General features: G+C 35.9%; 4 protein-coding genes and 1 long non-coding RNA gene across 6 annotated transcripts in view; all 5 read right to left on the reverse strand.

Annotated features, from left to right (window-relative positions):
• LOC149835780 (putative serine/threonine-protein kinase PIX13) overlaps positions 1-885 on the reverse strand; it is a 5457-nt gene extending 4572 nt beyond the window's left edge. The window contains exons 1-2 of one of the 2 annotated variants that reach the window (XM_090008744.1): positions 742-884; positions 332-654 (exon numbers count right to left, since the gene is read on the reverse strand). In XM_090008744.1, the coding sequence (XP_089864870.1) occupies positions 332-654; positions 742-814 (396 nt within the window). In that variant the 5' untranslated portion in view covers positions 815-884. Of the gene's footprint in view, positions 1-331 lie in introns of both variants that reach the window. The other variant, XM_090008743.1, reaches the window with a different exon arrangement.
• Positions 886-27806: 26921 nt separating this feature from the next.
• On the reverse strand, positions 27807-29015 carry LOC149835781 (uncharacterized). The gene is made up of 2 exons (XM_090010665.1): positions 28777-29015; positions 27807-28007 (listed from the first exon to the last, which is right to left on the reverse strand). Exons 1-2 carry the CDS (start codon positions 28996-28998, stop codon positions 27921-27923), a joined length of 309 nt encoding a protein of 102 aa, XP_089866791.1. The 5' UTR covers positions 28999-29015; the 3' UTR covers positions 27807-27920.
• Positions 29016-41394: 12379 nt separating this feature from the next.
• On the reverse strand, positions 41395-43064 carry LOC149835782 (uncharacterized). Its single transcript, XM_090010666.1, has 2 exons — positions 42826-43064; positions 41395-41969 (listed from the first exon to the last, which is right to left on the reverse strand). Exons 1-2 carry the CDS (start codon positions 43045-43047, stop codon positions 41883-41885), a joined length of 309 nt encoding a protein of 102 aa, XP_089866792.1. The 5' UTR covers positions 43048-43064; the 3' UTR covers positions 41395-41882.
• A 19676-nt stretch (positions 43065-62740) lies between these two features.
• Positions 62741-67258, reverse strand: LOC149835783 (putative serine/threonine-protein kinase PBL7). Its single transcript, XM_090009651.1, has 4 exons — positions 67063-67258; positions 64619-64669; positions 63938-64326; positions 62741-63526 (listed from the first exon to the last, which is right to left on the reverse strand). Exons 1-4 carry the CDS (start codon positions 67256-67258, stop codon positions 63197-63199), a joined length of 966 nt encoding a protein of 321 aa, XP_089865777.1. The 3' UTR covers positions 62741-63196.
• A 146-nt stretch (positions 67259-67404) lies between these two features.
• LOC149835784 (uncharacterized) lies at positions 67405-68491 on the reverse strand. The gene is made up of 3 exons (XR_016432367.1): positions 68355-68491; positions 67752-68039; positions 67405-67628 (listed from the first exon to the last, which is right to left on the reverse strand). It is a non-coding gene; the product is annotated as an uncharacterized LOC149835784 (long non-coding RNA).
• Between the last annotated feature and the right edge of the window lie 3598 nt (positions 68492-72089).

The raw sequence follows: 72089 nt of genomic DNA on the forward strand, positions 1-72089 counted from the left end.
ATATGGTATGAGCGTTTCACCGTCCGAATCCAAATCTGTTTATCCAACATCCGATTAGTGGAATATGGTGTTGCCCCACATCCAATCCGAATTGGAACCTTTTATTTACATCCCTAGCTAGTTAGGCGCCCATACGTGTTACACACTTGAAAATTTCAAGAAAGAGGCAGACACGGCCTTCATCTTCAAACTTTTACCAGCGAAAGTTTTGGAGAATGGAAAACCCAAAGGACGGGAATTCTCGAGTCTTGACGTTGAGCAGAAGGGAAGATTAAAAATCAGGAACGCAGATGTCATATTTGGAAAAGAATGAGGAAACAAGAGAACAAACCTGCCACTCGTTCCATCCTTGCATGCTCTCCGGGTTGAGCTTCTTGACGGCGACGACCATCCGGCCGGTGGCGCCCTTGGAGGGCGCCATCGTTTTCTCGTCGAGCCAGCCTCTGAAGACCCGACCGAACCCCCCCTCGCCCAGGAGGGTGTCCGGCCGGAAGCTCCGAGTCGCCGTCTTCAGCTCCGCGAAGGTGAACACCTTCAGGTTGGGAGCCGGCAGGATCTGTCCCTCCGGCGGACACACGTCTCCGGAAAATACGGATTCGCCCGTGGACAACGAGAACCGCGTGCCGCTGCTGCTCCACTTCGACCCCGATGTTCCTGCAGCCAAACGAAGGAATTGGACACAGTGAGGAAAGGAGTGGAAAGGTGAAGGGTTTTTTTTCTTGAGGGAGGAATTGGGCTTGCCTGTGCTCGTGGGTCTCGTCGTGCTGGGGCTCGTCGGCGTCGGCTTCTCCTGCTTCCCCAAGCAGCTTCCCATGGATCCGTTTTTTTTCCTATGAATCCGTGGAATTTCTCACCTTTTTTTTGGAATTCTTTACCTCCTCAGCTCCTCGTCCTCCTCTCTGTTTCTTTCCTCATGCCTTTTTTTTTTTTGGGAAACCCAGAAATGAAGGCAAGATTTGGATGGTTAGTATACTTTATACTCTCTCTCTCTCTGAAAAGGTCAAATCGTGAAAGTGCTAATTGGTCAAAGAGGAATGGTTATCTCTTAAGATGACCGTATCTTGTTTTTTTAAGGCAAGCTGGGTTTGGCAGACCGCAGACCCCACCAGTAATTATTCAAGGTACCAATGGGGGTTTCGAATGCACTGACAGCTCACTGAAATTCCAGTGAACCAGTGTTTGTTAAAATCGGTTCTTTAAGACAAACGATTTATAAAAAAAAAAACCATTAGAATCGTTCAAACCGAATCATTTTTTTAATTAAACCAATTTAAAGATTTATTTTTTTCTTTACTTTTAGTTTTTGTAAATTAAAAGAAAATTTGTACTCATTCGACCGACCCATTTTTTTTAAATGGGCCAAATCACCATTTATATTGTTTTCACAAAGGGTTGATTTTTTTTTTTATTGGCAATCTAGGTTCAAATCTCATGGGCGTCTTCGGAGAGGCGCGTAAAGCTGTAGCTTCGCGACTCCCTGAAGTCAAGGATTAAGCTCTCAGAGCTTTTATCCAGCATGGCTAGGTCTGAGTCTAGGACGGTTTCTTCGAGTATCACAACTTAATTGTCTAGCCAGGCTCAAGGCCTCAGGTCATGTTGTATATAATTGATTCATTGGTTACAATTCAATCTCCACCAAAGCGTCTCACTTGAATGGGCGAGCCCCCTATTCTGAGAGTCGCACGATCTCCAAGTGAGATGTGCGGTGAAAATTGAATGTATGATCGGTTATAAATACATCTCCTCAAGTCTCGGTCAGGTCGGTTGGCCCATGACACGATCAATAATTCAACGAAAGGGTCAAGTCTTGCTCGTAAACCCACTAACTGTCCCTGGATTTGATTCAGCTTTATTTCGTTGCCCCCGTTGAAATACGCTGACCGAGCTTGGTCATAACTAATTTCGTCATTCAATCAATGTAATTGGAAGGGGACCTGAGACCAATGGCATTTTGGTAATTTCACAAAAAAAACCCCACCAAAGACTATTAACGAATAAAGCATCTCGAGTTCGATACACGATAGTGCAAGCGAGGCTGTCTCTTTTGACGAAAATACCCTTAGTTAGGAGAGACGCCTGGGGAGATTATTACCCTTTTTCGTCTCTTTAAGATTTTGAAGCTCAAAATCGTCCTTGACTTTACAGACGGGCTTTCCGGGTCCGAGTTTGCTTAGCTGGCGCGTGTCTCTCTCACGTTAACCGAGGGAGGAGTAGGTGACGGGGTCAATGCACACGTAGCAAAACGTGTGGGGTTTCACATGCTTTGTCCATTTTCCCATGCATAGTCACAAAATCTCGCGAGGGAAAATCTAATCTCGCACTATCTTAAAAAATTTCGCGTGTTTTATATGCACCGTGCTGCATGGTGCGCACCAATGTCACAAAGAAACGAGTACGAGTATTAGGTAGGAGTGTCAAGAGTTCGGGTTTGGTTCGGATCCATGTGGAACCAGACCTTCATCTGCTTTGAGATGATGGTACCATGTCCGGACCAGGCTCCAATCCAACCCATCATAATAGAAATCATACCCGGATCTTATAAGAATACATGAACCAAACCCGGACTATACCTGGTAAAAATAATATTTTTTAAATCTGTTTACACTAAAAAATTGCGAAGCTAAGTCGAAACTCGGGTCGGGCCTAGGTATGGTATGAAATTTCATAAACCGGGTACCATATATTAATCAGACCCTTCACGTCGGACCCGGATTCTAATCAGATCCTCTTATTTATCACAAGACCCTAACCCTATAGGGTTTGGTACGAGAAAGGATGGAGACAAACCCGACCCATTGACACCCCCAGTATTAGGGATGTAAAAGTAGGGTTAATTAGACTCAGGTTGGATCTAGGCAATATCAAATCAAACCTAATCGGATTTGGATTTTAAGTCACTTAAATATGAGCTAAAACTAATTCTAGGTCCAAGTAATTTAAGATCCTATTGGCCTAAGTTTGAAAGAGCCTTTTCTATTGGTCAAGGTTCCCTTTTGGCCTAAATCTAGGGATTAGGTAATGTAGGGATCCTATGATTAGGGTAGGTCTTATCTCACGATTTTTAGTGAGATATGGATAAGATTTGGGTGGTTTCTCTAGGGATGCACAATGAGCCAAGCTAGCTCAATTTTGGCTCGGACTCGAATTGTTTCAGCCTGGCTTGGATTTGTTCGAGTAAATAAACAAGTCGAGCTTGAAAACAAGCTTAAGCTCGTTAAATATAAACGATCCAAGCTTGATCAAGCATTAGAGATCAGTTAAGCTCGATTGATAATCATACATTGGCTAGTTTTAGGATATGTATAATGTTTTCTCGACAAAAGGCAAAGAAAAGGTTTCATCCAAGTGGTCAGCATATTAAGCGTTTGTGTGAGAGGTGGGTGTTTTAAATCCTGCCTATATCACTATCATTAAAAACATTTTTTTCAAAAAATCAACTCAGCTCAAGTCGAGTCAAGCCGGACTCGAGTTTAACTGGAGCTGAGTTTGTACTCATGCTGTTCAATCTCGGCTCAACTCGAGCCCAGCTTGAACATGCCTTTTTCTGAATGAGCTGAGCTTCTTGAGCCTAAGCTTGGCCCGAACCCGACTCATGAGCACCCCTAGGTTTCTCTTCGAATGACACATTTTTGAATTCAAAAGGCCATTGATGACACATGATGATAACCGTAAATACTGCTAATGACACATGTTAATAATACTTGACATCTTCTAACGATAATTCATGTATCGTTAAGAAAGTGCTGATGATACATATTGTTAATGATACTTGGCATCTCCTAACAATAATCCATGTGTCATTAAGAAAGTGCTCATAATACATCAAAAGTGCTAACAACATATCAAAATGCTAACGGCAATTCAATATTTTAGGACTCTCTATAGGACATAAAAAAAATTGCTAACAGCACTACAAAAACTGCTAATGACAATACATGCATCATTAGCAGTTTCCTAACAACACATGGATTATCGTTAACAAAATTGGCTAAAACAGGCTCAACATGTTAACTTGTTTTGGCTATAACTTCCTATTCATATGTTTTTTTAAGATGATTTTTGATGTGTTTGAAAGCTCACATTCTCTAATTTAATTAATATTTTAAGTAAAAATAATAATTTTAATAGTAAAAAATTCACTCGAAGTGGACCCTTCCTGAAAACAAGATTTTTACTGAATAAGTCATTTTGTTTTTGTCATAACTTTTTTCTTCGATATCATATTGACCTGGTTTTTGACTTGTTTGAAAGATAAAATCCTCTAGTTTAATTGGACAAACATCACGTACAGTTTTGAAGTTCAAAAATAAATTTAAAGTTAACATAACTTTGAAATGGGCCAAAAACATTGTATTTTGGTATGATTCTTGACGTGAAATGACAGTCAAAATTGGGGTGTCTATAGATGCCCTTATTTGTTGTAGAGTGTGCGAATATCAGTCGATAACAAAAAGTAGACACGTATTTTTAAAAGATAGAGTATTGGCTTTGACTGTAGGCTTTTCAAAAAAGTCACATGAAGGATAATGACATTGACAGTAAGTTGTGCGCTCTATTACTAAAGGCATGAACTTAGCTCAACATGAGGGTCTATTTGTGATGTCTATCTATATAGGCAAAGAGGTCTTTTAGAGCTAGGTCAAACCAAAGACTAAGCCACCTTATTTCACACGAGGTCTTCCCTTGAACTCAATATGATGAGAGGAAAGTCTTTGTTGAGTGAGATCAAACGATAGACAAAACATGTGTCTTGTCACATAAGGTTGCATAGAAGACTACTGACAAGGTTTTATTTTCAAAAGATCTTCAAAAGACATAGACAGAGACAAACTTCTAGGCAAAAGTATCGAGATAAGATAGAGGCATTTTTTAATGTGACAAGAGACATATTTAACCCATACATGCTTGGAGATAAAGATGGTGAAATGGTTTATGCATGCGTCAAATGGGTATCAGATTGCTCCATCAATCCTTAGGATAACCTATGAACCTAATGCTCATCTATCTACAGGATGATTTTAAGATAGGACTGAGTAGATTTTTTTTAATGGGGCAATTGTGTTACTAAGAATTACGTGAGTTGCAAGAAAACTAGTTAGTAACATGTAGAAAAATGCATATGATATGACATATGAATGCATGATGAAATGCTTTGATTTGACCTATTTTGATTAAGGTGATGACAATGCAAGTTTTTAAGACAATTTTTTTTTACTCATGAAAGATCAATTTTTTTGATAAAACAATGTGAAAGATACTTGACCTTAGCTTGCTTGAAGTCAATATTATCATCTTTGATGAAAAATTATTGTAACACTTCAAATTTTTTGACTCGAAATAATGTAAAATTTCAACCAATTTTTTTTTCTTTTTTTTTGAAATGTAACACAGTGAAATTTGTTGGGGTTTAAAGTTGGACAACTCTGGTGGTTTACAGAAATATAAAGTCTAAGCTAAACTGGATCCAATTTCTACTTGGACTTGGATCCAAGTTTGCATCCAAAGTAATCTCAACCGAAAAACTGCTTTCAAGAATTATAATCATACATAACTTAATGATAAATCTGACATTTTCAAAATGATGATAACATGTTCACAGTGTAAAAGAAATAAAAAACATCTCAATCTAATTGAGATGAGCAAAATTTCCTAGGATCGACAAGGAGTGATAGAAGTATGATTATCGACATCTTCACCTCATCGTACCATCACACCTATTCACTCGTCACCTCTATCCATGAAACAGGGTCAAACACTTTCAAGCATGTAAGATAAACTACAAATATAATGTTTGAACAATGCCAGAACATTCATCATATTATCATATCATACCTCAACAGTTTAACATAATCATGATCTCACAAGCATAATAGTTGACATAATCATGATCTAACTTGAACAAAACTACTGGAACTATATGACTCAACATTGTAAATAGTTATACATTGACATGCCAACATAAGATTTGTTCTTCTTGATTACACCTCTGATTATACGGTGGGTGAGTCATATAATTTGTTGAGGTCGCTATGGGTGTTGGTTATGCTATATGATTAATTTTTTAGTAGTGCCTAACAGATCGGATCCCATCCCCAAGCGAGCGGTTAGCGACTAGGAGAAAACCCGCAAAGTTCTAACATTTAATACAGATTACAATCCAAACTATCTGCAGTAGTTAAGGTATATCCCAGGGATAACCCCAACCTTCTTAACTTCAAGTGACTGGAGACCCAAGGGATGTCATCGCTCTTAAACAAGGGATACAACATGTAGATGAATCTACATGCAACCGGGTCACTCAAAGTTATACCGATCTATCTTCTCCAATAGACTATTAGTGTGAATGTGTTACAAGTATTTCTTAATTAATATGATTGCCGATCTAAGTACCTTATTTCATCAGGCAAACAAGGCTCAATAGTTTGAATACCCTCTTAGGGTAATAGCCATGTGATGACACAGTTATGTACTCAACCCGTTCACTCTGCTCTAGTGCTTTTAGCCCATATGAGCATCTAGGCGATGAGCATGAGAGATCAACCAAGTGTGGATGTATGTATTTGTAATGGTACAACCTTGTGTACCCTTTGGGTTCTTGAACCACCCAAGCTCATTTTCGAGCTATCAAGCATAAATATGGCATGTCTCATATGCATAATCATAACAATTGCATAAATAAGTAAATCCATACAAGTATTTATAAATACCGAAAGGTTCCTTGAGCCATGCACTTTTCACAAGAAATAATCGTGTGAGCATGAATCATAAACATTGTGCATTCATAACATAGTAACCTCATGTTTCACATTCACACCATGCACTACTCATAGAATAATCAAAATATGCAGTTGTAAAACACATCATTCATTGCATACATGCAGGCTAAATGAACATATGTATATATACATATGTGAATGCCAAAACTCAATTTACTCTTTTGAAACTACAAATATAACTTCCAAAGTGCATTTTCGTACAAGTGTTGTTCACATAAGTGAATGCGTATTATTGCACCATATATATATATATATATATATATATATATATATATATATATATATATATATATATATATATATATATATATATATATATATATATCTGTGTGTGTAAACATATATAAACATGTATATATTTCTTTCCTTTCAAATCAACATCTTGAATATGTATATACTTTTTCATTATAGACATGAGTCAAAGCAATGTAGAATCATTACTAAAACTCAAACACAAGATTTTAATCATAGGCATGGGTTTAAAAGAATGTTGAAACACCATTCAAATACTAAGAACCACATTTTTAACTATGGCGAGAGCTAAAAATATAGAATCTCTTATAAAAAATCCAAACATAATATTTTAATCATAAGCATGGGTTTAAAAGAATGTTGAAACACCACTAAAAAATTAAGAACCACATTTTTAACTATGACGAGAGTTAAAAATAGAGAATCTCTTATCGAAAATCCAAACACCACGTTTTTAACCTTAGGCATGGTTTAGAAAATGTTGAATCACCCTTAACATTTGAAGAACAATATTTTTAAAAATGCAAGTTCATCATTAGAAATCTAACAATATTATTTTTGAACCATAAGCATAAATTAAAAATGCAATGTCACCATTAAAACTCTAAGAACAACATTTTTAACCATGAGTATTGGTCAAAAATGCAAATTCTTGATTAAAAATCTAAGAATATCATTTTTCAACCATAAGCATAAATTAAAAATGCAATGTCACCATTAAAACTCTAAGAACAATATTTTTAATCATGAGTATGGGTTAAAAATGCAAATTCTTCATTAGAATCTAAGAATATCATTTTTGAACCATAAGAATAAATTAAAAATGCAATGCCACCATTAAAACTCAAAACAACATTTTTAACAATGAGTATGAGTTAAAAACGTAAAGCTATCCTTAGAAATCTAAGAATATCATTTTTTAACCATAAGCATAAATTAAAAAGGCAATGTCACCATTAAACTCTAAGAACAACATTTTTAACCATGAGTATGGGTTAAAATTGTAAAGCTATCATTAGAAATCTAAGAATATCATTTTTGAACCATAAGTATAAATTAAAAATGCAATATCACCATTAAAACTCTAAGAACATTTTTAACCATGAGTATGAGTTGAAAATATAAATTCTTCATTAAAAATCCAAGAATATCATTTTTGAACCATAAGCATAAATTTAAAATGCAATGTCATCATTAAAACTCTAAGAACAACATTTTTAACCATGAGGATGGGTTAAAAATGCAAAGCTATCATTAGAAATCTAAGAATAACATTTTTAAACTATAAGCATAAATTAAAAATGCAATGACACCGTTCAAACTCTAAGAACAACAATATTAACCATAATCATAAATTTAAAAGTGAAATTACGGCTAAGAGATTAGGAAGAGTATCAACAAGATTGAATGTCCATACTTATACCCACATGCATTACATGAATACATGTGTGTAATGATGGAAGGACAAATGGAACAAACATTGAACAACTCTAACATGGGATTAAACATATTTTTGATAGAAAAATTAACAAGAAAAATAACTAAACACCAAGAACCATAAAAACGTGTAGGATGAAGTCCACAATGGTACCTCACCCTACACTTATATGGAAAGTGGTGGAGACCAAACCCAAATCCTCGAAAAAATTCAGTGGAGAGAGAGAGAGAGAGAGAGAGAGAGAGAGAGGTGCAGATCGATGGTGGGTCGATCCACAACAGAAACCCAAAAAACCTATTCAAATGTGGAAGCTTCTTCGAAACTAGAATGTTAAAACAGATAGATTTTGTTATCACTAGAATTCAAACTATAAAAACTTAGGATAAAAGAAAACACACAACAGAAGAAATATGCACGCTAGAACGATCTTTCCAACACACCAAGAAACAAAATTTTTTGACATTGGAGTACCGAGATATGATTTTTTGATCGGAATTGGCTGATAAAGCAAGAACACATTCATAGGGTAGAAATTTGACTGACTATTATGACCCTTTTTTAATATAGTATGTACCAAATATACAACTAGTCTAAACACAAAAGTCATCAGAAATTTTGACAGCTTTCTAGATAACCAAACCACATAATTTTTTGATTAGGAACGAAAGAGTTATGCCTAAAATACTACAGCTGGGTCAGATTAAGCCTAAACTCAGAAAAACAAATATGCATCAAACATGAGCACAAGTTCAAGTTTTTTTTAGTGATAGAGATGACCAAATCATATGATGGTCAAAACACAAAAGTTATCGGTTGCTCGACAACTTTCCAACAAGTCCAAGAACTCTGTAAACTAACCAATATCCAGGGAGATATGATCCATTTACTAAGAATAGGTCAAACCAACGATAATACCAAATGTAAGCAACAATCACACAACACAATCCAATTTTAATCTTCTTTTTTTGTTTAAAGTTTAACCTACAATCACAAATACTTCTAAAGGTTGATTCACCGATTTCAAAATCCCTTCCTCCAATACCTAACTCTGATTAGAAAATATTCAGAGAGACAAAAATAATACCAATCACAATCAAAATATCATGCATGTAATTTCACCCAAACCAAGATCTTTAAAAAAATAGGAATCAAGTCTAATAGTTCAAACACAAATCAACAAACCATAGTTCAAAATGTTTCTAACACAAGATCAACAGACATATGGGGGTCTAGTCAAACCGACAAAGGTGGGGGTTGGCCAAATAGCAACACAAACACATGACCAATAAGTTGATGAGAAAGAAGATGTCTGACTCAAACTAGCAACTAAGTCACACGTCCAACACAAACAATAGCACACAAACTCAAGGACAAGGGGACATGAATAAGATTAACATGAACTCTCAAACAATGGTAGCAATCTTCATGTGATCAAATGAAATCACGAACAAGGGTGACTCGAACAAGATCAACACAAACAATGGCAACACACGAACAATGGTCTTCACACGACCAACACAAACATGAACACAAACTCAGCAGGAAACAACAAGGTTCATGAACATCAAGGGCTCCAGACAGCAACTACTAGAGTCGACCTTCAATGGTGCACACGGCTAGGGCTCAACCTAAGAGAAACTTGGTTTTCCTTCTTCCTCCATTTTCATTTTTTTTCCAGAGATGATCAAAAGACTCCCTCAACATTTTTCTAATGAGACTTTATAGACTTTCAGCAAATTCTCAAGCTCTAAAAGTAGAGCCAAGGCATAAAGTCATCTCTTTTTTTGGTGGGAGCTTTTAAAGATAATACCAATTTTTAAAATGAATTCAAATTAATCAAGGGAAAAGTCAAGAGTGCTCCAACAGATTTCGAGAGCCTCGTAAACCTTCTCACATGGTTTTGAGTGGCCTCTTAAATGTGGATCTAGATCCACATTGGCCCAAAGTGCCAAAGATGATCCAACAATGAATTTGGACCCTAATCATGATCCTCAGAAATTTTTTAAAAGATTGGACCTGAGGTCCAGATCCATAGCTGGATCAAAACAAAAAAACTATACTGGATCCCCATACACCCTCTGGTACTACAAAATACATCTTAACGGATACCAGAACTATCTAAATCCATAAATTCCAGCAGCTATAAAAAAATATAAAAATTACAAAATGTCATAAAGTTGATTCCAAAAATTACAAAAATGTAATCACATAACAAAGTTAATTTTCTGAGATGGATGAACAAAAATCTTAGAAAATAAAATTATGCAAAATGACCAAACTACCCATAAGATCAATTTGGACCCAAACGGGTCAAAATTGACTTGGATCTTCCAAGGTATGTCTTCTCATATCAGGTCTTCAAAAATGGATCACCGTCCTACTCTTTGCTAATGTTTGAATGTTCTGAAGGCTTTGTATCATCCACCCCAGGTTCAGAAGGCTTCATCCTCAAAGTTGGGTCATTCTCAAGCGATTCGCCATAGTACCGCTCTAAATGCTTAACATTGAATATGTTTGAGGTATTAAAATGAGTTGGCAGCTTCACCCTGTAAGCATTATCATTAATGACATGAGTAACTTCAAGAAGACCAATGCGTTTATGAGTTAGCTTACCATGCATGTTATTAGGCAATCTTTCTTCAGTTAAAATAACCCAAACAAAATCACTGGGTTTGAAAGTTACCTTTCTTTGCCATTTGTCATAATGAGTCTTATACTTACCAACAATGCCCTGAAGCTTTTGATGTACTTGCTCATGGATATCAGATAGAAAAAATACATGATCTTGCATAAAAATTAAAATAGGACCAACAACAGGAATATGAACTAAATTTGTAGGAGAATAAGGATTTGATCAATACAAAATAAAAAATAGACTAAAACTAGTGGATCTATTAACATATTTGTTATATGCAAATTCAACTTGTACAAGGATATATGGCCATGATTTCTATTTATCACCTATTAATGTTTGCAATAGGTTGTTTAGTGATCTATTGACTACCTTAATTTGGTAATCAGTTTGAGGATGATGCACTATGCTAAATTGTAGTGATGTGCCTAGCTTTTTTCAAAGTTGGTGCCAAAAGTGGCCCACTAACTTGGCGTCTCTATTTGAAGTGATGGTTTTGGGAATGACATGGAGCTTATACACCTCTTTGAAGAATGAGTTAGCTATATGAGAGGGATCCATTGTTTTTTTTACATGGGATGAATCTAGCCATCTTGGTATATCTATCAACAGCCACAAAGATGGAATCTAGACAATGAAATGTTTTAGGCAAGCCTAAGACAAAATCCATAGTTATGTCTTACCATGATTTTTCAAGTATGGGTAAGGGAAAATATAATCTTGCATTTGTAATACTACCCTTAGCTATATGACATGTGCGATATTTTTCAACAAACCTAGTGACATCTCTACGTAAATGTGACAAAAAATGTGGATGACACTAATTTCATAGTTTTGTCTCTATCAAAATGACCCTCATTATGCAAGTCAACTATAAGTCTAATTCTAAGGGAATAATCAAGAATACAAAGCAAATTTCCTTTGAATAAAAATTCATCAAGCAATGAAAAGTCATCATGATTTTCACTATTCACTTCATTCACAATTCTAGAAAAATATTCACCATTGGCATACAAAGAAGCAAATTCTTCAAAATCCTAGACATTCATTTTATTTGGAGAAAGTAAATAACTTTTTCTACTTAATGTATCAACCACTATATTGTCTTTACTTGGTTTATGCTTTAAAACAAAATTAAATTTTTGCGAGTACTCAACCCATTTAGCTCTACATGCATTTAATTTATGCTAACCATTAATATATTTCAATGTCTCATGGTCAGTACGCAAAATAAATTCCTTATGCACAAGATAATGATGCCAATGTCTGAGAGTTGTAACTGTTTCATAGAACTCTTCATAATAAGTACTATATTTTAATTTTTCCTCATTTAGCTTTTCACTAAAGTAGGCAATGGGTTTGCCTTCTTGACTTAAAATAACACCTATACCAACACTAGAAACATCACATGACAATTCAAATGCAAGGTCAAGACAGAGGTAAAATACAAATGAGTTTTTAATAATTCAAAAGATTTTTGGGCCTCAGGGTTCTACTGAAAAGTTTAACCCTTTATACAATCAGTCAATAAGGCTGCAATACTACTAAAATATGGAATGAATCTCCTATAAAATGATATTGTAAGACCCACAAATTTTATGAAATTTTAATACAATAAAGGGGAATTTTAATATGGAAAATCAAAGTTGTGAAATATTGATTTTTATATTTAACTTAGCTAATTAATGTTGTTTATATTTTTAGAATATAATTTTTTTATATTAATTAACCAAAAAGATTAAACCAGTAATTGGTTGATAAAAAAACCTTAATTGATTAAAAACAAGGTCTAATTAATCTTAGAGTAGCTAATTATTTTTGAATTATTCCTTAAGCTATGATTTTTAATTAAGAAAAAATATATTAAAGTATTTATATAGAGTTTTGACCTAATTGGATTGATCCAACTAGATGATCTAAAGTAGAAAAAAAAGTAGTAAAATAAAATTTTAGGAAAATAAGGACTAAATATAGAATTTCAAGAGGAATAAAAACTAATATGAAATTATCATAAATTGAGGTTCCAAAAAAGAATGTCAATAAATAATAAAATAAGGCAAAAAGGTAACTAGGTAGTTAAGATAGATGAATTGGAACTAAACAAAAAAGGACAAACAAGGAGGGGGGAGGATTTTTGCTAATTATTACATTGGGATTTGCAATCTAAGTGAGATCCACTAAATCCCAAGAAGAATCTCAAAAAAAATCCTAAGTAGAACAAAAGAATGAGAAAAGCTAGAATTCTTAGCTTGGTGTAGGTTTTCATATTAGGAAAAGTCTTCATGTGATATGGAAGTCAAGGGTTATACATGGGAGAAAGTTTTTGAGAATTTAGTTGGATAGATCTCAACCTTCCATTCACTCTAAATGATCTAAGCCACACATCTTTGATGTAATCATTACCTTATGCCTATAAATACCATACCAAATTGAGAAAGAGAAGCATCCAAGAGTTCTGAAACTCCTCTTTCTTTCTTTCTTTCTCTCTTCCTCTCCCACGATTTTAACATTTTGCTCATCTTCTCAAGGGCTTGTTTCTTATGTTAATTTGGCGATTTGATGGATGGGCATGACATTGGAGATTGCGTTTCACATAGTCGAGAGCAATTAAGCAAAAAAAAAAAGAGAGAAAGGAAGAACAAATCAACCAATTAGGAAAAGGAATAAGACAGAAGAAGAAACCTTAATATCTTTATTTGAAATGTCATAATCCAAGTTCGATATGTAAAGCTTTGTCCCAATCTCGATCGATCATGACATCGTCTAGTTGGGATACGCCGCCACCACCTGATCCACAAACATATTGTGTTGCCATGCCATATCCAACGTTGCCTGCATCGCTTGATCCACAAAAACTCAAAGAGAATGACTCAGAATGACCTAGCATCCATCCAAAGGCCTAGAAATAAAAGGGGAAAGCACAAATCTGTTGTAATAAAGATCAAATAATTCAAGCCCAAACAAAAACTCATCCAAATCAAACCCTAACCAGAAAACAATAACAAGAACCTCGAAAAGGGCTCACATTTCCAAAAGCATAAGGGTTCTACCAATTCACGGAGTGATTTGGGAATCGGAGGGTAGGGCCAAAGCTAGAGAGAGAGACAGAGAGGGAACACAGGGAGAGAGATGTTTTTATGTCCAAAAACTATGATTCAAGAGTTGATTTCTACTATTTTGATCATTTGAACGCATCCATACATCTTCTCATGAGTTCTAACTAAGGGGTTTCTTACCCAGCTTGCCCTTTACTTGCTTCTTTTGTGTTTTTGGCTATTTACTGACTTTGATCTCTGATTTGAGTTTCAAGAAATTTTGGAGAAGAGGGTGTGATCGCACCTTGAGCTACTACGCACCTAAAGGTTGTAAGATGATGCCGAGTTGATGGCTTCCATGGACAAGATTAGTTTTGGATTCATGGCTCGACGTGGGTTAAAAAATCAACGGCTTATAATGTACCAATTTTTTAAACCTCAAAAGGACATGTTTTTATGTCCAAAAACTATGATTCAAGAATTGATTTCTACTATTTTGACCATCTGAACACATCCATGAGGTCAGATTTGGTGAAAACATCTCCTCATGAGCTCTAACCAAGGGGTTCCTTACTCAGCTTGCCCTTTACTTGCTTCTTGAGTGTTTTTGGCTCTTTTCTGACTTTGACCTCTTATTTGAGTTTGATAAAATTTTGAAGAAGAAGGTGTGATCACACCTTGAGCTACTGCAGACTTGAAGGTTATATGATGATGCCGAGTTGATGACTTCCATAGACAAGATCAACTTTGTCTTTCTGGCTCAATATGGAATGACTTTGACCAACGACAAGCTAATCGTAACTTTAGTTGAGAGGTGGAGGCGAGAGACCAACTCCTTTCATTTTTCTTCGGGTGAGATCACCATTAGCCCCAATGAGATCCATTATTTGCTGGGCTTTCCGATAAGTCTCGATTTGACGATGACTTCGGGTGGAGATCCATTATGGCTTTACCATGTCAAAAGGAGAAAGTCATTAGTGTGCAAGTTTCATTAATTAATTCAGTCTGCCTAATTCTCAGGTTGAGAGAGAGAGAGAGAGAAAGAGAGAGAGAGAGAGAGAGAGAGAGAGAGAGAGAGAGAGAGAGAGAGAGAGAGAGAGTTTCCTTTGGAACAAGACAATTTTAGTTTTTGAAAGGTGGGGCACTTGCTGATTGGATATAATAATCGGGTGACGCCTACCAAACCAATGTAAGATAAAACATGTAGTCATTAGGTAGGCCCAATAAGATTTTGCTTTTGTCTGGTAGGAGCAGCTAGTGCACGTCACCTTGTGTTGGGACGTTGCAAGTTTGAATCCCAATGTTATCTTTGTATAACTAGTAGGGATCTGCCCTACCCAAGCTTGCCTTTAAAAAAAAATCCAAAGTCAAATGTTGTCGTCCACATAATAGAAAAAGATAAAAATTCTATATAAGAATGACCAATCATCTGAATCCATCTAGAGTCCCACTTATCCCCAACTCTATTAGATATGAAAGAAAATAAGTTGGTTTTAAATCCCTCTAGAAGCCATCACTTTTGGTTTGGACGTCTCATCCTCTAAAGGTGATATTATTGATCATTGTAGCATTTTTATCCATGAATCGCTTAAAATCAGTTGTTAAAAATTGAATTAACCTTGAATCACCCCCTTTTTACCGAAGCAGGTTATATGTTCTCCTCCGAAACACGCATGTGCATGTTCTTGGGTCTGAATGAGCGCCATGTATGTAAGCAAGTGGGGCTCGTTTCCCCGTGTGTGTCAGCATCACTTAGCATTGGAGTCTCGTGTGTTTGCAAAGACTTAAGTACCCTTTTTCGCCATTAGTGCCATAAAACAATATTTTAAGTAAAGGACAAAAATGTCCTCCCACCAGAAAGGGTTAAAATCATCATCATTTTTGCCCTAAGGAGTAAACTCCTCTGCTTTAACAAGAGCTCCTCGCAATATGTCACCCTAAATGTTCTGGATCACCCTTTGACGATGCACCATCTGTTGTAACAGAAGCTCCCTTTGATGATACACCATTTGCCATCGTCTGTTGTCGCTGGAGCACCCTTTGTCATCGTTTGTTGTTGCTGGAGCACCCTTTACCGTCGTCCGCTGCCGCCAGAGCACCCTTTGTCGTCGCCATCATCTATTATCATCGGAGCACCCTTTGTCATCGTCTGTTCATGAGAAATAGTTGAACTATCAGAGGAATCAACATTTTGTCTATTGTTTATCATGATACCAGGGTGCAAGCGTCGAATTGAGTAGACAGAGAAGAGCGATTTACAACAGAGATAATGGTGGCAACGTCGAACTAAGTAGAGTAGTGATTTATAGTAGAAATCAGATAAGAGTTTAGCGATTTACAGTAGAAATCAGATCAGAGAGTAGCGATCTACAATAAAAATCAAATAAGAGAGTAGCGATTTACAGTAGAAATCAGATCAGAGAGTAGCGATTTACAGTAAAAATCAGATAAGAGAGTAGTGATTTACAGTAAAAAACAGATCAGAGAGCAGCTATTTACAGTAGAAATCAGATAAGAGAGTAGCAATTTATAGTAGAAATCAAATCAGAGAGTAGCGATTTACAGTGGAAATCAGATCAAATAGTAGCGATTTATAGTAGAAATCAGATAAGAGAGTAGCGATTTACAATAGAAATCAAATTAGAGAGTAGCGATTTACAGTAGAAATCAGACGAGAGAGTAGCGATTTACAGTATAAATCAGATAAGAAAGTAACGATTTACAATAAAAATCAGATAAGCGAGTAACGATTTACAATAGAAATCAAATAAGAGAGTAGCGATTTATAGTAGAAATCAGATCAAAAAGTAGCGATTTATAGTAAAAATCATATTAGAGAGTAGCGATTTATAGTAGAAATCAGATAAGAGAGTAGTAATTTACAATATAAATCAAATCAGAGAGTAGCAATTTACAGTAGAAATCAGATCAGAGAGTAGCGATTTACAATATAAATCAAATTAGAGAGTAACAGTTTACAGTAGAAATTAGATCAGAGAGTAGCGATTTACAATATAAATCAAACTAGAGAGTAGCGATTTAAAGTAAAAATGAGATCAGAGAGTAGCGATTTATAGTGGAAATCAGGTAAGAATATAGCAATTTATTGTAGAAATCAGATCAAAGAGTAACGATTTACAATAAAAATCAAATCAGAGAGTAGCGATTTATAGTGCAAATCAAATTTATACTGTAAATCACTACTCTCTTATCTGATTTTTACTGTAAATCGCTACTCTTTAATCTGATTTCTACTGTAAATCGCTATTCTCTTATCTGATTTATATTGTAAATCGCTACTCTCTGGTTTGATTTTTTACTGTAAATCGCTACTCTCTTATCTGATTTCTACTATAAATCGCTACTCTCTGATCAGATTTCTATTGTAAATCGCTACTCTCTGATCTGATTTCTACACAAGGCAGTGTTAGGAAACGCTCAAGCAAGAAAACGAAGAAACAAGAATAATCAAACAACAAAGAAGAGGGACATACATATTTACGTGAAAAAAACCTCCCCTCAAACTAGAAAGAGAGTAAAAAAACCGCGGCCACCCAGAAATAAATCTTATTGCTCTTTTCAACAATTACAAGAGAGAAAGAAAAAAAAGAATTTATACAAGGCAAGGGTGACAACCCTAAACCTAAACAAGTCAGGTCCAAGAAAAACCATGAACCTGCGTCGGGGGAAACCCCCCCTTCTGTAAGAGAAAAAACTATGAATCAAGCTCCATAACTCATTAGGCAGGAACGAGAAGGCAGCCATGTGTTGTAACACAAGCTAAAAACAAAGGCGGAACATGCAAATCTATTAACGAGGAGCGGGAGGATATTTTTGTCCAACACATATCTATCTTACGTGAGGACATTTTCATCAAAAGCATATCTACCTTTTTTATATGTTATTTTATTATAAAGTCATCGTAGACAACATTGGCATATGAATTATATATCGCGGGTCCCAAGATATTCCTCCGTATACACCAGAACACGCTAATTTGTGTTTGGGGGAGAAAACACAACACCCTCTCCCTTTTTACCATCAGATGTCATTTGTAATTAAAAAATAAAAGATGTAAAAAAAGATAATAACCTCCTTATAAAATATTAAATAAATGAATTTGAATCGACCTTAAATCAGCCAGTTTTGAATCGGACCTACTTGATGTGAAGTTTGACAACATGGCTCCCATCCACAGGAGATAGCTTCCCGTCCTTCCAGCAAGGGGACGTACAAGATAAGACTTTGATTACTTTGTTATACATTACGAGTGATAGTTTAATTGTTTCGCACAGTCAAACACCAAATTTCTCAGAACTGGGTTACAAGGAGACTGACAATGAAGTGATGATAAACCCATTATTTATTTAAGAAAATCGATGTCCATCTTTTCACAAAAAGATACCTAATTAACTCTAAATTTTAAAGGAGACCGTATCAGGTTAGAGGGACGATAAGAGGTGCGTTGGATGCCGTTCATCCACGAGATGAACAGACTATTTACTTTTTTTTTTTCAACCATTAATTTTTTTTTTGTGTGTTTTAGATGCCGTTCATCTACAAGATGAATGACTCTGAAAATTGTTCAGACCCATCAGAGGTAAACTATCCAGGCATGGTATTTGGGTTGCGGAACTTCATCCAAGGCATCTCTGATGACACATGGATGAACGGCATCCAAGGCGCCTCTGTCCTCGTCCCGTCTCATTTTAAAGTTAACAATATGCCATTTAAATTCTTGGGTTAAGGTTGTCTCTTTTCCTGTCATTAGTCTAAAGTATACGATATGTGGGCAGCCTGTTCGTTTCAACCTACCAAATTAAAGCATCTCCGTACGTAATAAGACAATGGACCCTAAGTTTTTTTCCTTGTTCAGGACCCACTTAAAGTTAGAACAGAAGTTTGACCCAAGATGAACAAAAAATGAGCTAAGAATAAATCAAGGGTGATGTATACACCATTTAAGTGCCATATATATACAGGTAAACTAGTACGAAGCAAGATTTTCCTAGGGTTTTTTGCAAATCTAACCCTACATATACATTCAGCGTGGTCCATTTGCTTGGAATCTGACTATTGGATCATGGTAATTGAATCAATAAATGTGATTTTGTATGTTTAAATATTTACAAAAATTTTGAGTCATTGATTTTCAAGTCTGTTTATTACATCCATACAGTGAAATTTTAGAAAATCATAAAAAAAAAATTTGAAAATCTCGGTGCATGTCAATTTACATATTCCAGTTAACGTATATATAGGATAATTCTCATGCATAAGAAACCCCCTAGTGAAAAAGTATAATATTTTTAATTTTAATTTTTTTTTACATGTGACCTTTCAAATGTGATCTGCATATTAAATGCTTGGAACATGTTTTTCTTTTTTATATATATATATATATATATATATATATATATATATATATATATATATATATATATATATATATATATATGTAAGATTTTATAAGGGTTGAAAAATCAATGGCTTACATTAATGTACCGAATTTTAAAACCTCAAAAAGACATGTTTTTATGTTCAAAAACTATGATTCAAGAGTTGATTTCTACTATTTTGACCATGAGAACACATCCATGAGGTCAGATTTGGTAAAAACATCTTCTCATGAGTTTTAACTAAGGGGTTCCTTACTCGGGTCACAAATGCTATCCCTATATATATATATATATATATATATATATATATATATATATATATATATATATATATATATATATATATATATATATATAGATAGAGAGAGAGAGAGAGAGAGAGAGAGAGAGAGAGTGCTTGTGATACGTATTTGATGGTTTTTTTGCTCGTTTGATGTTTTCTTTGCAGTTTTGATTCCATAAATGTGTTGGGCATGATCAATTTATGAGGAATCTACACTTGGATCATGTGTTTTTGATGAAAAAAATGATATTAGGAGCCTAAAAAATTTATAAAGATTTTGGATTGGTGATTTTTTGAACCTTCTAAAATCCCACCCATGTGTTGGAATTGAACACTTCAAGAGCTGATCCCTATAAAATCAAGTACATAGATCACATATATATGGTCAAAATTTAAAAATAAAACAAAAAAAAACCTAAAAACTCCGTCAAACATATATCGCAAGCACCTAATGTTCAAGCACCTATGTTCTACGATATATATAGGAAAACTCGTTCGGATGCATGGTGTAACGCCGCACATTTTTTACAAAAAAACGATTTAGATAGTTTTTAAACCGTCGCTAAATGTGCATTTTTTTGCCCAGACTTTTAGCAATGGTCAGAACCGTCGCTAAAAGTCTATAGCACAAAAAAAAAAGATGACAACATCGTTGTTTGATCGCACGTGATCAACGATGATGCTTCCTCCAAACAATCTTCAAGAAGATACATGTTACTCTCCCTCCCTCTCTCTCTTGTATATATAAGAGTAACTCACAGGTGCTTAATGGGTTTTTCATGTTTTTTTTTTTTTTAAATTTTGACTGTACAGATGTGATCTTGTACTTGATTTTTTAGGGATTAGGTCTTGAAGTGTTTGATTCCGACACATGAGTGAGTTCTTATAAGGTTCAAAAAATCAATGATCCAAAATTTTTGTAAATTTTTGAGACTCCAAATATCATTTTTTCATTGAAAACACATGATCCAGATGTGGATTCCTCGTAAATCGACCATGCCCAACACATTTATGGGGTTAGAACTGCAAAAAAATACCGAAATAGCAGAAAAATTCATTAAGCACGTATCATTAAGCATATTTTAGTAAGCACCTACCCATTTCTCTCTCTCTCTCTCTCTCTCTCTCTCTCTCTATATATATATATATATATATATATATATATGGAAAAACCTTAATTACTTACTGTAAAAAATACATTTTTAGGCCTTTCAGTTGGTAAAACCCTTGAGGTTCCTCCTGCCTACTAGATCATGCTTCAAACCCATGTAACCAAGTTCCGTAGGTATTTTTACCAGTGTTGTAAGTATCGTACTGTTGTATCATGTTGTATTGTATAATACATGGTGTATCATACAATATACCTTCGATACACTTTAAAAAGGTTAAATATTACTTTTTTATTTTGGGTTTTAAATACCTTTTGAGGGCCAACCTTTTCATCTATCTAGAGGCTATTAGATATGCATTTTCACTATATTTTCACCCAAAGAAGTGGGTGAAAGTAAAAAAAAAAAAGTATTTTCATCATTTTTTACTCAAAAAAATGAGTTAAGGTAAACAAATTTATTATGAATTAAATTATAAAGCTACTCTCCAAAACATTTTTGCATTGAGGGGCCTTGCCTCCCTACAACCCCTCCAAAAAAGTTATCGTGAAGTTGAATTCGTGAAAATTAAAGATTTATATCAAGGTAAAAATAAGGCTCCATGCTCGTCCAGCAAAGATGGCATAAGATGATCCGATATGACAATGGAACACTCAAGTAATGAGTGAAAACTGATTGAAAATCGAGTACAATATTTGTCATAATATTTTTGTTTATGTAGTATGAAAGTATGAGTCTTGTGACATGTTATGAATTGCAAGATGTTTAATATTTTGCATTGTTCTTGTTAGATATTCATGCAATATTATTATCTATGATTCTATACTAGTTGATATTTGATGATGTCTTATGCATCTAATAGAGATATAAATGCTTCATATGTGATTTTATGATTGCATTTGATGCAATTTATCATTGTTTCATGTGATATATATATATTCTTATTTTTAAAAAAATATCAAAAATTTATGATACATTTATGATGCAATACTAAGTTACTTTGAGCCCTGATACAGATAACGATACAATACTTACAATCTTGATCTTAACTAGACGAATTATCAAACAATTTGGGTTAAGGCCACACCATGAAACTATGGTTATTATGCACATCTATAGCTTTTAGCCATATCACAAATATACAGTATGACTCAACCCTCGACTTGAGCATGGTCAGAGAGTTTAAAACTTTCTTGAAAAGATAAGACACGAGGGTAATTTTTTTTTTACTAATAAAAAGCATTTTTGTTATATATGTTGATATATAAATACTAAAAATTAAATAATAAAAAATCTTAAAAAACTGGCATTATTAAAATAATGTTCACACGTCACTCGTGTGACAGATCCACTAAATCATGTTTGAGAGTCTGGTTTTGGTAAATATGACCCCGTTTCAATTATATCTTCGTAAAGATGTAGTTGACAACTCCACTCTTATCACCAATTTTCATCTCCACTCTCATTCCTTTACCACCTCTCCTTCCAACATAGGCTCCCAAACACAGGCAGACTTAAAGGAGACTGACGGTGTGCTTAGGTTTTAGTTGGCTTTTGGCCCTAAAAAATGGCCTGCATTTGAATAGATATAGATATATGTGTCAATTAACTATAGAAATGAAATTTCAATAGATCCAAAGGGATCATACACATGTTTCATTTAATGTATAGGTTGAGAGGCGTCTCTCTCTCTCTCTCTCTCTCTCTCTCTCTCTCTCTCTCTCTCTCTCTCTCTCTCTCTCTCTCTCTCTGCGAAAAGATAAAAAGTGAGTAATTGCCTAAGAACCAAATATTCAATGCAATGATAGAAGATCCGGTGCACGGTCTTGGGGGCAAGGGAGACGTAGGCTTTTTATACCAATAAGATTGCAAGTTAGTGAGATGGTTTTCCTTGGTTAAAGAAAAGAATAAAGAAGCAAGAGTGCTGTCAGCTTGTCCAGGTTGGCTCAAGATGAAAACTCCAACTAAAATTCCCTCTAGTAAACCCAAACGAAATTGACTCCACACGTCTCAGAATCACTAAGCTTTGTTGAATTTTGGAATGGGAAATTTAAAAAAAAAAACACCTAAAGTTTTGGCATTAATCAAAATCATACGTAAGCTTTAGATATTTCTAAAAATACACTTGAATTTTTTCATAGTTAATAAAAAAAAAAAAAACCATCCATCCAACTAAAAGTTATCACTAACCCAAGTTGAGTTAAGAGGGTAAGTTTACTAATTTTATCCTCAAAACTCTCCTTCCCTCTTTCTTGGCCTTTTCTCTTCCACGCGTTCCCATTTACCATATTGTTGTGCAGCTCTCTCCATCACTTAAGCAGCCGACAAGGCTTCTCCAATGTCCCCTACAATACCCATCAACAAAGATATCTCTCTTTGCAACATGTGAGTTGGGATCTTTGTGATACATCTATGTCTGTACTTGTGGCACACTTTGAGTCATCCGCTAGTCTGAAGTCATTTACACATTGTGGATGTTCATCATTATTCACAGAGAAATCCAAAGGATCCTAAGAAGGAAAAAAAGAGATCTTAAGAAGTTTCTTAGGCTTCATTATGGCTATCACTGTCACTTGATATTCCATCAATTCAAGGAACATCTTATGAGGGCTTAAACCTTGATGGTGAGGGACGATCACTATGGCATTTAACTTTCTCTTTTTAACATTGATGGTGATAGGGGATCGCAATGCATAAATTCTGTTAGAGTACGGAGCATGTTTACTACTTGTATATAGTTATATAAATTTACCCTCTACTTCTTATTGTATTTAGCAACACTAATAGACTCCTTATAAAATTCGTAGACTCCTATTTAAGGAGGCATCCATTTCTCTACTGTGTATCTCAATCAATAAAGAAGAAGGTTCAGTGTGATCATGAACTTAGTCAATTCTTATCGAACCATGTAAACATTCTTATTTTTTGTGTGGTTTTTTCTCCTTTCAATTTTTTCGTGCTTGTTTCTTCGATCCATCGATAGGTTGAAGGGTTATTCTCTAACAACTAGTATTAGAGCCTCAGTTCGGAGGGGTGAGTGTGAAGGATGGCAAAAAACAAAGGTAAAAATTGATAGGTTTGATGGCAAGGACTTTGGTTTATGATTTATGCAGATCAAAGACTATCGGTATCAGAAGAAGACCCCTTCTTGAAAGCAAACCAGCAGATATGAAGCAAGAAGATTGTGATTTGTTAGACAGATAGGTGTTGGGAGTTGTTTGATTGACATTAGCCCAAAACATCATGTTCAACATAAAAAATGAGAACACCACGGCTGGTTTCTTGAAGGCGCTCTCAAATATGTATAATAAACCATCAGTGTCAAATAAGGTATTTTCGATGCATCGCTTGCTTAATTTGAAGATGGTCAAAGGTGCTTCTGTTGCAGATCACATTAACAAATTCAACATCATTATAAGTCAGTTGAGTTCGGTAGAAATCAACTTTGAAGATAAGGTTCAAGCATTGATTTTGTTGTCCTCTCTGCCGGATAACTAGGGATGCAACTATGACTGCTATGAGTAGTTCTTTTGGTTCAAACAAATTAAAGTTGAATGAAGTCCGATACCTGATTCTAAGTGAAGATATTCCTAGAAGAAAATCAGATGAATTCTCTAGTTTAGCCTTGAACACTGAAGGTAGCGAAAGAACAAAAAGGAGTCAGTCTAGACCTTAAAATATGCAAGAGGGACCCAATTGCTGGAATTGTGAGAGAAAATGATATTTAAAGAGAGACTGTAGAGTGCTCAAGAAAAAGAATTAGAAATAGAATGAATAGTTTGACAATGCAACAACAAAGGAAGTTCTTGATTCCATAATCCTGAGCGTTGACAACCTTATTGAATCTTGGATCTTGGATTCTAGAGCTTTCTATTATTCGACCTCATACAGAGAAGGTATGAATAATTATATTGCTGAAAATTTTGAAAAAGTTTATCTTACTGATTATGAACCTTTAGATATTGTGGGAAATGGTGATATCTGAATTAAAACTATTAATGGTAATCTATGAAAGTTGCATAACGACAGGCATGTTTCAAGCTTAAAGAGAAATTTAATCTATGTGGGTCAGCTTGATGATGAAGGGTATGTTATGACCTTTGAAGGTGGATCTTGAAAAACCGTTAAAGGTGTTATGGTTGTGGCAAGATGCAACAAGATGAGTACTCTTTACATGACCATAGATACGAGAAACACCGTGACAGTTACTGATTCATCCTTTGACTCTAAATCTGACACTATAGACTTAGGAATATAAGTGAGAAAGGGATGAAAATACTTTCATCAAAGGAGAAATTATCTGGCTTGAAATATGTAGATGTTGGTTCTTGTGAAAACTGTATTTTCAAAAATAAAAAAATATTAGTTTCTCAAAGACTGAAAGGACATCAAAGATAGAAAAGTTAGAGCTTGTGCATACAAACATATGGGGACCTTCTCTGATGCTGTCTCTTGGAGGCTCACACTATTATATTATCTTTATTAATGACAATAGTTGAAAGGTTTGAATTTATTTGCTAAAAAATAAATCTGATATATTCTCTACTTTTAAGAAGTGAAAAAGTCAAGTTGAAAATAAGTCAGGGGTAAAAATAGTGTGTTTGAGGTCTGATAATGGGAGAAAGTATAATAAAAATAAATTCAAGGACTTCTGTGCGGTAAATGAGATTCATATGAAAATGACAGTTCTAAGAACACCATAACAAAATGGAGTTGCTGAATGCATGAATAAAACCTTTAATGAATGAGCCAAAAGCATGAGGATGCATGCTGGATTACCCAAAATGTTTTGGGCTGAAGTAATGAGCACAACAACTTGCTTGATCAACCAAGGGTCTTATGTTCCTTTGGACTTTGAACTACCAGAGGAGGCGTGGATAGGCAAAGAGATAAATTTGTCACACTTAAAAGTTTTCGGTTGTGGTTCATATGTGCATGTAGATTATGATGTCAGGGATAAGCTGGATCCAAAGTCTAGAAAGTGTTTTTTATTAGATATGGTAATAATGAATTTGGATATCGGTTCTGGGATGATCAGAACAAGAAGATCATAAGAAGGAGATACATTATATTTAATAAAAACATTTTGTTTAAAGACAAATCTATTGCATAATCTGATAATACAAGAAAGTGTGCACGGTTGAATTGAAAGAGATCTCTGAACATGATGTGTCAAGGAGAGTTTAGGAGAGTCTTGAAAATATTATGCCACAAATAGAACCTAGCACACTTGAGCTTCAGCAAAGAAGATCGTCTAGAGCATCTAGACCTATTCAGTGATATTCTCCTTCTTTGCATTACTTACTATCGACTGATGATGGTGAGCCAAAATGTTTTAGTGAAGTAATGAATGTTAGTGATCATCTTTAGAGGGAGACAACCATGAAAGAAGAGATAGACTTATTGCAAGCAAATCAAATATACATGCTAACTCAGTTGCCAATGGGCATAAAAGCACTTCATAATAAATGGGCCTATCGAATTAAGGAAGAATATGATGCCATCAAGAGATATAAAGCCAAGTTGATTATGAAAGGTTTTCAATAGAATTAAGGTATTGACTACACTGAGATTTTATCTTTGTTGTTAAATTAACTACAATTAGGCTTGCATTGAGTATTGTTGTAGTTAAATTAACTAAGAGCGGTAAAGCCTTGGGGGGTCCCAAACCCTATAAATAACCCTTTGCACCCCCATTTGCATCTTTGAATTTTTAAATCTCCAAAGCTTTAAGAAGCTTTTCAAAAGTTCTCAAGTCTCTTAAGTTGTCTAAGTTTTCAAAATTGTGTCATTTTCGAAAAATCATGGGTTTTGAGATCTTGGGTGGGAAAAACTCTCCTTAGTTACCAAGTCTCTTTTATCTCTCTCTTTGTCTCTCTCCTTGAAGTTTTGCCCAACCTACAAAATCTTTGACTTCGGGGGGGGGGGGGGGGGCGCTCGAGATAATTTTCTCATCTTTTCTTCATTTCTATTAAAATTTACATTTCTCTACATATTTTCTTGCATTCTTGGAGTTCTTTTTTCAATGATTTTTCTTTTCTTGAGAAACCTTTTTTCTTAGTTTTTTCATTCCAATAAACATTGTTCCTACATGGGAAAGACCCTTTTTCCACTAAGTAACCACATCAATGAGCTCAAGACACCTCCACCATGCAAGATAGTCGTGAGGAAGGGGCTAGTGTTTCCAAGAAACTTGAGTAAGTTTCTCTATCCATCTCTAACTTTTTTTTCTTTGTTTTCTTTAATTTTCTTGAGAAATTTAAATTGTTTGCACACATATTAATTGAGAACACACTTTCTTGTAATGGCTTTCGCTTGGGTGGGTCCACCATTCAAGCTTACTTTATAGGTGCAATAAGGTGTTTCTTTAGGTTATATCAATATCTAGGTATGATATTTTTCTCATATGTTATAGGTTATTTTTCACATACACTACAACAGAGCAGTAGATTAGCGACGACCACCTTTCGTCGCTAATCCGTCGCTAATCCGTCGCTAACCATGTTAGCGACGGATTAGCGACAACGCGGCGACAGTATGCTTACGTCGCGAATATTTCGACGCTAACTGGCGACGGAATTATTCCGTCGCCAAGTCCGTCGCTAATTGCGACGGAATAACGAGCGCTATATTCCGTCGCCAATCCGCCGGTACTAAACGGCGACCACGGCGTGGCGACGGATTTAATTCCGTCGCTAAGCCGTCGCTAGATTAATATGAATAGCGACGGAATCATCCGTCGCTAATCCGTCGCAAAAACGAAAAAAAAATCAAAAAAAATTTATTTAAAAATTAATTACGGAGAACTGTACAATTTATATTTCCTGTACAATTTATATTTCCTGTAAATAAAAAACAAACCACACAAAAAAATTCATATAACAAGTATCTATAATAATTAATCGTTCCACCTTAAAACTAAAAAGTTTAATTATTTACAATTCAACAATTACAATTAGGAAAAAAAAAAAAATAGAACTTCTTCAACACAGTCCTCTAATCATCGCCAAGATTTTGTGCGTCTTCTTGTTCATTGTCTTTATCTGTCCCTTCAGCTCCACTACCCTGATTATCGCTAGCAGCCTACACAAGAAAAGAACAGTCAGTATTGATAAACAAAATATAATGAAATAAATTACACACTATATGTGATTCTATCATGCTCATATGTGTGCTAAGGCAGTCAAAAAATTGAATATGTGATTATAGCATGTTCATATGTGTTCTAAGGCATATAAAAAAACTCTATATGTGATTCTACCATGCTCAGATGTGCTTTAAGGCAAGCAAAAAACTATATATGTGATTCGATCATGCTCGTATGTGTGCTAAGGCAGTAAAAAAATTGAATATGTGAATATAGCATGCTCATATGTGCTCTAAGGCAGGCAAAGCCAAAAATTTTATATGTGATTCTATCATAAATGATATATAACATGTTCATATGTGTTCTAAGGCAGTTAAAAAACTCTATATGTTATTATAGCATGTTCATATGTGTGCTAAGGCAGTCAAAAAACAGAATATGTGATTATAATATGCTCATATGTGTTCTTAGGCAGTAAAAAAACTGAATATGTGATTATAGCATGCTTATGTGTTCTAATGCAATCAAAAAAACTTTATATGTGATTCTATCATGCTCATATGTGCTCTAAGACAGACAAAAAGTTAAATATATATATATGTGATTCTATCATGCTCATATGTGTGCTAAGGCAGTAAAAAAATTGAATATGTGATTATAGCATGTTCATATGTGTTCTAAGGCATCTAGAAAAACTCTATATGTGATTCTACCATGCTCAGATGTGCTTTAAGATAGTCAAAAAAACTATATATGTGATTATACCTGAGAGGGACCTGGAATCAAAGATCCCCTATCCTGAACAGCGGCCTTGATCTCATTTCGGAGAAAGGAGGCGACGGTGTATTGAAAGTAGTTATTCAGTGATTCATTAATGATCTCGCGTACATCATCACCGGAAAGAATAGTCGGCTGCTTGGAGCTTATGTCGGCGCAAGAAGTTGGTGAGCCGTAACTGGAAGAACCAATAACTGGTGAAGTGTTCATATTACTCCCAAACCCGAACACGCGACCTTTTTTGGGTTCACCTGCTGCAGTCACCCATGCTGTAGGATCAAATGATGGATGCTGAGTAGCGTCTTCACCATATCGCTCTACCATTTGTTGCTCATATGCCTCCTACAAAATAATGTTTAAAGTATTCATTAATAATTAATGATAACATTATGATGACTTGCATATATATTGCAATGATTATTAATAGAATTAATACATACCGTTGTCGTTCTCGCCTTCTCTGATACGAAGACTCCCGTGGTCTTCCGTTTATGTGTTTCTACAAACACATCCTTATATGGTACACTGCCTCCTTTTTCTGCTTCCTGCGAAGTTAAATGACAAAAGATTTAGTACACAAATTTGCAACTATACTTATAAAATTAATATTATATATTGATGAGTTACCATTTTCTTTAGGTGGCTCCCAAATGTCTTAGATCCACCTGTGTGTAGATGGGCTTCGGGCATCTTCGATCGATTTTGTGAAGCCTTCGCAGAGCGATTTTTAAATGCATCTCCCGCCCACATATCGCACATTTCATCCCAGTAATCTCTCCTGATAGTAATAGGACCATGGCCCTTCCACAGTAATGGATCATCTACTACGCCAGATGCTTTTTTTGCTGCAGTCTTCATAGTGTGCAGCATGTCTGCAAATCGATTGGCAGCCACCTTCTGCCACACCTTCCTTGCATCATTTTCTTCCACCGTAGTTGCAAAGCGATTCGAAGCCTACAAATATTTTCAGAAAGTTAGTAGACATTGCTTAAATAAATTAAATATGAAACACATTAACTATGAGGAACAACTGTATACCATGAATGAGGACCACAATCTGTCTAATACCTCCTTTGGGTACTCTTTCCATTGAGCAACTGGTCCTGGTAGATGTTGAAGAAGTGAATTCCTAATCTCCCGTACTACTTCTTGTGGCTCAAACCTCGTGCTGCACATGAATTGTTACACAGTAAATATCAATATAAAATATTTAAAAGATATGCAATAATTGAAAACAAAATACTTACGGTCGATTATCGATATACACTATTCGAATGAGTCTTCTTGTGCCAGCCTGTGAAGACCCTGTTTCCTGTGTTGGCTGTTGACTTGTGCGATCAACTGGTGTAGGTGGGTCGTATACAGGCGCAACATCATCTGTAAAAAAATACACACCAAGTTCTCAGAATGTGCATTTGAACTAATCAAGCATCTAATTAGTTATATGATATACCTATCACAGGAGCCCGTGAAGATGAAGGTTGAGCCTGGCTACTACTGGATGAGCGACCACTATAACCTCCACGAACCATATTCTAACAAATAACATATGTCATACAATACATTCAAATAATTCACATCAAGTATTACAATGCATTCAAGTCATTCACATCAAGCATTGCAATGCATTCAAATAATTCAAATCATTGACATCAAGTATTGCACTAATTCAAATCATTCGTTAATTGCATAAATTATAATACATTCAGATAAATTACAATGCATTCGAATCATTCGTATCAAGTATTACAATACATTGAAATAAAATTTTTAATCATTCACACCAAGTATTGCAATACAACTCACATCAAGTATTACAATGCATTTAAATAGAGGTTTGTAGTATAAGATTTTTTTCACTAGCTTGAGAATTCTTCCTCGTCACTAGTTTGACTTTCTTCTTCTTCTTCTTCTTCTTCTTCTTCTTCTTCTTCTTCTTCTTCTTCTTCTTCTTCATTGTTTGCCCATCCACTTGGTACATCATTTGGATCACATTCCTCTATGAATGTTTCATCAGCCAATGGAGATATGACATGCATATCATGCGCAACATCGTGACCATAAGCGAAGTCACAGACATCATCTGATTGATAGTAATCACTGTCTTCAGCTAACTCATCTTCTTGTAACTGATCATACTCGGGGTATAGTTTGGATTTCACCTTGCAAACTGCCCACCATTCATTTCTATCTGACTTTTTTATACTCGGATATGAAGTATAATAAACTTGTTGAGCTTGCGAGGCTAATATGAATGGTTCATATGTTCCAAACCTGGATTTATGATTCACCTCCACAATGCCTGAAGCTTTGTCGAGTCTTGTTGCAGTTGGATCAAACCAATGACACTTGAATACCGTAACCCTGTTATTCATGCCTAAGTCAACTCCATTATTTCCTCTATAACACCGTAGTAATCATGTTCATTTTCACCGTAGCTGCTACCCTTGACACACACGCCACTATTTATCGTTGATTTGTTTATACCGTAGTCTTTTGTATGGAATCGATAACCATTTACGATATACCCGTTGTAGCATTGCACAACTTTGGTCGGACCATTTTCTAAATCACATATTCCTTGATCTTTAACATCACCATGGCGAACCTACGCACAGACATAAACAATTATTGTGATCACGATCAATTAAGTAACTTAGTGTTGTTTATAAGTACAAAATTTATGTTAGCTTCTTTACCAACTGTTTCAACCACTCCACAAACTTAGTTTCACGTTCTTTTTGTACTTCTGCATTAGTGAGATGTGAAACTTTGCTTTGCAACTCCAGATCAAATCGTCTGCAAACCACAAATACTTATATTACCGAGCCATGTATCCACATATAGAACATAAAAGGATTTATAATTGAGTTGCATATACATATACTTACTCGATGTATGGGTCGATCGCTGAACAATTAAAAAGAATATAGATGTGTGCTGCATCTTGCTCTCGATCTGTCAATAGCCTTGATCGGCAACTACCAAATGCATGCCCAAGTCGTTGAAATATCGACAGCTTGTCAGCTACAGTTACTTGTTCTCCATCATCGTTACGGGGCGGGCATGTGTAACGTGTTGAAATATGAGGTTCGAAGTACATAGATGAGAAATTTGAAATCTCTTCTAAAGTGTACGCCTCACAAATAGAGCCTTCTACTCTTGCTTTATTACGAACCTTTTTTTTTAGGTCGAACATGCATCTGACAAGAATATACATTTCAAATTTTAAATATCTGTCATTAAAGAGACAAATATAAAAAAACATATACCTTTCAAATGGGTACATCCATCGATATTGCACAGGGCCACCAACCCTTAGTTCATATGGCAGATGTATGATCAAATGTTCCATAACATCGAAAAATGCTGGCGTAAATATCTTTTCTAACAGACAAACAGTGGTGATGACAGAGTCCTCGAGATTCTTTACATCTGATACAATGACCTCCGATGCGCACAATGTTCTGAAAAATCCGCTCAACTCAGACAATACCCCCCATATAGGTTTGTCTAACATATCATGGAATGCTAGGGGTATCAATCGTTGCATAAAGATATGACAATCATGGCTCTTCAACCCATATAACTGTCCATCGTCAATCTTCACAGCCCGAGCAATGTTAGAGACATATCCATCTGGAAATCTCAGTTGTCTCAACCATTGACATACATGTTTTATTTGATCAGGTCCGAGCACGTACTTCGCCTTTGGTTTCAGTACTTTGCCATTATACTCTTTGAGTTCCAATTCTGGTCTTTTACATATTAATTTTAAATCCATACGGGCCTTCGGATTATCCTTCGTTTTTCCTTTAATATTCATTACTGTATTGAACACATTATCAAACACATTTTTCTCTACATGCATCACATCCAAATTATGTCGTATCAATAGGGTCGGCCAATACGGTAGTTCCCAAAAAATAGATTTTTTCGTCCAATTGTGTTCCTTCCCAAATCCACGGAAGGGTGTAGGACTGCGGGCATCTGTTAATACATCTGGAAAGTATCGCAATCTTCTTAAAATCTCTATGCCAGACAATCTTGAGGATGGACCTTCCATTTCAGTTGTGCCTGCTGTAAATGCATTCTTTTGACGTCGGAACGGATGATCGCTGGGTAGAAATCGACGATGGCAATCAAACCAGCAAGGCTTCCTTCCATGCCTCAATCTAAAAGCTTTGGAATCCTCCATGCAGTACGGACAAGCCAACCTCCCATGTGTGCTCCAACCAGATAACATACCATATGCAGGGAAGTCACTGATTGTCCATAGAACAGCGGCCTTCATGTTGAAATTTTGTTTTTTGTGGGCATCATACGTGGTAACACCGTCATCCCACAGTACTTTTAATTCATCAATCAATGGCCTTAGATATACATCAAGATTTTGGCCAGGTGAGGTCGGACCAGGGATCAACAGAGACAAGAAAAGATTTGGACGTTTCATACACAAGCTTGGTGGAAGGTTGTATGGAGTTACAAATACTGGCCAGCATGAGTATGGAGTTGATCTACCCCCAAATGGATTAAATCCATCTGTACATAGACCGAGTCTAACATTTCGCACTTCCATTGCGAAGTTCTGATGAGTACGATCAAAGTGCTTCCAAGCTTCAGCGTCAACAGGATGCGTGATCTTGTTTTCATCGTGTCGAACTTTATTTGCATGCCATCTCATGTGTTTAGCTGTCTTTGAAGACATATACAATCGCTGCAATCTAGGAGTGATAGGAAAGTAGCGGAGCGACTTGTATGAAACTTCCTTTGATCTCGTGCTACCATTGCCTCTTGTCTTTGGCTTGAACCGAGGATGCCCACATGACGGGCATGATATGTCGTTTTCCTGCTCCTTGAAATACAACATGCAGTGATTTGGACAAGCATCAATCTTTTTGTAACCCATACCTAGAGCGTTGACCATAACTTTCGCACGATAGAAATTTTGTGGCAATTTCTCATCTTTAGGCAACATACTCTTCACAATCATGCACAAACGGTCAAAACATGATTGACTCAAATTATACTCGGACTTCAAATTCATTAGTTGAAGAACTGCAGACAAGATAGTGTGACTCTCACAACCGTTCCAAAGTGGCTCATCAGCATCTCTAAGTAAATCATAAAATCTACTAGCTGCATCGTTTGGTGATTCTTCATCTACGACAGTTCTTACATCACTAGAACTCATAGCAGAACCCAGTTCTGTTCCTGCAGCATCAAATATCAAATTCGTATATGGATTATCGTGCACCACATTCACCCGTGCATCAAAATCGTTTCTAAATTCTTCTCCATGAAACGTCCAGTTCTGATAATCACTCACAAAACCCTTCCTGTATAGGTGATGTCTAACGCCATGAGGTTCTACAAATCGATTATTCTTACAAATCTTGCAGGGACACCTAATCCGACCTGTGGGATCTACCGTACTGACACTTGCCGTTGCAAATTCAATAAAACTGTCGACACCATCCATATATTCATGCGATAACTCATTGTCTACTATCCTACGGTACATCCATTCACGGTTTGCAGTCATTCTGTCGTATGATGTTACGAATAGTATCCTAACCAGTTAAAAGAGAACCATCAGAATACTATGATGAAGAAAATATCAAATTTATCATGCAATATATGATGTCATACAATCACAAGAATTATGATGCATGCATTGATAACTTAATATTTTCATGTGCAAACTATTCATGACACGATACATTCATTTGAAGCATGCTTTCAGTATACAATTTCACATGGAAGACATAATCAAATTGAAAGTAACTACATGTAAGCATGGATACAATCACATCAAACATTGCAATACATCGAAATAATTCATATCAAACATGTACCTGCAGCAAACACACTTCAATATCCCACTAACTACTACCATGCATAGCATGGACTTCGTACTCCAAAAATAAGAACACTTCCATATTCATACATTAAAATCATGCTCAGCATGATCTCCGAACTCCAACAAAGTAGTCATAGATATCAACAACTAAGTGAGTGTGTGAACAATAAAGTGTTATATTCAATAAATTAAATAACATGTGATGCGCTTGCATCACTTACTCACCACGGGTATTTACCCGATTTGCATTGTTTTTGTCACTTACTTACCACGGGTGGCGGGGCACAAGCAAGTTCTGTTGAGAAATCTGCAAAAAAAAATGATGTTTTAAAATGAAGTCACCATGAAATTATTCGACCATATTAAATCATAAAACCTTAAAATACAAGAAAATAAATTATAAATAAACCAAAACATCATAAACTATAAGAAAAATAAACCATAAAATTAAATAAAAAAGCCACAATTTAAACCTTAATCAAACAAGGAAAAAACCTGCCAAAATCAAATACAAAAAAATCCTTCATCAAATTAACTAAAAAGTATTAATTAAAAAAATGTGATTTAAATCCCTAATTATAGAAAATAAAAATAAAAACTCTAAATAAATAAAAAAAACCTAATCAAATTAACTATAAAAGCCTTAATTAAAAAATTTTGATTTAAAGTCCTAACCAAATTAACTAAAAATCCTTAATTAAAAAAATTATGATTCAAATCCCTAATCATAGAAAATAAAAATAAAAGCTCTAATCAAATCCAAGAAAACCCTAATCAAATTAACTATAAAATGCCCTAATTTTTAAATTTTGATTCAAAGCCCTAATAAAACAAAATCAAATAAAAAACCCTAATTAAATTAACTACAAATAGCCTTAATTTAAGAAATTTGATTCAATTGCTTAATAAATGAAAATCAAAATAAAAAATCCTAATCAATGAAAATCAAAGAAAACTAAACAATAAAAATAAAATAAAAACCCTAATTTCTGAAAAAAGAAAAAAAAGAGCAAGAAACCAGGGGGTCGACCCCCGGCCGGACACGGCAGGGGGTCGACCCCCGGCCGGACATCAAAAGGGGTTGACCCCCTGCCGGACAAGGCAGGGGGTTGACCCCTGGCCGGAGACGGCAAGGGGGTCGACCCCGGCCGGACAAGGCAGGGGGTTGACCCCCTGCCGGACATCAAAAGGGGTTGACCCCCTGCCGGGGTTGACCCCCTGCCGGACACGGCGGGGGGTCGACCCCCGGCCGGACATGGCGGGGGGTCGACCCCCCCCCCCCCGGCCGGACACGGCAGGGGGTCGACCCCCTACCAGGGTTGACCCCCGGCCGGACACGGCAGAGGGTCGACCACCTACCGGGGTCGACCGCCTGGCAGAGTCGACCCCCTGCCGGAAAACGCAGGGGGTCGACCGCCTGGCAGAGTCGACCCCCTGCCGGAAAACGCAGGGGGTCGACCGCCTGGCAGAGTCGACCCCCTGCCGGAAAAAGCAGGGGGTCGACCTCCAATCCATTTACGTACCTGCGGTTGCTCCGGGCAGCGACGGCGGCAGCGGAAGGTTGACGGAAGGAAGAGGGCGGCAGGAGGGAGAGGGCGGCGGGCGGGAGCAGCGAAAGGAGAAAGAAAAAAGAGGGCTGGGATTAGGGGTAATGCGACATATAGCGACGGCTTAGCGACAGATTAATTCCGTCGCTAAGCCATCGTAATTCAAAAAACAAAAAAGGCGACAGAAAATATTTCGTCGCCTAGGCCGTCGCTATGTTGCGACGGAATCTTAGCCGTCGCAATTCCGTCGCTAACTGTCGTATTTATTGCGACAAAACATTCTCTCGCAAAATCCGTCGCTACTTAGCGACGGATTTTGCGAGGGAATGTTTTCTATCGCTAGTTTCGTAAAATTCTACAAATATAGCGATGGATTCATTTCTCTCGTTAATCTGTCGCTAAGTAGCGACGATATAACTCCGTCGCTAAATTCCGTCGCTAATCAACTATTTTTTTGTAGTGATAATCATGTGAACTTTTTCATTATTCAATCTTTAAGTACAAAGTTTTCACATATGCCATGGGTTATTTCTCACATAGTCATGTGGATCTTTTCACTATTCATATTCAGGTATGAATATGAGGTTTTCACACATACTATGGGTTATTTTCCATATAGCTATGTGCACTTTCCTTTATTTTTAAGTATGATGTTTTTCACACATGCTATGGGTTATTTTCTATATAGTCATGTGGTGTTTTCATCATTATATGAACTATGATACTTTCCACATAAAGTATGAGTTTAGTCATGACATTGTTTTTGCATGCACTAATTTCACATAACCATATATGTTTCTTATCATGTCATAATTTAAATTATAACCCTCTTAAAGTGTAATACTATATTCAAACAAATACATCATATTGGTGTCTTACATTCTTTGTTAGTCATGAGGTTCTTATGGCTCTTCTATGACCATACTATCAGACATCATCATATTCACATGCACACTAGTGAAGTACTATGGATTCTCATTAACTCTTAGATTCATGATAAAAATATGATTTTACTCTCACTTTTCAAAGTTTTTATTATAGTTAATACTCCCACTATCCATTTGTATCATTATCACATGTAACATGTTTAAATTAAAACCAAGTTAACCACCACCTCATTTTTATCAATATATATCTAGATCCAAATAATCATAAGTATTACTAAAAAACATGAATAACATCTTGTTGCATAACATGCATAAGCTTCTAATACATGAAAGATATCATTTATGCATTCATAAAACAAACCATAAGGAGCATGACTTACGATGATTATTTATCATCATAAGCAAATACAATATATTCACATGCATGTGTAAAATTATAATTCAACTCTCACTTTTTCAATACATTGCAATTAAGTAATATGAGCACTAAGTCATCACAAACAAGAACCAATATGCACAAGTAATAAACTTAAGTCCTCATATCCAAATCCAAATTAAATATGCACCTGATTCATATCCAATGAGAGTTATCTCATTATCATTTGGATATGTCAAACCTGATAAGCCCATTCTAAGACTTTAAACTTATCAAATATGATAATAAGCAATTTAAACCATAAGCATAAATTTAGATCCATTAGCAGATCCACACACAAAATTTAAATTCACTAAATTTATATGAGTCCATATCAAAAAACTGACTTGAGATATCATCATCAAGTCTAACACAATCCGTATTAAAAATGGATCTACATGAAAGCTTAAATAACTTATGCAAAATCATACATTACAAGAGATTTGACCATTGTCCAAATTCATATCCATATATTCTAAATTCAAATAGATCCACACCACACATCTAACATTATACTTATCTAGATCTATTCGGGTCAAACAAGGACCCATGCAGAATATATTATTAGGTCCAAATATTGATCTATTTAGGTTCAACAGATCCAATATTGATCCAAGTATCAGATCTAATACTTATTGATGCAACTTTTTCAATAAAGCATTTTAAAAATATATTTTCAATAAAAACATTTATGCAAACCGTGCATCAAATAATAAAAACCGGTTCACACTAGTGGTGAAGTCCAAGTCGAACTCAGGGAATGAAAAAAATATTTTATATTCCATAGAAGAGCTAAACTATTCTTTATTGCCTTGAAAAATAAAAGAATTAATTAACTAAATGAGAGTACGACCTCTGTAGAGGGCTTAAACAAATAAAAATAAAGTACCTTATTACAAACCCAAATTAATTGAATTGAAATAAATTAAAAACCTAAACTAAAAAGAAAAAAAAGGGTCTTCAGTGCTTTGAGCTTTTAGTCCCTTCTTTGTTGAGTTTTATTTTTCTTATTGTTGGTGTTTTGAGGGCTCCCTAAAGGCTCTTTGAGGGGCCTAAAGGGCCTTTTGAGGGAACCTTTTTGGGACCTCAGAGGGTTCTTTGGGGGTACTTTCGAGGGCTCACCGCACATTCAATCGCTTTCCTGCAAGAATAAAAAGATGAAACACGAAAATGAGAAAAAAAACTACACAAAAATCAAATGAACAAAAATCACAAAAGCAATAAATAAATTAACATGAAATAACTTACTACACTAAAAGATAAAATAATAAAACTAACATCTAACTAACAAGAATCAATTTATAAGAAATTAAAGCACTAAATTATGAAACTAACAAACTAACTAAATAATTATGGATTAATTGAAAACAACTATTTATCTAATTAATCATGAAACAAGAAACCGTGGATAACACTAATGCATAACATAAACTACAACTAATTAATGATTCTAGTAAAAAATGAATTCAAAACTAATTAGTTCAAAACATGAAATATAACTAAACCTAATCTAACTATTCAGTTAACTGATTTTTTTCATCAATGAACTACCTAAACAAGAAACATGTGAACCTAACTATGAGACAGATTAGAACAGACTTAACTAGTAAAAATCTAACTGACTAACACAACAAACAAAAAAATATTCTAATTAACTAACATAGCCAACAATATGCGGGCCTCAAAACCAAACATGATCAACTTATGATTTTGACAATTGTTGTGATCTACAGTGCACACACATGTGCATGTAGGAAAGAAAGAAAAATGGACAGATCATTGCACGCTTAATGAATCGGCGTTTCAAAAAAAAGAACGTGTAGGTTAGAAAATCGTGATCTGCAATACATGCAAATTTGTGTGATTTTTCAGATCAATGTTTTTTCTACCAAAGATGAATATCATGATAAAAAATATATCATGCAATAGTGTCAGCTTGAGATTTGTGTGAATTTTTATCCTTTAGGTGCTTCGTAAAAATCAAACAACTTTGCTTGAATATGCAAGGTTGATTGCAGGCTATGAAAACGATTAAAACTATGTTGCGTATTAAAGAAAATCAAAGATGAACTAGACGAAAAATAAAAGAAACACAAGAACTACCCTACGATGCGATGTATTCTAATCTAATATGCAGAAATGAAGGTATAACATCAAACTATTCTAAATGAAACCGTAATGCTGAAAATAAACTAAACTACATGCAATCACTCTAAACCAAATAAAGAAAAGAGGGAGAAGAAACAAACTTTATAATCTATTTCTGACGGAAGGGTTGAAAATAAGAAGTGGTCTTTCCATTTCAATCACACGCACCTCCAATCTCTTCGACAATGGGAGTAAGAAGAACCGGCGATGATGAGGGTACGAAGAAAAGAAGAGAAAGAAGAAGAAGCAGGAAGAACGGGGAAGAAAATTGGCTTGAGAAGAGAAAAGAGAAAAAAAGAGAGGAAGAAGAGGTAGAGAGAAGAGAGAGGGGGGGGGGGCAAAGATCCAAGAGGAAAAAATATTTTTCTCTTTCTCAAACAAGACTATTTATAGTCTTCTAATTAGGTTTTTAAAAATTCTTTCAAAAAGAGTGTACAATTTTCAATATTTCAAAAGACCTCTCTTTCGAAAAATATTTTCTAAAAACTTAATTAGTTTTCTCAAATTACTCTAAAAGGCTCAGTTTACTCAAATTATATTTTTGATGAAAAACTATGAAAACCTTCGCAAACAAGCATTTTTAAGCATTTATCGCACATGATCATGCATGAAAATGTATGAAATTATGCATAAAAATTATACATGATCACTTATCAGATTCAATATTGACCCAAACATCAGATCCAATACTTATTAGATCTAATATTGATCCAAACATCAGATCTAATGGATCCTAGTCCAGTTAACCTTGATCTATTGGATCAATAGAGTCATACCAGATCCATATATTAATAGGATCAAAATAGGTTCCACACTTAGATCCAAAATTTATCTACCATGCTACTGTATATCTGGATCTAAAGAGATACTATACAAAGCACACATAATGGATCAATTATGACAATATAAATAAATTATGACCATCAAGCTAATCTAGATCTAAACTTACCTTCCTTAAGAAGCCTCAATCCGGATCATAACTAGATCTAAAATAGTTTTAGTCAAAATAAAACAGTGGGAGGTTTTCACCAAATGAAATCGCTTTTCTATAAAATTTAAAAAGTTAGAAGGCCGTTCTGGAAAAAACAACAAACTAGAACACTAAACCAAAATTTTCAAAACTTTTTTAGTTAAACAAAAGATTGCATGCACTTTTCTGTAATTTCAGAAAGGTTTAAGAGACTGTTTTGGAAAAAAAAAAGAAACCCTTTCTTAGAGCATTTTATTGACATTGAATCTGGGACTGACATTCTGAACTTGAGCATTTGAGTAGGACTTTAAAATATTTCTTTGACCATTTCAATAATTAGACGTAGTCTTTGTTTCTTGTCTTTCATTTTTTTAGAGAGAGAGAGAGAGAGGGTGAGTGTCTTGGTCTTATTAAAGGTAGACTTTCACAAGCGCCAACCGAGAAGACATTCATTTTCGTCAAATCTTGAATGAAATAATAAAACCATGGAATTCTTTCAAGGAAGGAAAATCCGCACAAACACCGTCACTTTTTGTTGAATGTCATATTCAATGAATCCCTGTGGAATATCACTACGATTGATAAAGAAGGACATCCACAGAAAAGGGCTCTTGTATGGCATGATACGTCACAAACATGGGGGTACGGCTCGACACTCGGGTTCACAAGTAGGAGTCAAGTATACTCGATATCCCAAACCCATTACACCCACTACAACAAAGCAGTAGATTAGCGACGACCACATTCTGTCGCTAATCCGTCGCTAACCATGTTAGCGACGGATTAGCAACAACGCGGCGACAGTATGCTTACGTCGCGAATATTTCGACGCTAACTGGCGACGGAATAATTTTGTCGCCACGTCCGTCGCTAATTGCGACGGAATAACGAGCGCTATATTCCGTCGCCAATCCGCCGGTACTAAACGGCGACCACGGCGTGGCGACGGATTTAATTCCGTCGCTAAGCCGTCGCTAGATTAATATGAATAGCGACGGAATAATCCGTCGCTAATCCGTCGCAAAAACGAAAAAAAATCAAAAAAAAATTATTTAAAAATTAATTACCGAGAACTGTACAATTTATATTTCCTGTACAATTTATATTTCCTGTAAATAAAAAACAAACCACACAAAAAAATTCATATAACAAGTATCTATAATAATTAATCGTTCCACCTTAAAACTAAGAAGTTTAATTATTTACAATTCAACAATTACAATTAGGAAAAATAAAAAAAATAGAACTTCTTCAACACAGTCCTCTAATCATCGCCAAGATTTTGTGCGTCTTCTTGTTCATTGTCTTTATCTGTCCCTTCAGCTCCACTACCCTGATTATCGCTAGCAGCCTACACAAGAAAAGAACAGTCAGTATTGATAAACAAAATATAATGAAATAAATTACACACTATATGTGATTCTATCATGTGCTCATGTGTGATCTAAGGCAATAAAAAAACTCTATATGTGATTCTATCATGCTCATATGTGTGCTAAGGCAGTCAAAAAATTGAATATGTGATTATAGCATGTTCATATGTGTTCTAAGGCATATAAAAAAACTCTATATGTGATTCTACCATGCTCAAATGTGCTTTAAGGCAGGCAAAAAACTATATATGTGATTCGATCATGCTCGTATGTGTGCTAAGGAAGTAAAAAAATTGAATATGTGAATATAGCATGCTCATATGTGCTCTAAGGCAGGCAAAGCAAAAAATTTTATATGTGATTCTATCATAAATGATATATAACATGTTCATATGTGTTCTAAGGCAGTTAAAAAACTCTATATGTTATTATAGCATGTTCATATGTGTGTTAAGGCAGTCAAAAAACAGAATATGTGATTATAATATGCTCATATGTGTTCTTAGGCAGTAAAAAAACTGAATATGTGATTATAGCATGCTTATGTGTTCTAATGCAATCAAAAAAACTTTATATGTGATTCTATCATGCTCATATGTGCTCTAAGACAGACAAAAAGTTAAATATATATATATATATATATATATATATATATATATATATATATATGTGATTCTATCATGCTCATATGTGTGCTAAGGCAGTAAAAAAATTGAATATGTGATTATAGCATGTTCATATGTGTTCTAAGGCATCTAGAAAAACTCTATATGTGATTCTACCATGCTCAGATGTGCTTTAAGACAGTCAAAAAAACTATATATGTGATTATACCTGAGAGGGACCTGGAATCGAAGATCCCCTATCCTGAACAGCGGCCTTGATCTCATTTCGGAGAAAGGGGGCGACGGTGTATTGGAAGTAGTTATTCAGTGATTCATTAATGATCTCGCGTACATCATCACCGGAAAGAATAGTCGGCTGCTTGGAGCTTATGTCGGCGCAAGAAGTTGGTGAGCCGTAACTGGAAGAACCAATAACTGGTGAAGTGTTCATATTACTCCCAAACCCGAACACGCGACCTTTTTTTGGTTCACCTGCTGCAGTCACCCATGTTGTAGGATCAAATGATGAATGCTGAGTAGCGTCTTCGCCATATCGCTCTACCATTTGTTGCTCATATGCCTCCTACAAAATAATGTTTAAAGTATTCATTAATAATTAATGATAACATTATGATGACTTGCATATATATTGCAATGATTATTAATAGAATTAATACATACCATTGTCGTTCTCGCCTTCTCTGATACGAAGACTCCCGTGGTCTTCCGTTTATGTGTTTCTACAAACACATCCTTATATGGTACACTGCCTTCTTTTTCTGCTTCATGCGAAGTTAAATGACAAAAGATTTAGTACACAAATTTGCAACAATACTTATAAAATTAATATTATATATTGATGAGTTACCATTTTCTTTAGGTGGCTCCCAAATGTCTTAGATCCACCTGTGTGTAGATGGGCTTCGGGCATCTTCGATCGATTTTGTGAAGCCTTCGCAGAGCGATTTTTAAATGCATCTCCCGCCCACATATCGCACATTTCATCCCAGTAATCTCTCCTGATAGTAATAGGACCATGGCCCTTCCACAGTAATGGATCATCTACTACGCCAGATGCTTTTTTTGCTGCAGTCTTCATAGTGTGCAGCATGTCTGCAAATCGATTGGCAGCCACCTTCTGCCACACCTTCCTTGCATCATTTTCTTCCACCGTAGTTGCAAAGCGATTCGAAGCCTACAAATATTTTCAGAAAGTTAGTAGACATTGCTTAAATAAATTAAATATGAAACACATTAACTATGAAGAACAACTGTATACCATGAATGAGGACCACAATCTGTCTAATACCTCCTTTGGGTACTCTTTCCATTGAGCAAATGGTCCTGGTAGATGTTGAAGAAGTGAATTCCTAATCTCCTGTACTACTTCTTGTGGCTCAAACCTCGTGCTGCACATGAATTGTTACACAGTAAATATCAATATAAAATATTTAAAAGATATGCAATAATTGAAAACAAAATACTTACGGTCGATTATCGATATACACTATTCGAATGAGTCTTCTTGTGCCAGCCTGAGAAGACCCTGTTTCCTGTGTTGGCTGTTGACTTGTGCGATCAACTGGTGTAGGTGGGTCGTGTACAGGCGCAACATCATCTGTAAAAAAATACACACCAAGTTCTCAGAATGTGCATTTGAACTAATCAAGCATCTAATTAGTTATATGATATACCTATCACAGGAGCCCGTGAAGATGAAGGTTGAGCCTGGCTACTACTGGATGAGCGACCACTATAACCTCCACGAACCATATTCTAACAAATAACATATGTCATACAATACATTCAAATAATTCACATCAAGTATTACAATGCATTCAAGTCATTCACATCAAGCATTGCAATGCATTCAAATAATTCAAATCATTGACATCAAGTATTGCACTAATTCAAATCATTCGTTAATTGCATAAATTATAATACATTCAGATAATTGAAATCATTCACATCAAGTATTACAATGCATTCGAATCATTCGTATCAAGTATTACAATACATTGAAATAAAATTTTTAATCATTCACACCAAGTATTGCAATACAACTCACATCAAGTATTACAATGCATTTAAATAGAGGTTTGTAGTATAAGATTTTGCTCACTAGCTTGAGAATTCTTCCTCGTCACTAGTTTGACTTTCTTCTTCTTCTTCTTCTTCTTCTTCTTCTTCTTCTTCATTGTTTGCCCATCCACTTGGTACATCATTTGGATCACATTCCTCTATGAATGTTTCATCAGCCAATGGAGATATGACATGCATATCATGCGCAACATCGTGACCATAAGCGAAGTCACAGACATCATCTGATTGATAGTAATCACTGTCTTCAGCTAACTCATCTTCTTGTAACTGATCATACTCGAGGTATAGTTTGGATTTCACCTTGCAAACTGCCCACCATTCATTTCTATCTGACTTTTATACTCGGATATGAAGTATAATAAACTTGTTGAGCTTGCGAGGCTAATATGAATGGTTCATATGTTCCAAACCTGGATTTATGATTCACCTCCACAATGCCTGAAGCTTTGTCGAGTCTTGTTCAGTTGGATCAAACCAATGACACTTGAATACCGTAACCCTGTTATTCATGCCTAAGTAAGTCAACTCCATTATTTCCTCTATAACACCGTAGTAATTATGTTCATTTTCACCGTAGCTGCTACCCTTGACACACACGCCACTATTTATCGTTGATTTGTTTATACCGTAGTCTTTTGTATGGAATCGATAACCATTTACGATATACCCGTTGTAGCATTGCACAACTTTGGTCGGACCATTTTCTAAATCACATATTCCTTGATCTTTAACATCACCATGGCGAACCTACGCACAGACATAAACAATTATTGTGATCACGATCAATTAAGTAACTTAGTGTTGTTTATAAGTACAAAATTTATGTTAGCTTCTTTACCAACTGTTTCAACCACTCCACAAACTTAGTTTCACGTTCTTTTTGTACTTCTGCATTAGTGAGATGTGAAACTTTGCTTTGCAACTCCAGATCAAATCGTCTGCAAACCACAAATACTTATATTACCGAGCCATGTATCCACATATAGAACATAAAAGGATTTATAATTGAGTTGCATATACATATACTTACTCGATGTATGGGTCGATCGCTGAACAATTAAAAAGAATATAGATGTGTGCTGCATCTTGCTCTCGATCTGTCAATAGCCTTAATCGGCAACTACCAAATGCATGCCCAAGTCGTTGAAATATCGACAGCTTGTCAGCTACAGTTACTTGTTCTCCATCATCGTTACGGGGCGGGCATGTGTAACGTGTTGAAATATGAGGTTCGAAGTACATAGATGAGAAATTTGAAATCTCTTCTAAAGTGTACGCCTCACAAATAGAGCCTTCTACTCTTGCTTTATTACGAACCTTTTTTTTAGGTCGAACATGCATCTGACAAGAATATATATTTCAAATTTTAAATATCTGTCATTAAAGAGACAAATATAAAAAAACATATACCTTTCAAATGGGTACATCCATCGATATTGCACAGGGCCACCAACCCTTAGTTCATATGGCAAATGTATGATCAAATGTTCCATAACATCGAAAAATGCTGGCGTAAATATCTTTTCTAACAGACAAATAGTGGTGATGACAGAGTCCTCGAGATTCTTTACATCTGATACAATGACCTCCGATGCGCACAATGTTCTGAAAAATCCACTCAACTCAGACAATACCCCCCATATAGGTTTGTCTAACATATCATGGAATGCTAGGGGTATCAATCGTTGCATAAAGATATGACAATCATGGCTCTTCAACCCATATAACTGTCCATCGTCAATCTTCACAGCCCGAGCAATGTTAGAGACATATCCATCTGGAAATCTCAGTTGTCTCAACCATTGACATACATGTTTTATTTGATCAGGTCCGAGTACGTACTTCGCCTTTGGTTTCAGTACTTTGCCATTATACTCTTTGAGTTCCAATTCTGGTCTTTTACATATTAATTTTAAATCCATACGGGCCTTCGGATTATCCTTTGTTTTTCCTTTAATATTCATTACTGTATTGAACACATTATCAAACACATTTTTCTCTACATGCATCACATCCAAATTATGTCGTATCAATAGGGTCAGCCAATACGGTAGTTCCCAAAAAATAGATTTTTTCGTCCAATTGTGTTCCTTCCCAAATCCACGGAAGGGTGTAGGACTGCGGGCATCTGTTAATACATCTGGAAAGTATCGCAATCTTCTTAAAATCTCTATGCCAGACAATCTTGAGGATGGACCTTTCATTTCAGTTGTGCCTGCTGTAAATGCATTCTTTTGACGTCGGAACGGATGATCGCTGGGTAGAAATCGACGATGGCAATCAAACCAGCAAGGCTTCCTTCCATGCCTCAATCTAAAAGCTTTGGAATCCTCCATGCAGTACGGACAAGCCAACCTCCCATGTGTGCTCCAACCAGATAACATACCATATGCAGGGAAGTCACTGATTGTCCATAGAACAGCGGCCTTCATGTTGAAATTTTGTTTTTTGTGGGCATCATACGTGGTAACACCGTCATCCCACAGTACTTTTAATTCATCAATCAATGGCCTTAGATATACATCAAGATTTTGGCCAGGTGAGGTCGGACCAGGGATCAACAGAGACAAGAAAAGATTTGGACATTTCATACACAAGCTTGGTGGAAGGTTGTATGGAGTTACAAATACTGGCCAGCATGAGTATGGAGTTGATCTACCCCCAAATGGATTAAATCCATCTGTACATAGACCGAGTCTAACATTTCGCACTTCCATTGCGAAGTTCTGATGAGTACGATCAAAGTGCTTCCAAGCTTCAGCGTCAACAGGATGCGTGATCTTGTTTTCATCGTGTCGAACTTTATTTGCATGCCATCTCATGTGTTTAGCTGTCTTTGAAGACATATACAATCGCTGCAATCTAGGAGTGATAGGAAAGTAGCGGAGCGACTTGTATGAAACTTCCTTTGATCTCGTGCTACCATTGCCTCTTGTCTTTGGCTTGAACCGAGGATGCCCACATGACGGGCATGATATGTCGTTTTCCTGCTCCTTGAAATACAACATGCAGTGATTTGGACAAGCATCAATCTTTTTGTAACCCATACCTAGAGCGTTGACCATAACTTTCGCACGATAGAAATTTTGTGGCAATTTCTCATCTTTAGGCAACATACTCTTCACAATCATGCACAAACGGTCAAAACATGATTGACTCAAATTATACTCGGACTTCAAATTCATTAGTTGAAGAACTGCAGACAAGATAGTGTGACTCTCACAACCGTTCCAAAGTGGCTCATCAGCATCTCTAAGTAAATCATAAAATCTACTAGCTGCATCGTTTGGTGATTCTTCATCTACGACAGTTCTTACATCACTAGAACTCATAGCAGAACCCAGTTCTGTTCCTGCAGCATCAAATATCAAATTCGTATATGGATTATCGTGCACCACATTCACCCGTGCATCAAAATCGTTTCTAAATTCTTCTCCATGAAACGTCCAGTTCTGATAATCACTCACAAAACCCTTCCTGTATAGGTGATGTCTAACGCCATGAGGTTCTACAAATCGATTATTCTTACAAATCTTGCAGGGACACCTAATCCGACCTGTGGGATCTACCGTACTGACACTTGCCGTTGCAAATTCAATAAAATTGTCGACACCATCCATATATTCATGCGATAACTCATTGTCCACTATCCTACGGTACATCCATTCACGGTTTGCAGTCATTCTGTCGTATGATGTTACGAATAGTATCCTAACCAGTTAAAAGAGAACCATCAGAATACTATGATGAAGAAAATATCAAATTTATCATGCAATATATGATGTCATACAATCACAAGAATTATGATGCATGCATTGATAACTTAATATTTTCATGTGCAAATTATTCATGACACGATACATTCATTTGAAGCATGCTTTCAGTATACAATTTCACATGGAAGACATAATCAAATTGAAAGTAACTACATGTAAGCATGGATACAATCACATCAAACATTACAATACATCGAAATAATTCATATCAAACAAATATCAAACATGTACCTGCAGCAAACACACTTCAATATCCCACTAACTACTACCATGCATAGCATGGACTCCGTACTCCAAAAATAAGAACACTTCCATATTCATACATTAAAATCATGCTCAGCATGATCTCCGAACTCCAACAAAGTAGTCCTAGATATCAACAACTAAGTGAGTGTATGAACAATAAAGTGTTATATTCAATAAATTAAATAACATGTGATGCGCTTGCATCACTTACTCACCACGGGTATTTACCCGATTTGCATTGTTTTTGTCACTTACTTACCACGGGTGGCGGGGCACAAGCGAGTTCTGTTGAGAAATCTGCAAAAAAAAATGATGTTTTAAAATGAAGTCACCATGAAATTATTCGACCATATTAAATCATAAAACCTTAAAATACAAGAAAATAAATTATAAATAAACCAAAACATCATAAACTATAAGAAAAATAAACCATAAAATTAAATAAAAAAGCCACAATTTAAACCTTAATCAAACAAGGAAAAAACCTGCCCAAATCAAATACAAAAAAATCCTTAATCAAATTAACTAAAAAGTATTAATTAAAAAAATGTGATTTAAATCCCTAATTATAGAAAATAAAAATAAAAACTCTAAATAAATAAAAAAAACCTAATCAAATTAACTATAAAAGCCTTAATTAAAAAAATTTGATTTAAAGTCCTAACCAAATTAACTAAAAATCCTTAATTAAAAAAATTATGATTCAAATCCCTAATCATAGAAAATAAAAATAAAAGCTCTAATCAAATCCAAGAAAACCCTAATCAAATTAACTATAAAATGCCCTAATTTTTAAATTTTGATTCACAGCCCTAATAAAACAAAATCAAATAAAAAACCATAATTAAATTAACTACAAATAGCCTTAATTTAAGAAATTTGATTCAATTGCTTAATAAATGAAAATCAAAATAAAAAATCCTAATCAATGAAAATCAAAGAAAACTAAACAATAAAAATAAAATAAAAACCCTAATTTCTGAAAAAAGAAAAAAAAGAGCAAGAAACCAGGGGGTCGACCCCCGGCCGGACACGGCAGGGGGTCGACCCCCGGCCGGACATCAAAAGGGGTTGACCCCCTGCCGGACAAGGCAGGGGGTCGACCCCGGCCGGACAAGGCAGGGGGTTGACCCCCTGCCGGACATCAAAAGGGGTTGACCCCCTGCCGGGGTTGACCCCCTGCCGGACACGGCGGGGGGTCGACCCCCTGCCGGACATGGCGGGGGGTTGACCCCCCCCCCCCGGCCGGACACGGCAGGGGGTCGACCCCCTACCAGGGTTGACCCCCGGCCGGACACGGCAGGGGGTCGACCCCCGGCCGGACACGGCAGAGGGTCGACCACCTACCGGGGTCGACCGCCTGGCAGAGTCGACCCCCTGCCGGAAAACGCAGGGGGTCGACCTCCAATCCATTTAAGGTGAAATACGTACCTGCGGTTGCTCCGGGCAGCGACGGCGGCAGCGGAAGGTTGACGGAGATCGACTTCCGGCGAACGGTGGGGGCCGGCAGAGAGGTCGACGGGATGTATAGGGCGGCCGAAGGAAGAGGGCGGCAGGAGGGAGAGGGCGGCGGGCGGGAGCAGCGAAAGGAGAAAGGAAAAAGAGGGTTGGGATTAGGGGTAATGCGACATTTAGCGATGGCTTAGCGATGAATTAATTCCGTCGCTAAGCCATCGTAATTCAAAAAACAAAAAAGGCGACATAAAATATTTCGTCGCCTAGGCCGTCGCTATGTTGCGACGGAATTTTAGCCGTCGCAATTCCATCGCTAACTGTCGTATTTATTGCGACAAAATATTCTCTCGCACAATCCGTCACTAAGTAGCGACGGATTTTGCGAGGGAATATAATCTGTCGCTAGTTTCGTAAAATTCTACAAATATAGCGATGGATTCATTTCTCTCGTTAATCTGTCGCTAAGTAGCGACGATATAACTCCGTCGCTAAATTCCGTCGCTAATCAACTATTTTTTTGTAGTGACCCGACTCGACCCATTCTTAGTGGACCCGTGAGTTTTAGATCTATAATTAAAACGGGTCAGGTCTTGGGTATTGCAAATGAAGATCCAAACCCATTTGGATCCGATGTGCTTTTTATACCAGACCCAAATGTTTCTCTGTACTGTAAACCTAGACCAGACTCGATTACTTATGTGAACCCATTTTATTCTTGAACGGAATCAAACCTGAACCCACTTTGTGCCCAATCGACACGAATACGAACAGGTTATGTACCCAAACGTATTTTATATGTGAACCGACCCAAACTTATGATGCATTTTGAATATGATATATCATTGGTGTCATTTTATTTCAACTTCAAATGTTTGGTTGGTATGAAAATATTCTTTTTATATTTAGATTTTTGCATTATTTAGAATATTTAATAAACTTCTTATTTGTTAGCAAATAATTAATCTTCTTAACGAATAGTTGATTTCGTTAATTTACATATCTTTATTGGCAGGTAATTAGGTCTTGAATATCACTCATATTAAGATCCGAGCTGAAACCCGAATCCGTTAAGAGCGAACTGCTCATGCCTGAAGCAATTAACCCATGTGGATCTACTTTTTTCAGCCACACTAAGACTCGAAGCTGATCCAAATCAAAACCACTCTATGAAACACCCGACCTGATACATGTCAGAACCCCATTAACCCATATGGGCCCACAGTTTCCAGCAGTACCCGACCCGAACTCAAATTAGATTGGGTCGGGTTTGGCTCGACCGATTTGGAATTAGGTCTGATAAGACCTAACCCCAACCCGACCCAATTACACTCCTACAAGTAACTTTGAAATTCTTTTTAAAAATAAGGTTCTATGACCGTAGTGAGCAAACGTTTTTTTTTGATAAATATCAGCAGCCAAATTCTACTGATGATTTGAAAAAATGTTAACTTTGTTTTCACATCCTTTGAGTATAATAATGGAAAAAAATAAAAAGCTATTTTTCATAAACAAAAATTAAGAAAGTTGAAAAATTCTGTGAATTTATCCGCTAATATTGGCTACTCAATTTCTCACATTTTTTTCATGTTTAAAAAAAACATTGATATTTGTCACAGAGACTGACACATTGCCTTTTTCATTTTTAGAAAATAAAAAATATTTTCTTGACATTTAATATATAAAAACATACTTTTAGTTGAAATGCTATTAAATTTTTTTTACAAATATATAAAATTATCTAAAATAATATCCATGTTGTTTAGGGTCATGTCAGCACGTATCCAACTTGTAACATGCAATACAAGTGGCGTGTCACTGTGACATAAGTAGCAAGAAGTATCACAAAACAAAACCCTCTCCAAAGGAAAAATGGTCAAAGATGAAGAATACGTGTGGGGCTCCTAAAGAAGGATAATTCAGATAGAGACATGGCCATGAGCTGGAGTGCTTGTAGGGTTATACAGATAGAGACATACATAGGAATGAGTTAGCAACTGAGGTCTTCATTGTCATCAAATTGAGAGACCATTTGGTTACAGGTGGAACCGTAGATGTATGAGCCACAAGCCATGTCAAGAATCTGTCCTTGTATATAATAAGCTGAAAAAAAAAATAGAAAATTCCTTAGATGTGGGTAATCTGGTTGTCTTGTGCAGCAATCATTCACATTTCCATTTTCCCAAACAGTCAAAGGCCTCTAAGGATAGAGGTCAGCCCCCCTCCACTGGGGAGAGGAAGATCCTCTCTCCATGCTAAGGGTTGACATTTGAGGCCACCGCCTAGGGCCTCTCAATTGAAAATATATATATTACATGCTTATATTTCAGATGCTGAGCACCTGCCGCACATGCATGTTTCTCATGCTGAGGGCCGCCCATGAAAAAAAAAATATGAAGAAATATGGGCCTCCAATTTGTTGCTAGGGCAGGCACAAGTGGGCTCTAGTTTTTCCCACCACCTTCCTTTTTTTTTTGTTGAACATCCCTTCATGCCATCTTTTATATGAAACGATTTTCATGGAAAAGCTAAGCGGTCCAAAGTTTTTTAGAAATTGATGCCCTTTTCCATAAGAAGGATCTTCTCCTCTATAGGAATGAAACAAATGAACTATAAGTCCTTGATAGATCCCAAAGGCGTAGCTAGGGGGGGGCAGGACTGGGCTGTAGCTACTTTTTCAGGAACTACTTTTTACCACTCTTTTCCAGCAATTTATCGGTGGCACTTCATCATTGCATTCCAACAAGGTTGCGACATCCTTTGCGTCATCTTTTTGGTTGGGTCAGAAGGTAAGTTTTATATATTTTATTTAATATTTTTTACGTGATTTACTGTTTAGGGTTATATATATATATATATATATATATATTATAGATGATTTATGTGTTAGCTTGTTCTTTATTTAATTTTTGGTGTTTTTATGTTTGTGTAATGGGTAAAAGATCATCGCTAAACACTCATATCAATGTCAAGTATGTGTTCGACATTTTCTCATCCACTCTTATCGATTTTGTGTGTGTGTATATATATATATATATATATATATATATATATATATATATATATATATATATATATATGCTACCAACGAAGGTAAGAAACTAATGAGCTAAAAATCATAGGTGCAAGTTGTATTGACTCAATCTAACCACATAGATGTATTCAACATGGTTTGTTTACTACGGATCAAACCTTGGATCTTGTTTTTCTAATGTAAAAATATGATATTTTGAGTCATGAAATTTTGGCACATTTTAGGCCATTGGTTTTTTACTTCTTCAAAACATAATTATTTGTCATAATCACATTATTCAAAACAAGTTTGCTACTAAACAAATCATGTAGAACACATCCATAACATTTGAGCTACAAAAAATTAATTTTTTTTTAAAAAAAAAAGTGATGTCTGTTTCATTAGTAGCCAATATATATATAGTAACACGTAGGTGCATGATCACTTTTAAAAATGACCAAAACAAACTCGCACGACGTGATGGATGTTGCTTCTAAAAGTCTCGTAAGGACCTTTAGTCGTGACAAAAGTCACCGCTAATGGCCTTCTTTGGTGGAACAATGCGCAGAATATCCATCACGTGTGCGATGGACACTGCGCACAAGTTCATTTTGGCCATGTTCGAAAGTGATCATGCACCTACGATGTCGGAACAATGCAAGTTTGTTTTAAGACCCCTTTTTTTGTTAGGTCTCGTTAGGCTCTTTTAAAATCATAGTTTTAAGTATTTTTTCTCACATCTAACATCGTAGATGTGATCTATAGGTTTTGTTTAGTGAGAACCAACTTTTGGATCGCCAAAATTTGACCTGTATACAGGTTTTTTCGAAGATCTAAAATCAATGGCTATGAAGGTACCAGTGTTTCTGGCTCAGAAAAACATGTTTTTTTGCCGAAAAACTATGTTTTTCAAGAGTCGATTCTCACTAAATCGAGCATGCTAAATACGTCTAATGGTTCAGATCTATTATAAACCACTTAAAACCTATGGGGCAAAACGGTGCAGAATAAGAAATGGGGCTTAATATGTTAGATCTCATATATATATATATATATATATATATATATATATATATATATATATATATATATATATATATATATATATATATATATATATATATATGAGTAATGCATTCCTTAGCCCCCCTTTTTGGTTAAGTCTCACTAGCCCCCCTTCAAAAATCATAGTTTTAAGTATTTTTTCTCACGTCTAACACCACAGATGTGATGTATAGGTTTTGTTTAGTGGGAACTTCACCTGTTTTTTTAGTGATAAAAAATCAATAGCTTTGAAGGTACCAGTTTTTCTTGGCTCATAAAAACGTGTTTTTTTGTCAAAAAAATATGTTCCAAGAGTCGATTTTCACTAAATCGATCATGCTAAACAGATCTAACAGTTCAGATTTATCATAAAACACTTAAAACCTACAGGGAAGAATGAGAAATCGTGTCTAATATGGTTTCTCTCTCTGATTATATATATATATATATATAATCAGAGAGAGAGAGAGAGAGAGTAATGCTATGGTGCTCCGAGAGTACCTATTCTCAGTAGAAATCATAGAACTATGTTGCATCTTCTCAATCAAGCTTTACATATGTTTTAGCATAGTTTATTTGCTAGGAATGAGTCATGTTTTTGGACATAAAATAAGAATTTTTTTAATTATGAAAATTTTAGCACATTGTGGGTCATTGATTTTTTAAGGTCTTAAAAAAGCTATATAAGCGTCACACAATCACAAGATCCAAAAACTTGTTTTCTACTTAAAAATGAATGTAGATCATATCTACAAGGTCTGATTAACAGAAAACACCCAATAATTTTGAAAAATCAAAGCTTCTACTAGGTGGGAGTAGGTGCTCTAACAGCACCCTATCATTACTGTATATCGACATAACAAACTTTTTTTTTTTGGGTCTAAATGAACCCATGGATGTGATCTACATGTTTTTAGTGAGAACCAACTTTTGAATCACCCGAATCTCACCTGTGTATAGGGTTTTCTAGCAATATAGAGATCAACAGTTATGAATGCTTCGATTTTTTACTCAAAAACACATGTTTTTATCAAAAAAACATGATCCAAGTGTCATTTCCTACTAAATTGAGCGTGTTGAGTACATCTACAAGGTTAGATTTAGTCAAATCAACTTGCATCATCAGATTTTACCTAGATTAAAAGTACAATCTATGGTATTAAATAATATATAGGAAAATAGATTGTTGTTTTGTACCATAATACCATATAGTAGTGCTCACTCTTCTTTGTATAGATCCAGCTATCAAATGGTAAATCTAAAGGTAATATAGGGATTAGATTTTGTCATGTCTCCATTAGTTACAAATGGCTCTTTTTTTGTTTTGTTTTTTAATGAAACTAACCTTCTAGATGTGATCTACATGTTTCACTTAGTGGGAATTGACCCTTAATTGTTTGGTTATGACATTTAGACAATATAAGGCTTCAGAAATCAGACAGGCTATAATGTGTGATACTTTCCTACGCCATAAAATCATATTTTTTCATCATAAAAACAGGATAAAAGATCTGGTTTCCACTATTTTGAGAATGCTTAATCCATCCATGAAATTGGATTGGATCAAAACAACATGCACATGGGAGATCTAGAGGCATTTGTACATAATGACATCGTTACCAAGTGCTGCCCCCTTTTCTTGTTCTGCCCCATTAGGTGCCTTCAAAAATCATAGTTTTTTGCTTTTTATTTCATATCTAACACCTGATCTATAGGTTTTGTTTAGTGGAAACTGACTTTTAAATCACCAGAATCTGACCTGTATATAGGGTTTTTGGGTGATCCAAAATCAATGTCTATAAAGGCATCAATTTTTTCCGACTCATAAAAATACAATTTTTCATCAAAAAAACATGATCCAAGAGTCAATTTTCACTAAATCGAGCATGTGAAACACATCTAACAGTTCAGATCTATCATAAAAAACTTTAAACTATGGGGCCTAATGGGGCAAAACGAGAAAAATGGGCCTAATATGTTCCTCTCTCTCTCTCTCTCTCTCTCTCTATATATATATATATATATATATATATATATATATATATATATATATATATATATATTTATATATATAGGTGGTTCTGTACCATGATACCGTATTGTATAGATCCAACCACCAAATGATAAATCTAGACGTAATATGGGGATTAGATTTTGCCATGTCGCCATTACTTAAAAATGTTTTTTTAGTTGATTTTTTATGAAATTAACCTTAGAGAAGTGATCTAAATGTGTCACTTAGTGGGAATTGGCTATTAATCATCCGATTATAACATGTAGGCAGGATATAATGCTTTAAAAGTCGATGACCTACAATGTGCGATAATTTCTTGGGTCATAAATCATGTTTTTTCATAAAAAAAAGCATGATCCAAAAGTTGATTCTCACTATTTTAAACATGCTTAATCCATCCATGAAGTCGGATTGAATCAAAACAACCTGCACACTGAAGATCTAGAGGCATTTATACGTAATGGCTCCATTACCAAATGTTATCTCATATATATATATATATATATATATATATATATATATATATATATATATATATATATATATATATATATATGAGAAACCCGTAACTTCAAACAGCTAAAGTGTCCAAAAAATTTGAACACTTGTGCACTGCCGATCATTCACGCGATCAACGACACTTTTTTTTAACGCACCTAGGATATGACCATAGCTAAACCCTGGGCGGAAAACCAAGTTTTAACGATGGTTCAAAAGCGCTAAATGTTCCATTTTCAATTTTTTTTGGATGCGCGGCATTACATCACACATCCGAACCACTTTTGAAGCGAAACCTGTTCAAAGATACTCTCTCTCTCTCTCTCTCTCTCTCTCTCTCTCTCTCTCTCTATATATATATATATATATATATATATATATATATATATATATATATATATATATATAAGGTGGTTCTTTACCACGATATTATATTGTGGTACACACTCTTGTTTCTATGGATGTAGCCACCAAATGGTAGATCTAACTGTACACGTATTTATTATGGTTTATTGACTTCATTAGAAGGTTTTATCATGACTAAGTCACCATGAGATCTTATGTTTGAGACAATGAAAATTAATGGTTGACAATAAAAGAAAACAAATGATTTGTTTTTTCTTGAGAAATCATCAATAAGAACACAAAATATGGTGATATCTTTGTCAAAACGATGATAACACAATATTATGGATATGTCATGATATTTGGGCCATTTAGAATGGAAACAAAAATATTGCATTCTTTCACAATGTTTTCAAAACAGAAAATGATCGTATTGTATGGATAATTTGACCTGATTCCCTAAAACCCTATAATTTCTGATATTTCTATCGATGTTCAAAATCACAAATATTTAATATTATTAGGACCCTTTTTACCCTTCGCAATTATGAATTTATGTCTTATTGTGATAAAATTGTACCGTCTGTCGGCTAGTTCCAACTCTACTTAAATCCAGAATTGCAGGGTTTTTTATACAGAAACTCAGACCTCACAAACTTACATAAATTTATTTGCAAATTTTTGGTGAAACTAAAACCACCGAAATCGCAAATATCTTACTCTTTTGCATATATTTCATGAAATCACAAAAATATATGGGTGAAACTCTACTTACGACTTACTACTAAATTCACAAATATCTTATTTTTTTGCGCACAAAATCACAAGAATATATGTGTGAAACTTTACTTACCACTTACCACTAAATTCATAAATATTTTACTTTTCTGCATACACTTTTGAAAATCACATAAATTTATGTGTGAAACTGCACTTACCACTTACCATCACTTTCATAAATATCTTACTTATTCGCATATACGACATGATCTCACATAACGTAATTTGTTTTTTGCCTTATATTGCAAATATCGTACTTAACTATTTGCGAAAGTATGACACATGTGCGATATTGCTTATTTATTGCAAAATATTTTTTTGAATCATACATAAACCCGTTGTGGCCCCCAACCTAATTATTTTTGCATAATCTAAGGTTTTTTTGTCTTTTGTCCCTAACGAGTGGTCCCCAACCTGCTTTCTTTCTGTCAACTATTTTCATCAAATATCTTTGGCAACTATTCATCAAAAGTATTTCATCGTTGTTGAACTATCGACGATGTATTTTTTCGGTACATTTTGTTTAAGGGCTAAATCAAACATTGTTTCGTTTTATTTAACGGTTAAATGAAACAATGTTCACTTTTATTTTTTTGGCTTGAAATAAAATGTTTTTTTATTATTTTTGATAAGCAAAATATTTTTTTTTAATGCTTTTTGAAATGCAAATAATTTATTTGTTTTTTTACTGCTTGTTCAATATTCTCTATATTCTTATTATAGGAAAATTTGAGTTTGTTTATTAATACAATATGACCAATAAGAAAAAGACTGTGTCAAATGGGACCACACCCACATCATCTGAAATTTTGCAAGCACAACAATAAAATCCAACAAATAACTATGAATTGGGCCATCCTGATAATTTAGAAGCACAACTTAGTGTGCAAAAGTGAATAAAGAGAGAGCCACATCCATTATAAAAAATATGGGTGTTCGATGTTTTCCATAAAAAATGCACCATCAATAATCATATACAACTGCATTTAAGCATTGAGCTAAAAAAAATTTGAATTGTTATACAATGAACAACTACAAATTTTAAAGTGGCTAGTATCTAAAGTAGAATGTATAAAAAAAGTTGAGCAGTTTGTAGTCCTAATCTTGTCACTCATCTTGAAAGCATCTAAAGAGGGAGAAGGTGACCTATTGGCTGGCTATGAGGTTATTGATAACCTCAATGTCCAGATAAATGAAGTTGGAGATGCGGTCACCTGTAGTGGTAGTGGTGAGAGGGCAGAAGAGGTACTTGACCAAGGGTCTCAAGTTAATGTGTACCTTTCTTAGGAATTAGTAGATGTAAACATTGTTGAATATTTAAATATTTAAATTGAAAGCATTGTTGAATGATTTGTATATAACGTCATTGTTTATATGTTTCAAATCATTTGAATGTTTAAATGATTTGAATGTCTATTTGATTACGTTCGTTGTTATTTGAATTATTGTATGTGAAAATCTTCTTAAAATTTTGAAACCACAGAAATTGTAAATATTGTATAAATTCGCTTAAACATGTCTACTTAAACTGAAACCACTAAAATTGCATATATCATACTTTTTTGTATATTAATTCACAAATTCATAAAAAAAATATTTGTAAAAATCCTATTGATTCACACAAATCCAATAGTTTTGCAACAACCTTATTGTTTCACATAACCATTGAAACAACTAAAATCACAAATAACCAATTCATTTGCAAAATAGAAGGATTTTCACAAAATAGTAAGATTTTTTGCAAATATGCCTATGCATAATTGTGAATTGTATGTGAAAAGTATGGTTTTATGTGAAACAATAGAATTTTAGCAGTTTCATTTTAAGTGAAGTTTCACAAATAGTTTTATGCAAAATGTTGACATACTTGCTAAAGAGTGGGATATTTGCAATTTTGTTGATTTTAGTTTCACTAAAATTTATAAATAAATTTATGCGAGTTCATGAGGTCTGAATTTTCGCATAAAAAACTTGTGATTCTTGATTTAAGTGAGAGTTGGAACTAGCTGATGGGCAGTACAATTTTATCGCAATAAGACATAAATTAGCAGTTGTGAAGGGTAGAAGGATCCTAACGATTGGATATTTGTAATTTTAAACATCGAAAAAAATATAAAAAATTATAAGGTTTTTAGAGAATGGAGTCAAATTATCCACTCATTTTCCTATATCAAAATATCACCAATATTTGTCAGTTGCTGAAAGTAGTCATAAGTGGCAGTCGTTTGTTTTGGTTGCAGCATCACAGTTCTCCCGTTTTCAAAATTTCACCAGATATTTCACATGCTGCTGTAGCCTACCAAGGTCCTGCAGCTGCTTTTATGGAAGTATGCGAGCCCGGTCACGAGTTAGTCACAATATGGCACAGTGAAACGATTCTGTATAAAGATTATTTTAATACTTTTAATCATTTTTAACTACTTTTAACCAATGTTGTTGCATCGGAAGAAAATAGACACGCTTCACGGCCTGAATCGGCTTTTTTTAATAAATATAAAAAATACTTAATATTATTTTTTAATATTATTTTAATAGCTTTAACACATGTCATGTTCTGATTGACACATAATATTTTTTAATTATGTTTTTGGCCAATTCAGAACGAATCACTTGAATATCGGTATGTCGGCCTATTCACCTGAATCGTTGGCCAAACCATATAGGGCCGATACCGATACTGAAAACATTGCTATTGACATTTCAACAAAATGCAATTTTACATATTTAGAATATCAAAAAATAGCCTTTGTTCAATAAAAATAAAAATATTTGTCTTTACGTACCATTTTTTCTTTTTTTAATTTTCAAGCTCGCATGTCGAACTCAATTTATGTCAGGTCATAGCAGTATCCTTTGACATAGCATATATGTTTCTTAAGAGTGAACTTGTTACGGGAAGGATGCCTCGTGATGTTCATAAACTATGGGCACGTTTGTAAGCGAGAAAATGGTGAAAAAAAATGCAAGTGGGGGAAAAAATCCTCCAATCCAAACGAGAATATTTTTTAAAGAATTTTTTTTTCTAAAATGTGTGCTTTTTTATAAAAAAATTCCTCCACCTTAGGGTAGAGGAGTTTTTTCTTATCAAATTTATCTTTTTATTAGGAAAACCATTCACCCACAACATATCTCATCCCATGGGCTGCCACAAGAAAGCTTTCATCTTCTTCCTCTCTCTCTCTCTCTCTCTCTCTCTCTCTCTCTCTCTCTCTCTCTCTCGGGTAGGGATACACAATGAATCGAGCTACCTCGGGCTCAACCCGTTTAAGCTCAGCTCGAGTTCGTCCCTTAAAGTAAATGAGTCGAGCTTGTACACAATTCCAGGGTCGAGCTACATAAACTAGCCGAGCATGATCAACCCAATAAAATCGATTAAGCTCATAAAAATAGTATATATAAAATATGTTGTAAAAATATAAACAATAGTTAGTGTTTCTCTAACAGACAGGCTTTGGACTTTTCATCTAAAGGTCACGGTATCAAATCGGATGCCAGCATAACTTTTCACATTTTACAATAACCTAGCCCATGTTTTTTAGAATATGTATATTTTTTTTTGTCATAATAGTAAAAAATAGCCAGCTTGGTCTAACGGTGAGGCATTTGTATGCATATTGAAGAAGTTGGGGCACCGCTTCAAAAATGAAAGATACATTTTTTTTAAACTCTGGTGAAGGTCGGCTCGGCTCAAGCTCAGAACCGAGCCGAGTTTGAACAATGTTGTTCAAGCTTGGCTCTGAGCTCGAGCTACATGCATTTTGAAACGAGTCAAGTTCGAACAACTCAGGCTCGGCTCATGTCCATGTTCACTCTGTTGTGGTTGACCACCTCTCTCTCTCTCTAAGAGAGGGCTGATCAACCCTCCTTACCTCTCTCTAGTATGGTCAACCACCTCTCTCTTTGTCTGACTGATCCCTGCCCCCATCTCATTTTTTGACATTTTTCGTTCTATTTTTTTCATGCTGCACAAACAATTAAAAAATTTCATTTAGAAAAGTTATCATAAATTCTCATAGGCAAAACTTTTTTTTCCTATGAAATTTTTTCTTGCCTCCAAACTTTACCTATAAGCAGAATCAGCTGGCATAGCTCACAAAGATATATCCTAAGAGAACTGCCATGACTAGAGAAGCCAACAGAATAGATTTTATCTGAGATCTGACCGAATCCTACTCTATTTAGCCAACATCCGATTAGTCAGATATGGCATTGGCCAGATCCGACACAAATCTGAACCGTTTACTTTCTTAGCCATGACAAAATTTGATTACAGTGTATTATGAAGGTGCTAGTGGAAACTTTGAATCCACTGTTATGGAGAGCAAATTATTGATGTCATTTGCCTTAATTGTCATCTATGCCACATGGATACGGTTGCAGATACAAGGATATGACTATTTCTAAGAATGTTTCAATATAACTTGTATACAGGAGGATACAGAACAGGAATCAAAATGTGGCATTCGTGTGACATAAATTGCTATCAGCAGCACTCATTAGGGGAAAAAGATAGGTGCAATAACATTGCACGTTCCAAATGTGCTGCGGCACTTGAACACCCTGTCGGGTCCCACAGCCGACAGGCTGCATGGAAAAGATGGAGGGTGGCTAGGTGCAGGTGCAGCAGCACATAAAAAATGTGTAATGTGATTGCACCTGACCCAGCCTCATTAAGATATGTTACCGAGTCAGCAGCAAGTTCGCTGCATAAATCAGTGAGATCTGGCAACTGGTGATTTAAAGAAATCTTCAGCGCAAACCATAAGCAAACAGAACAAACCTCTCTATCTATGCATCTCACACCACACTTGATACATTCAGTTCTCAGTTAACAGAAACATAGGAAAATGTCAAAAGAAACTTGGGAGTGTGCTGATCGTAGAAGGGAAAAAGGTTTTGACAGCTTGTATTAATATGTGCATAATGCTAAAACAAAATTCTCTCTAATCAGAGTCAACGGATTTGAAGGTGGATTTACAACTTACATAGTTCCAAGAAAAGAGTCCAGCCTCACACTGATTCCCTCTGCTCCATGATTACATCTTTAAGTTCAGCATCTGAAATTCACAAGTACAGTAGCGCATCCTCGGGCTAGGCCAATCACACCGTGGAGATGAGGACTGGAGTTTTCACCAGAACCTCGCAAGGCCTGAAGTTCTTTCCTATGAAATTGCCACCAGTAGATGAAAATGAAACAACTAGCTGGGGATTCAGTACAAGACTTCTCCTCCCCTCTCAATCATCCAGTATTAAGCCATAAATAAATCATCTTCACAACACAAACCAGCGTGGAGATATCGATTTAATCCAAGGAAATTTTTTCTCATTTTTATATAGATATATAACCTCCGGGGCTCCTGCTTCCTCGGATTTCATGCGTTTCAGTAAACTTGCTGGCAGCAGGACGCCCAGGTGATAATAGTTGTGGAGAGCATCTTGCTTCATTGCTAGGATCCTTTTCTGAACCACATGGCTGAGAAGCTAGGTATTCAAGAGCAGTGACGATATCTCCAATAAGTGGACGAGTGTTGGCATGCTCTTGAAGACACATAGCAGAGATAGCAATTGCATGGTGCAGGCTTCGAACAGGGTAACGACCTTCAAGCAATGGATCAGCCAATTGAGTGAACCTCCTCCGATCCTTGAAAAAGGGCCGTGACTGAGATCAACCAATAAGGCACGAGTTACAGGTAAATGAATTAAGCCTTTTGATGTTCAACAGAAGCAGTTTATGATAATCACTTTGAGGAAAAGAACAACTTGATCCACAAAGGCAGTCATCATATTCCAAATGACATTTTTTTCACACTTCTGAAAGTAAATTAGCCATCAGAATCTGCCCCAAAATACTTGTTCAAAATTTTCAAATTCTTTCTCAGGAAGGTGAAGCTTTTGAAATCAAAATGGAAAAGGAAATTCTTTCAACAATCCAGAAACTAACCAAATGTTTAGGATAATCTCAAAAGAAAGTTCTTGCATATTTGGACCATTTTTTTAAAAAAATAATGTGAACCCTTGTCCAAAAAAGATAATCACAACTGAACAAAAAGATATGGCTGCTGTAACGTACCCAAGAAACTAGATATTGCTCCCCTGTAGGCTTGTAAGTATCAATAGCCTTTCTCCCTGTGATTAATTCTAGTAAAACCACACCAAAGCTATAAACATCTGATTTGAGAGTGAGCTGACCAGTCATTGCATATTCGGGTGCACAATATCCATATGTTCCCATTACCCTTGTCGACACGTGAGTCTTGCCCCCAACAGGGCCTAGTTTAGCAAGACCAAAATCAGAGAGCTTAGGATTAAAGTCGTCGTCCAGCAATATGTTTGCAGACTTTAAGTCACGGTAAATAACTGGTGGATTTGCTTTATGCAAATGCTCTAGACCTATAGCTGCACCAACTGCAATCTTCATGCGGGTATCCCACTTGAGGGGTCTTCTTCCAGGTTGGATATCTGAAAGGAAAACAAAAGCTATGAGTGTACTGTAAAGCCACAGAAAGTAGCCATAGACATTGAAGGGTATGAGCATCTGTGCATCTGCATGTATGTGCATACACACGTGCAAATATATGAACTCATGCATATTAGTTTGAATAAAGTGTTCATTTTAAACTTATGCAAATCTGAATTTAATAGTAATCCCACAGGGAACATGAACCCATCTCTTCAAAATTAGGGACCCCACACACATAAAATAGTAACAAACATATAGATTCTCTTATGCCAGTATTTTCTTCGATCTGACCTGGATCAACAGTACCATACTTCCTAGGATTGACAACCACCAGTGCACACACTAAACTAGCACAGATAGATACAGCTCATCCTCAGTGGTATGATTCTCAAACAAATAGCTGGTGCAAATCTTGGAAAGATTTGGAAGGGAACGGATGAGGATAAAAATAAGTTGTTGAAGAACTCACACTTTACACGGTGAGGACCATAACCGCAAAGTCTGATCATTCTTTGGTGGAACTCATAAGTTGAATGCTATATGTGTACTCCAAAGGAGTATGTCACTCCGAAGAGTAGAAGTCAATAAACTATTGCACGTACAGTAAAACATAATGCACTAGATGGAATGGGTACTCATGAATTATAGAAAATCCTTCAAATTGATGCAAATGGTATATATATATATATATATATAGAGAGAGAGAGAGAGAGAGAAAACTGAACACATTAGGCCCCATTTCTCATTCTGCCCCATAGTTTTGAAGTGTCCTATGACAGATCTGAAGCTATGTCACACGGACTCGGCTAGGGGGTCCGGACACGGGTGTGGCTTCGGACACGGGGCGGACACGGTCAACCAAGTGTCGGACTCGGTCAACGCACCGGGGCCGAGTCCGTCTACATTTTGGATTCGGTCAACTTTGACTCAGTCTATTTTTGTTCATTTTTTAGGGCAAAAAACTAAAAAAAATTAATCTTTTTATATATTTTTTTAATATATATATAGCCGTGTCCCCTAATGGGCACAACTTTGACCGAGTCTTGTTATATATATATATATATATATATATAACAACTTTGACCGAGTCTTGTTATATATATATATATATATATATATATAGCCGCGTCCCCATGTCCAAAATTTTTGAAATTGCTCTGCACCCGTGTCGCACTCGTACCCATAGGTCCCATACCCGCACCCATGTGACATAGATCTGAACCATTAGATGTGTCTAGCATGCTCGATTTAGTGACAATCGACTCTTGGATCATGTTTTTTCGACAAAAAAACATGTTTTTATGAGCTGGGGAAAACTGATACCTTCATAGCCATTGATTTTGGATCATCGGAAAAACCTATATACAGGTCAGATTCCGGTGATCTAAAAGTTGGTTCTCACTAAACAAAACCTATAGATCGCATCTATGGTGTTAGATGTGAGTAAAAACACTAAAAAACTGTGATTTTGAGGGGGAAGAACGGGGCAGAACCAACGCATTACTCGTGTGTGTGTGTGTATATATATATAGGAAAATGGGAATCTACCGACTCCATCCATGCCCGACCCGTACCAGATGTGTTTTTTTTAAAAAAAATGGTCTTTTTCGAAATTCTAACCTTACAAATGTGTTCTAAGTGTTTGTTTTCATAGGAATTGCATCTTGAATCATTTGATTCCGATGCGTTGATAAGTTTTTATAAGGTTCCAAAATCAACGGTCTACAACTTTTTTAAACTTTCAAGGCTCTAAAAAAACGGTTTTTTCATCCAAAATGCATAATCCAATAGTTGATTTCTAGTGAATCGGGCATGCAGAACACATCCGTATCGAAAAAAAATCCAATCGGGTACTGGTCAGGTATATATATATATATATATATATATATATATATATATATATATATATATATATATATATATATATATATATATATATATATATATATATATAACGTAGGTGCTTGAACATTAGGTGGGTTTTTAATGTTTTTTTTGTTTTAATTTTAAATTCTAACCATACTAGTGATCTATGTCCTTGATTTTATAGGGATCAGCTCTTGAAGTGGTTGATTCCGACACATGGGTGGGTTCTTATAAGGTTCAAAAACTCAGTGGTCCAATCTTTGTAAATTTTTGAGGCTCCAAATATCAATTTTTTAATAAAAAACACATGATCCAAGTGTGGATTCCTCGTAAATCGACCATGCCCAACATATTTATGGGGTCGAAACTGCGAAAAAAACACCGGAAAAGCAAAAAAAACCATCAAGCACGTATCGCAAGCACGTAATGTTGAAGCACCTACTCTCTCTCTCTCTCTCTCTCTCTCTCTCTCTCTCTCTCTCTCTCTCTCTCTCTCTCTATATATATATATATATATATATATATATATATATATATATATATATATATATATATATATATATATAGATAGATAGAGAGAGAGAGAGAGAGAGAGAGAGAGATGTCGATTATGCCCAGATAATGGCAACAACCATGACTAGTCCATAATGTGTTACTTCAATTTAGATAAATTTAAACAGAGTCAGCATTTTCAGTGCCAATCAAATCAAGTAGACAAGTTTACCTTGGAAGATGAACACTCTAAAATTACAAAATCCCCATCAAACAAGAAAACCAAAATGGCTAGATCAAAAGACAGTTATGAAGGACAAAGAAAAACAACACTTTTAAGCATTGGTAAAAGAAAAACCAAAAGCAAAATAACTCACCGAACAGATGGTCTTCCAAGCTGCCCATGGGCATGTATTCATATACCAAAAGCCTCTGATCACCATCAGCACAGTATCCAATCAGGTTGACAAGATTGGGGTGATGCAAAAGGCTTAACATGAGCACCTCCACAAGAAACTCACGGTTCCCCTGCAGCCCACTTCGATCAAGCTGCTTGATAGCAACAACCTGCATGAAAGAAATCTCTCAACTTCAGAAACACACACACACACACACATGCATATTCTCCCACACCAGCCAAAGGCCCAAAAGTTCCACTGCTTTCAATCGCACAGCTTATAATATACTTCAATCCTCAAGAATTCTAGATAAGTATTAACGTTGAATTATCTGATGAAGAAGCTTGCCTGGCCAGTACTCTCCAAGAGACCCTTGTAAACCCTTCCAAAACCACCCTCTCCAATCAAATTCACAGGCTTGAAATTCTTGGTCGCATTCGCAAGCTCCCGGAAGGTGAAGCTCTGAGCAGCTATTCGACCGTCTTTCGGCCCGTCAAGGCTGCCCTTTCTGTGCTTGCTGAAGGAGTTCACTCGTTTGCAACTTTCTGCAGGGAAAGCGAAATCGGTGAGAGGGGAAAAGAATCTACATCAAGGTGCTTCTTCAAGGCACGAAGGCATGAAACGGAACAAAATTTTCAGAAAAAAGAAGCATGAAACCAAAGTCCTACCGTAGGGCTCAATGTGATACCCAGATCTTGAATCACCGGCCGTGCTGTCCTCCTCTTCCATTTTTTTCATTTCTTTTACTCGAGGACTAACGCAAGGAAAGCAACTCATTTCAAGAAGCACAAGCAAGAAGACGACTTCTCTTGCGCCCAAATTCCCCCCTCCACAACACCAAGCAGGAGGAAGGAGAGGGATGACGAGCAACTAATCAGAGGCACATTATATTTTTCTTCACAGAAAAAATCTGCTGCAAATCATATGGTAAAGAAAGACCAAACTCTGTTTTCAGCCTGAAAACAGACGATCAAGAGGAAACAGAGAGCATCACCATCTGCTTTCACCTAACAGGACATATAAAGGAAACCGTGAAAGCATAGCACCACCCTCATCAGCAAATTACATCATAGAGAGGATGCAATTCCTTTCATCTTCTTCACTAATACAAAGATTGCATGGGATTCCCATTACAAATACAGAAAGAGAGAGAGAGTAAACGTTTTGATTTTACCAGAGAGGGTATCGAAATGAAAAAAGAAAAGAAGGAACAGCAGGGGGTAAACGAGAAAAGAAAACTCAGAAAATGTGAAAGGGAGAGAGAAACAAACCGCGTCAATGCTAAATCTAGCCTGGCAATCCCCGTTATAATGCGGTCGTGGCAGCATCAGATCTGAGGAAGCGCCCCCTGAAAACTCAAAGCTTGCTATACATAACGCGGTTTAAGCGCGTACACCGAAAACACCCCAACTCTCTCTCTCTCTCAAAAAGGGTAATTATGCGCAATCTTGATAGCCACTGTCATAAACCCGTTGAAGCAAAATGTGGCAATCTAGGCGATACCCATACCGAAATTATCGAAGAAAAAGATTTTTTAATCTTTTCACAGGAAAATTTTTAATTTACCAACTCGAATTTCCTTCAGAGAGGGCGGGGGTTCAAGCTCGGTTCCTAACAAACCAGAGAGTCACGTCAGAGGAATCAAATAAAGCACCAAATTATTTTTTAATAGATCAAATAAAACAAAGAATAAGTCTAAAAAATCTTGAGAAAGGGACGTTAGCTGGATATGATAGCCATTATAACCATCGTGACCATCATCATGGCAACCATTACTACTATTATCATCATCATCATGTGAGGTGTTGGTGTCCAAAGAGAACAGGGAGGAGGCCACCATGATGACCAAGGAAGAAGAGTAGAGAAAGAAAACCGAATTTTGTGTTTTTCTTTTTTTTATACCTTTTTCACCTTGGCTAGTAGGGCTGGAAACCAGATGAGCCACGGCTCGTAAAAAGTTTGTTGGAACTCATGAAATACGCCGGATAAGCTCGAGTATAAACAACCAATATTCTTCTTCTTCTCGGCTCAGCTTGTACATGCACGTTTTATCAATAATAAATATATTATATATATTATAGAATAAAGATGATTGAAGTATTTGGCCGGCAAATAATAACCGGGCTTAGTGTGGTTGGTAAAAGTTGTCAGTATGAAATCATTCAAACTCAAGGGATGACAAATCAGTTTAAGTATTTGTTCATTTTTAAGATCCTGCATTAAAAGTTTATCCAAAAATATAACCTATTCATTTTTCTTAATAGTATTTTTTAACATTCCAAAATCTCAACTTGAAAAATTCTTAGATTTTTTTTAGTATATATATATATATATATATATATATATATATATATATATATATATATATATATATATATATATATATATTAAAACCTTGCGCATGCACAATAAAAATATGAGGAAATCAGTTGAAACCTTAGGGGGATTACAGGAAGAATAAAAAAGGTCAGAATCACTATAGTTCTTTTGGTTTACAAAATGAGAGTATACAACTTTTCTCTTTACAAAATGTCTCCCAAAACTGGAGATTCCCCAAAATGACTGTCAAGATCACAAAAGTTCATAGTGTGGGTTCAATTCTCCACCGCACATTAGTCGCCATCGCACCACTAGCAATCATCACATGCATCCCTATGAAACAGAGTCAATACTCTTGCGAGTTGATGAGATACAATCCATCAATTACCATTTTATGAAAGAAAATAAGAGCAACTAGCATGAATGTAAATATCATCATAACTAACCATCTACGAAAGCGTAAGTACAACTAACGTAATGAAACAATTAAAAACATTTAATTACAAGATATGCATTTGTAGCCAAAGTGATCATGTGCAACATAATCAGACTTAAGGAACTCAAACAGAGTTCTACGATAGCATGATAACGACATGATAAATTTAAGTCAAATCTACAGCTAAGCAAGTACAAACAATTGAAGAATGTGTAACATCTAAGCGGGTAAGTACAGAACCAGATTGTCGGTTATCAGCATGTTAGTTTATTTGTTCTGTCTTGATTACTCCTTCGAGTACGCGACAAAAACCTCGCATTCCATGAAAATATTGTTGGCGTTCATTATTCTATTTTTATATGATAATCAGGGTACCTAAAGACCGAGTAAACCTCATGCGGGCAGCCCCTGGCTGAGAAAAAACCTCGCATAGATACAGATTGCAATCCATACTACTGCAGTAGCTGAGAAACCTCAACAGGTAACCTCAACCTCCCTAACTCCGAGTAACTGGAGGCCAAAAGGATGCCTTTTCTCCTTACAACGTGTCATAAAATCGATCAGTCACTCAAAGTCGTACCATTCACCATCTTCAAGGTTAACCGTCTGTGAATGGGCAATTGGCGGCTTATCTTATTTAGGCTAGGTTAGTAACGCTCTCACCTTTCTAGGTATTCAGGCCCATCTGGCCTTGTGATCCCCGTAGGGCAACACAAACAACAACAACAAAAGTCTGGCCCACCCATTCACGTACTCAAGCCTCACACGGCTAAGAAGAGCACATCGTCGGTGAAGGTGATAACATCATTATTTTAAGGGGTATATGACACTTAGAAATATGTGAGCTCACTCACGAAAGCGGGTCTATTGCCCAACACAACTCTCTACGGAGTTTCAACCAGTAACAAGTTTCAAACACGTGGCATAACCCTACTGTGGTGCTCCATGTCCCCTTTCTCAACTCGAAACTAATCAAGTGTTAAGAGTGCAACATGCAATAACGTGTTGTGTAAACATATATAGTTTCATTAGAGATATTCATACAAGCCCTCATATTGCAGGTTCGTAACTCAATTATATGTCTAAGGCACTTGACGATAAGCATGTATCAATTTAAGCTATTTGAGTTCAGTGACATGGTACTCCACGGTGCAAATAATATGATTTCATTCATGCAACAACTTTGACACTTGTGTGCTCACTTAAGATATGCGTATTTGTGTCAAGATGTGCATATGTCAAGTGGCAGTGTACTTAGTATGCTGCAATATGTATAGTTTTAGAACTCACTAGGCTAACATTTTCATTCATACAAGTTGTTGTATGCATCACAAGTGCAGGGGGAAACAAAAAGAAACAACACCCACTGTGCTACCAAAGAGTGTCATTTCTGCAAAAAAAGGGCAGCAAGCAAGGTGCTGCCACAATGCGCTTTTCCGCAGATACATGGCGGCAAGCGAGTAGCTGCCAGAAGCATCGCAAATATAGAGGATTTGCGATGACAAATGCACTGCCATTGAGTGTCATATCTGCAGAAATATGGCCGCAAGAGGGTTGCTGCCATAGCGATTTTTCTGCAAAAGGTTGGCAGCCTAAAATGTGCTGCCACAAAACAAGTTGCTGCAGAAAATGGGTAAGGAAAAGCCGAGCTGATGCCACACGCATTTAGCAGTCCATGTAGTTGCGGAATCGCGCCTACTGCAACCAATTGTAGCAGGAATGAGCGGCAACTCAAAGGGGCAGAGCGAAGGGGGCGGTAGACTGGGCATGGGCCTGCTGTAGTTCGCCCAATGCGCTAGCCGCAACAACCAAGGAACGGGGGTAGAGAAGGCATGTTGCCGCCCTACCACAAGGCACACAGTCCATCCGAGAAGGATTGCAGCAGTCACGGACAACACTGGTCCGTGCACCAAAAAGCAAAATGGGCTCAGGTCTGATCCAGACGAGACCAGCCCTAGCTTGCACTAGCCACGCCCAGGTCTGAACCAGGGTGGTTCGGACCAGGCGTGTGGTGCTGCCACACACACGACTCCACAACGCAGGCCTGACGTAAAGGTCACAAGTGTTGCGCTGGACCAAGCCGCCCAGTGTGGTCTCTCGCAGGCATGACCAAGTCTAGATCAAGGAAAAGTATATGGGCATATGCTTAGCAACATACACATTTTGTCTTTGTTTGTCGATAGATATTCACCATAGCATTTGGGGTTGTATACAAAGAAGCTATTGTATTATAAAAATGGTTTTTTAGAGT

The sequence above is a fragment of the Nuphar pumila genome, chromosome 6 (genome assembly GCF_984573655.1).
Source record: "Nuphar pumila chromosome 6, dmNupPumi1.hap1.1, whole genome shotgun sequence".
Taxonomy (NCBI): domain Eukaryota; kingdom Viridiplantae; phylum Streptophyta; class Magnoliopsida; order Nymphaeales; family Nymphaeaceae; genus Nuphar; species Nuphar pumila.

Coding starts and splice junctions, on each gene's coding strand:
- LOC149835783 (XM_090009651.1), bottom strand. CDS start 67,258: ATGCAGGTTGTTGCTATCAAGCAGCTTGATCGAAGTGGGCTGCAGGGG. Junction 64,670..67,062: donor CTTGGAAGACCATCTGTTCG/GTGAGTTATTTT, acceptor GTGCTAGTTTAG/TGTGTGCACTGGTGGTTGTC. Junction 63,527..63,937: donor AGCAATATCTAGTTTCTTGG/GTACGTTACAGC, acceptor GGTTGATCTCAG/TCACGGCCCTTTTTCAAGGA.
- LOC149835781 (XM_090010665.1), bottom strand. CDS start 28,998: ATGAACACTTCACCAGTTATTGGTTCTTCCAGTTACGGCTCACCAACT. Junction 28,008..28,776: donor TGATTCCAGGTCCCTCTCAG/GTATAATCACAT, acceptor TTTCTTGTGTAG/GCTGCTAGCGATAATCAGGG.
- LOC149835782 (XM_090010666.1), bottom strand. CDS start 43,047: ATGAACACTTCACCAGTTATTGGTTCTTCCAGTTACGGCTCACCAACT. Junction 41,970..42,825: donor CGATTCCAGGTCCCTCTCAG/GTATAATCACAT, acceptor TTTCTTGTGTAG/GCTGCTAGCGATAATCAGGG.